This window comes from Populus trichocarpa, chromosome 15 (genome assembly GCF_000002775.5).
Source record: "Populus trichocarpa isolate Nisqually-1 chromosome 15, P.trichocarpa_v4.1, whole genome shotgun sequence".
In the NCBI taxonomy this organism is placed as follows: domain Eukaryota; kingdom Viridiplantae; phylum Streptophyta; class Magnoliopsida; order Malpighiales; family Salicaceae; genus Populus; species Populus trichocarpa.
Genome location: NC_037299.2, coordinates 7,726,335 through 7,798,423, shown reverse-complemented (window position 1 = coordinate 7,798,423; position 72,089 = coordinate 7,726,335). Strand labels below are relative to the sequence as shown.

General features: G+C 32.7%; 4 protein-coding genes across 7 annotated transcripts; 3 read left to right on the top strand and 1 right to left on the bottom strand.

Moving 5' to 3' along the window:
• Positions 1–2,652: 2,652 nt before the first annotated feature.
• Positions 2,653–6,329, top strand: LOC18105729 (protein Asterix). The gene is made up of 3 exons (XM_024586045.2): positions 2,653–3,044; positions 3,167–3,267; positions 5,963–6,329. Exons 1-3 carry the CDS (start codon positions 2,886–2,888, stop codon positions 6,024–6,026), a joined length of 324 nt encoding a protein of 107 aa, XP_024441813.1. The 5' UTR covers positions 2,653–2,885; the 3' UTR covers positions 6,027–6,329.
• Positions 6,330–32,440: 26,111 nt separating this feature from the next.
• LOC18105727 (uncharacterized) lies at positions 32,441–38,570 on the top strand. 3 transcript variants are annotated; one of them, XM_024585961.2, is made up of 6 exons: positions 32,441–32,640; positions 32,714–36,494; positions 36,703–36,751; positions 36,862–37,109; positions 37,437–37,544; positions 38,042–38,570. In XM_024585961.2, exons 2-6 carry the CDS (start codon positions 32,986–32,988, stop codon positions 38,274–38,276), a joined length of 4,149 nt encoding a protein of 1,382 aa, XP_024441729.2. In that variant the 5' UTR covers positions 32,441–32,640; positions 32,714–32,985; the 3' UTR covers positions 38,277–38,570. The 3 variants fall into 3 exon arrangements, with proteins under 3 accessions (XP_024441729.2, XP_024441733.2, XP_024441728.2); XM_024585965.2 differs by having other exon boundaries at positions 32,441–33,594; positions 33,709–36,494; XM_024585960.2 differs by having other exon boundaries at positions 32,441–36,494.
• A 3,139-nt stretch (positions 38,571–41,709) lies between these two features.
• Positions 41,710–43,799, bottom strand: LOC18105726 (40S ribosomal protein S19-3). Its single transcript, XM_024586333.2, has 4 exons — positions 43,620–43,799; positions 42,671–42,761; positions 42,377–42,560; positions 41,710–42,063 (listed from the first exon to the last, which is right to left on the bottom strand). Exons 1-4 carry the CDS (start codon positions 43,701–43,703, stop codon positions 41,991–41,993), a joined length of 432 nt encoding a protein of 143 aa, XP_024442101.2. The 5' UTR covers positions 43,704–43,799; the 3' UTR covers positions 41,710–41,990.
• A 9,986-nt stretch (positions 43,800–53,785) lies between these two features.
• On the top strand, positions 53,786–63,528 carry LOC18105725 (probable acyl-activating enzyme 17, peroxisomal). Of its 2 annotated transcripts, XM_024586612.2 has the most exons (14): positions 53,786–54,186; positions 54,666–54,795; positions 54,908–55,176; positions 55,782–55,986; positions 57,135–57,175; positions 57,273–57,398; positions 58,196–58,269; positions 59,276–59,496; positions 60,925–61,019; positions 61,196–61,412; positions 61,890–62,015; positions 62,095–62,193; positions 62,898–63,110; positions 63,205–63,528. In XM_024586612.2, exons 1-14 carry the CDS (start codon positions 53,924–53,926, stop codon positions 63,313–63,315), a joined length of 2,190 nt encoding a protein of 729 aa, XP_024442380.2. In that variant the 5' UTR covers positions 53,786–53,923; the 3' UTR covers positions 63,316–63,528. The 2 variants fall into 2 exon arrangements, 1 of the variants encoding a protein (XP_024442380.2); XR_002978155.2 differs by lacking the exon at positions 63,205–63,528 and having other exon boundaries at positions 62,070–62,193; positions 62,898–63,047.
• The last annotated feature ends 8,561 nt before the right edge of the window (positions 63,529–72,089 follow it).

The following is a 72,089-nucleotide window of genomic DNA, read 5'->3' as shown; positions in this document are numbered from 1 at the left end:
TACTATTAAAACACATGTGGAAAAAAATGAATTGATAAAAGTCTAAGGTAAAATTAAAAACAATAAAAGTGTTTGAATAATAAAAAAAGAATCGCTCACTTTAAGGGGATTGATTTTCAAATTAGCTTGAGCCACAGAATAGAGAGATAACACTCTAGGCATAACAATCTCTCTCTCCTAGATAGGGATTTAAAAGATTTTTAATTGGTGGTTTATATGGATTATCGTTGGAGGCCGGTCAATTGGACGATTTGTGGTTTGCGATAACCCAGCCTTTAAAGAATTATTCAAAGCTGAAGAAGATCAAAACTTCAAGTAATAAATCCCTAAGCAACTCTAGATTAGTCTAATGGAATCCTATGAACTCTTAAATACTTTTGTTTTATTGTTTACGCTACGTGTATGATATTCAAGAAACCCAACAAAGCTAGGTATAGAAATGAGTTAAGAGGAAATAAAGACTTAAAGACAAAACTTTTATATATATATATATATATGATGATGATGAACTTAGGCAAAGATAAAGCCTTTTATAACCATTATTTTTTTAGGTGAAAAAGCAACACACTTGTTATAGGGTCAAGCTCACTCTAACAAAGGTGTATTGATTTGAATGGTTTGTAATTTGACCTAACAAGAACTTGTTATGGAGAATCAAAGTTATGTACAATGATCACCCCTACCCTACGTCTATAAAGAGACACAAACAAGTAGTATAAAATCACAACGAAGTTGATCAATCATTCGAAGAGTTTGCAAGTTCAATCAAGAATTTAGTATGAGAATCACTCAGCCAGCATGAATATAGATTTCTTTATTAAAAAATAGTCTAATAGTCTAACCTCTAAAAATCTCTGTAAAAGAGTATGGATAATAGAAAGAATCTCAAGTCTAATAGGATATCTTTAACGCGTATGAATAAAACTAGTAAATAATAATAATAATAATAATAATAATAATCCAATGAACACAAATTTAAATAAAATTCTTTATATCTCTAAAAAAGTCTAATAATAACTAAAAGATAAATAAAACAATAACCAAACTAATTTAAATAAGACTAAAGTTGTTTTTGTAATATGCTGGCAGAATCGTAACCTAACTTCAAATGCATGGTTATCTCTAGTCTTAATTAATTAAAAGGTGTGACGTATATCACCGAAAAGCTATTCTACTTTCTAAAAAACACTAGAATATAAATAAAATTCTTTTTGTATCTCTAGTTATGACCAAAACAATAGAGAAAGGTTAAAACTACCAAATTTGAATCTTCTTATTCTAAATTTTTTGTAATGTCTGAATGCCCACCAATAAGTCATTCTTGAACATGAATTAAATTAATCAAGGTTTGTTATTCGTTATTTAATATCTTATTGAAGTCTAGCTTAACCCATATGTTTTGAAGAAATCCATTAGAAGCCTCTTTAAACCTCTTAACCTTAAGTCTTATCACGAGACCAACTAGAACTTCTAACAAACTTCTTGGTGTTGCTTGAATCACATCATTCGTTCTTTCCTCGAAAGGATTCATACTCGAATCATCTCCTACATCAAATAAAGTGAGATTAGAAATATTGAATGTAACACTAACAACATACTCACCTAGTAGATCCACTTAGCATTGTTATTAATCTTCTCTATGATATGAAAAAAGACCTTTTTATCGAGGCATTAATTTTGACCTCTTTTGTTCAAGAAATCTTTCCTTCCTCATATACACCATAGTCTAATCTTTTGGTTCAAACCTTACTAATTTGCATTCTCTATTAGCCTTAAATTCATATTGCTCATTCTTTTTCTCTATCTGTTGTTGCATCTTTGCATGTAAGTCTTTTATCATTTGTGCTTTTTGATTACCATCAAGACTAACCCTTTTATCGACAGGTAAATTAATAAAATATAATAGTGTTAAAGGATTAAAACCATAAACAGTCTTAAATGATGAATATTCAATAATAAAATGCACACTATAATTTTATGCAAATTCAATAAATGACAAACAATCTTTCTAATTTTTAAGATTATTTTAAATGATAACTCTTAATAATTGAGTTAAAATCGTGTTTACTACTTCAGTTTGACCATCTATTTGTGGATGACAAGTAGCAAAAAATAAAAGTTTTGTTCTCAACTTACCCCATAAAACCTTCCAAACAATACTCAAAAACTAAACTTCTTGATCTTAGCCAGGTTTTAATTTGAATAAGAAAAGATATTAATTCGGTCAAATACAATTGACCCGACTAGTTGACATGTGATTGACTCGGCCAAATCCGATCCAAACTCAACCGGACTAGCATCAAGAAATATTTTTTAAGAAATAAAATGAAATTGTTTTGATAAAAAAAATAATTAATCTAAGTTTACGTGATAATCTAGGCCCCCCCTATTTTTTTTTTTTTTTGACAATTCCCAAATCCTTTTTACATCAAATTCTAGGCTTTGACAACTATAATTAAGATAAAGAAATGCATTAAAAAACATTTTTTTTATGTCTTAAAAATAAATTAAAATCATTAAAAGATTAGTTAAGTTTGGACTAGGTGGTCATTAGTTTAAGGCTCGGATCATATGAGATTAGTTGATACAAGTTAATCTAAAATTTGATATTTTTTTCCTTAAGAAAAAGCTTTTAAAACTACGTCGTTCTAAGAAAAAAAATTCGGTTTTTTCACTGTCCTGATTTGTGCCAGGCCTCGGTTAATGAATCAGGCCGAACTCGAAAACACGCTCAAGTCTCAACAAACACCTTAAATCTGAAGAGACCTTCGGATGATGTGGCCGTAATTCAATTACTTCATCAATTTACCCCTTCCGTCAACATAAATCGTAAACACAGTAATCAACTCACTGATAATTGTTTCTCTAGATCGGGAAAGAGATAGATGTCATCGCACAACAACAACTCGGCTTCGGCGAACGATCCACGGCAGCCATTGGCCGCGAAACCGTTTGTTGCACCGATGGTTTCACCGCAGGATCTACCCGTTGATTACTCAGGTTTCATTGCGGTTATCCTCGGAGTGGCAGGCGTCATGTTTAGGGTAATTAATTAAATTCATTTATTTATTCAGCACATTTTTAATCTAATCTAATCTAATCCAATCTAATCATCTAATACTGCTACTAACAAGTTGATTGATGTTTGGTGCTGACTGGGTGGCAGTACAAGCTGTGCTCGTGGCTTGCTCTCATATTCTGTGCCCAATCTCTCTCAAACATGAGGAATATGGAAAATGATCTTAAGCAGATTTCCATGGCATCCATGTAAGTTCACCCTTGATTTTATCCTCTTGTTTAGATTATGTGATTTTCCTGAGTTGAGGGCTAGATTTTTTTAAAAAAACTTTGTCCTGTTTATAGATAGATAGTTATAAAGATCGAACAAGACTAATACATAGCATTTATGAAGGTCATTAAATGCTAGTCAGTGTCATTATCATATACTTGGAGATCTTTTCCAAATTGTAGGGGGGCAAGGAAGTAAGCCTTTTTAAGGTCATGGGTTTGTCTACTATTCAGGCATTGATATTTATCTGAAAAAGGAACACACTCCTACCATTTTATCATGAAGTGGTCAAGTCAAGCTGTTGTGTTTCTGTAAAAGTTTGCAAGTCATCTGATTTGATTCTCTTAATTTTTAGATATGCTTTGTAGCTTTAAGTTCTGCCTTGGTTGTCTCAATTTGCCAAGTCAAAAGTTCTAAAACAGTGTTAAGTCCTTGGATCACATAATCTGAGTAAGAGAACCTTGCTCTTTTGCATCAATTAATGTATTTCACTAGAGAAACTCCAAAAATACTTGTTGGGTCTGAAAGAGCTCTCTTACCAAAAGATGATCTTAATTTATGTAAGAACCCAACTTTGGATGCATGGTTGGTTTTCAAAGCAAAACTAGTTATAGATACTGGGTTTTACAAGAAGAGTTCTTGCACTAGGCTAATTGGTAAGAATATACCCCTGTTGATTCTCATTTCTATAACCTATGGAACTACCCAATGTGAAAGGGACAAGGGGATTATTCTGGCAAGATTTTTGAAAGGTTACTAATCATAGGTTGGTGTAACTGTAGGACTGTAAGCATTGTTCTGTTGAGAATTAGCAGTTCTAACCTATAGTTTCCTTTGACATTGCTTGAATTCAAGGACTTCAAAGGGAAATGGGATATCTTAGATGTTTTTGCTCCTGAGCTTAGTCAGCTAGTGCTCGTAGAAGTTTGAACTGGACATGTTGGATTGGGATACCAGAACTTTGTTGTTTTGAATGCAATTGTTTCTTGTGTAAGAACACTCTTGTGTTTTTTATACTAGACTTCGAGAAGGCTCATGAACTGATCAAATAAGTATTTTCTTTAATAGCTTTTGGAGAGAAAGGGCTTTGGTGTAAGTGGAGGAAGAGGATTAATGGTTGTTTCCCTGTGGCATTAATGGTGATTCTAAATGGAGTGTCCAAGGTTGGGTTTACTCAAGTTTTTAGTTTTCTAGAAAAATTTTGTAGGGAACATTAAACTAAAGAATTTCGCATTAACTAATTGAAAATGAAAATTATTTTCTCTAGAAAATTGAAAAACATTAAAAAAGTTATTTTCAAAATTCTCCTCTGTAAAAATAATGGTCTTGGTGCACGTAATATTTTATGGTCATTTTTTTTTTCAATTTAAGTCAAACAAAGCCCTTTGTTTTCTATTTTGGCGAATTTGTATTTAGTAAACATGTTTTCTTAATGTAACATGGAGAGATCTTTTCACAATAAATATGAAAACTAGAGATGGAAACAAAAAGAAGCTATTGTCTGATAGTAAACACAATCCAAGTTTTTGTTTTTATATGTTCTTAGTAGATTGATAGTGGTGGGAGATGTATCATAACGGGGATGCAGGTGCTTTCAGATTATTTCTATTATCCTTTATGACTTGAGGATGATACATTTCTTTTTCTGGAAGATGATAAGTAGAATTTTGCAAGGTTTTTATGTCACTGCTCCTTTGTCTCATTGTGTACCTTTACTTTTATTGTTTCATGTATAATTTGAGGTAAAATAGGAGAAGTTTTAATACTGTGATCTATAATTTGGTTTGTGTATAATGGGTTAAATGTACTCCAAATTGATTTTCAATTCAATACTTCTACTCTGACTGCATTTTTTTTAAGTTTAGGAGTACAATTGCTAGTGTTCAACTGCCATTGTGGTATTTTAAATAAAATCATGAACTTTTATGTTTGAGCATAAATTATTAATTACCTGGATGCATATAGGTGGATGTTCTGACCTAAAACCTTCAACTTTAAAATGAAATAACCTTATGGTCCTCTTAGATTAGATGTTCCAAGCATCCCTAGATGCTAGAAAAGAACAACCATACACCATGTCTAACCTCTGGAAAGGGTCTTCAAGTTTCACTAGGATGAAGTAGTTGTCGTCGATTATAATCAGAGTTTATCAGAATGTAATTCTGGGATCCCCTTTAACACTTCTTTGCTTCACCATGTACTCTATTTTGGTTGTTTCTTATCTTGCCCGCACTTTTCCATAATTGAACACTATGAAAGAGCATAATGTGGTTCAAGGGAGGTACTCCTGATTTTGAGCTTCTTGGTGATTTTATTTGGTAAGTGAAGAAAACAAGGGTTCTCATGTATGAGTGTTGAAGAATTGGATACCTGCAATGGTACAGCTGTTTATGTGAGTGGCGAGTTATTACAAAATGCTATTATTGGGTTTTCACTCTATCAACAACTATTTAGAAGTCTATGTTGTCAGAAAATAGAATTAAACTACATGTGACGGGGTTCAATGAGTTTTCAAGTCCTCTCTTTTTCAATATATCTCTCTGTGCGTGTTTATATGATAACCCTGTTCTGTTAGCATAGATCCAGCAGTACAAGACACTGAGTTTGATTCTGAAAGGATTTGATTTTCCTTTTTTATTTTACTTACTGGTTTCTAACATGTTTGATAACTAGGTTTGCAATCATGGGATTGGTTACAAATTACTTGGGTCCAGCTCGACCTGGCTCACAAAGTTGAGAGGGAGATTCTTTCAATCAGAGACTAAAAGAGTAATGGTGACAGTAGGATGGTCGTATTTTGTTGGAAAATTATTATAATCGGTTGTTGTCAAATTTGACAAATGGATTTAAAGAGAAGCTAAATGTTCCCAACTTTGGTGAGGATAATTTCTTATCTTTTTCCTGGGTTTGCAATTTCTCCATCATGTCCACCTAGTATTCTGATTTGTTTGAGCAGCTTTGTTTTGTTTTCTGTAATCAAAGAAACGTGTTTAATCACTTTACCAATCTCTTTGATTTGCAATTTCGATTTTCATGGCCACCTGCTATCTAGTCTTTTTGAACTTCTTTATGGTTTAATCAAATCAAGGAGAGATGCAATGTAACTTCACTGATCTTTAATAAGTTCAAGGAATGGCTCCTCACCGCGACAGGCTCTGGGTATTAAACTCGTCGGGCATTTTGTATTTGGATTCTATCAGGCATCCACGATATGTTCTCCTGGCTACCAAGCAGCTGTTGTGGGATTACAGAAGATAAAAAAAATCCTTGACAGTGAGAGGGGTCTACTGTTATAATAGAATGTGCTCTGGGTCGTAAAATGAAACTTTGATGATCATAGGTTGTCGCTAGAACCCTAGTAACTGCTCCGTTCTATTTATTGCATGCCAGACGGCACTTTCAGGTAGTGCAGGATCGATATGGCCTGAGATACGTCGCAAACTTGCAAGCCAACATGCTCATGTCGTGCTGAAATCATGAAACCGATGAAGCATAGACCTTCAAGGGATATATGAAGTGATGTGTATATGCTTCTGGAGCTCTCTTTATCTTGAGAGTTTATATGAAGAGATTTGTCGGGAGCATTTTAGTTTGAGGACCTGAAACCTGATGGGCACCAGCTTAAACCTGATCGGCACCCACTAAAACCTAGCCAAATTGCTTAAACCTGATCGGAACCCACTAAAACCTAGCCAAATTGCTTAAACACTAATTTATCTAACCACATAACTTTCAGATTTCCCAGACATTAAAGTATGAAGTTGTCATTCAATCCACTAAAATTGTCATTTAACATGAGGACCTACGCTAAGCCATCTCATCTCCTCTCCATCCTCTTTAACTGTAGCTATCTTCTTACACCATCACCAATTGCTTTGATTTTTCTAGTTTGTTTATTCCTCTCATTTCGATGAAATAGATAATACATCGATTTTGTTGTAGAAACGACATGATTAAATTAAAGGGTTTTGAACTTTTGGGAATCCATCTCGTTCGAAATTATGCAAGTGAATTATGAAAGGATGTCAACACCCCAGCTCAACATAAAAGCTAAGGCGTTAGAGAGACATTACCCTACAGTTCGGAACCAACTTCCATCGCAGCACTTGGAAAAAAGAAAAAGAAAACTTATATTATTTTGAGCCATTATCTAGCAGAACTTAGTTTTGCAGGTACCTTGTTCTTTGGACATACGGGAGCATATTGTCAAAACTATAGTGTAAAGACCAACATGTTCTTGGAGACGGAAACAATGAAGGGGGTTTGTGTATTTTTGAAAAATTCAAAAGGTAGTGTGGTTAAACAAATTAGTGTGTCGTGCACTTTAGTAATAAGTACATTACATTACAAATCATAATTATAAAATAAACTAAAACTAATGATATTTTCATTGTGCATACATATACTATAAATCACAATAGTTTTTTTTTTTTTTCAGTTGTTGCTCACAAATTAAGGGGAAGAAAAAAGAAATAGATAGGAAAAGAAACAAGAGAAGATGACAAGATTATTTGGAGTCATGTCAGAGCTTCGCTATCGACACACATCGCTTTATGGTGAAGTCCTTGACAAGATGATTCAATGATACCAAAGAAGGCTACCATTGAAGCTCCAAACAAGTTGCATGTGTCTTCTTAATGCGGCAGCTTCCTCACTTGCTAGTGCATAACAATTTTTTATTTAATATTTTTTAACCTGTGATTCTTTGATGCCATTTTAGTCCTAGATTCAGACACCATTTTGATTTAGTCCTAGATTCAGACACCATTTTTTTCATTTGACCTTCAATTTACTCCCAAATTTCATCCTAGCCAAGGTTGAAAAACATAATGAAACCAACAAACAAAGAGTGGAATCAACATAACACAAAATGCAAAAACCACCTTAAAAGAAGAGTTGAGAAAAGGCAAATGATACATAAAATGTTAAAAAGAGAAAATAAATGACTTTCCACAACAAAATAAAATAAAATAAAAGAACATAATGAAACCAACAAACAAAGAGCGGAATCAACATAACACAAAATGCAAAAACCACCTCAAAAAAAGAAATGGGAAAAGGCAAATGATGACACAAAATGTTCAAGAGAGAAAATAAATGCCTTTCCACAAAAAAAGAAGAAAAAAGAACGTATGAGACAATGAAATAAGCTAGACACAATGAAGTAGCACACTCACAACTATAAACATTGCAAGGGAAGTGTTGTTATCTATTTTTAGGTCCCCACACAAAAAATAAATACAAAAAAAGTCAAAAAAAATATTCCGAAGAAAACTAAAAAATAATAGTAGTGAGAAGAGGATGCTAGAGCGCTCAGAAAATAGTCAAAAATTGGTTGAGGAGGTTCAAAAATACAAAGATTGAAATTTGATAGTATATTTTTGACTGATGAGAGCCCTGTTGATAAAGAAAATTCAATTTAAGGAAGAAAAATCCAAGCTTAAATGTTTATGGACTCAATTAAATTTTATTTAAGGTTTAATTGAATTTATGGAGGGTTTGATTGCAAGAAAAATTGATTTTTAAGTCAATTTAGACTTTAATTGAAAGAAATTAAAGTTCAGGGGTCAAATCATAATTTTTAAGAGTTGATTTGATCAAATCAGGGGCTTAATTGCATAAAAATTAAATTTTGATGGCCAATTAAGGACTTGATTGAAGAAATTCAAAACTAAGGACCAAACTGGAAAAGACGCATAAATAGAGGGACTAAAATTGACCGAATCAGGGGCCAAATTGAAGAAATTAAAATTTTATTGATCAATTAATGGTCAAATTGCATAAATACGAGACCAAGGACCGAAAGGAAAAAGGCAACCAACTTTAGGGCTGACATCCAATTTTGGTAAGGACGCAATTGAATTGATTCTTAAAATTAAAATTGCAATTGAGGACTTAATTGTACAAATTAAAAATGGAGGACTGCTTTGAAAATTAACACATTCTGACGTCTTTTTCTTTTAAATAAAACGACGTCATTTCATGCACTGTTCACATAAAAGAGATAGAGAGAGAGAGGCACTGAACGGTGCCGTTTTGAACGACACTATGCTTATTCTTCCCCTGGAAGCGCACAAGCAGGGGAATAAGAAGTTTTTCTCCCCTGCAACGCCTCTCCCTCTCTCTCATACTCAGTTGTATTGTTTTTGCATTCAAAGTTCAATTTAACTGAAACCGAATATTGTTTTTTGTTAAGAGAGTTTATTTCTACACTAGCTCCATTACCGTATACATTCATTACTCCATCGAAAAACAAGGTCCATCGATCTGACTTCTTTTCTTCTTCCTTTATTGTTAGTACATTTTCATCAGAGAAATCAAAATCCAATGACTCATAATCTTCAACAGCATTATCAGCTAGATGGTCAGCAATTGCACTTTCTTTTATGGCCTTTCTCATCATATACATTATATCGTATTCTTTCAGCAAAACCTGTAACCTTGCAATTCGGATTGAGAGATAGGGCTTGTTACAAATATATCTCAATGGATCCACTTTTAAAATCAACCAAGAGGTGTGATACAACATATAATGTCATAATCTTTTTGCCGCCTATACCAGTGCACAACAAAGCTTTTTTATTATCGTGTATCTAGACTCACATTCGGTGAACTTCTTACTTAGGTAATAAATAAGCTTTTTTTTCCGGTTTCATCATGCTGACCCAATACACATCTCATAGTTGTCTCAGTCACTGTCAAATATAGTATTAAAGGTCTTCCTGATGCAGGAGGAACAAGCAAAGGTGGACTTTGTAAATAGTGCTTGATTTTATTAAATGCCTCTTCACACTCCTCATTCCAAGTCCCAAAATTCTTTTTCCTCGGTAGCCGGAAGATAGGTTTTGTTTTCATGCATATAGCAAGTCCCTCAAAGATAAAAAAATCATATCATATTTTCATAAAACAAAAAAAAATCAAAAAATATCTTAGCATGCATTTTGGCTTTAACAACCAGTTTATTAAAGCCAAGAGAACTAGGCCAATATTTCAAAAAAATACATAAAAAATTTATTTTGGTTTTCTTTCAATATCTAGAATTACGAACTTACACGTAAAACGTATTCCTATATATATATATAGAATTAATTAATTAATTAATTCCTTTTGTTGACATTAGCACGATTAGGTTTTACCTGATAAGATAAGGATCTCTTTACTGAGGAGGACTTTTCTTAGATCTTAGACGGACCAATTGTAACAACCCCGATTTCCTACATCTTTTTCCACGATACATTGGAAATTTTCAGGTAATTGTTTTTTTTATACCGGTTCCACCAAAATTTCGGCAGAGTCTCCCCTATACTGGGAGGTCCCAAGTTATCGACAAAATCATGTTACGCTTCCAATTTTATTTCACATCCTGATCCAATCATCCTGAATCTCAACCCAACTCATCATCATCAACACAATACATGTTATTCAATAACATCATATAATGTAAAGTGAAAGAATCGATTTCAACTATAAACTTGCATTGTTAAATAGGTACTTAGAGTTACAAACATTAGATTAAAGTCATGCATTCAAATTTTAGGAGATAAGACTCTTAATTTATAAATAATTACATGGTCAAAAGCAAAAGGTAATTAAACCAATATCATTCCTGACACGACCTTGATGGACCTGAAAATAGAAATTAACGTGTACACATAAATATAAAATGTAATAACAAACAATAACAATGATAGGTAATAATCTCCATAGAATTTCTTTTGATACTAAAATTAGGCATACACCTCTTTTACAACATACATTTTCCATCAATTACTAATAACTATCTAATATCATATCTCATTTGCTGAGAGTAATTTCATCTTGAAAATCTCAACACAACTCTATGGTTTTCAAACACCATCTCCTTATAAGTCAATTCTCACTTGATACTAAGATATTCCTCTCTTGATATCATTATCTTATCTCATTTTTTTGGAATAACTAATCAATATTCCCCATTCTATTTTTTTTAAGGTAATTGCTGATACTAACCAATCTCATTAGTAACATTAGTCTCTCAATATTGGGTTAGACTAATCAATTACATTCACGTGTCGATATCCTTCCCCAGAATAGTTTATCAAATCTTATTCATATCTGGTTTACCATCAAAGTTGCCGATGTCAAGAACCCTTGACATCATTGGTCTCCTTACTTGGAGTAACTAATTACACCCGAAATGGTTGTCAAACACCATCTCCTTATAAGTCAATTCTCACTTGATACTAAGATATTCCTCTCTTGATATCATTATCTTATCTCATTTTTTTGAAATAACTAATCAATATTCCCCCTTCTATTTTTTTAAGGTAATTGCTGATACTAACAAATCTCATTAGTGACATTAGTCTCTCAATATTGGGTTAGACTAATCAATTACATTCACGTGTCAATATCCTTCCCCAGAATAGTTTATCAAATCTTATTCATATCTGGTTTACCATCAAAGTTGTCGATGTCAAGAACCCTTGACATCATTGGTCTCCTTACTTGGAGTAACTAATCACACCTGAAATGGTTATCGATACCAATCTGACCCATTGATATCATTAACTATTTTTGACCCGGAATAGTTAATCAACTTATCTTTTTTACTTAAGCAGGAGTAACCATGCCGATGTTAGTAAGCTTTACTAACATCATTAGTCACCCAATTACCCGGGATCAACTAATCAATTTAAGAAATGTCAGCACCGATGAAACCCCATCGATACTATTAACTATCCAAACCCTGATAGTTAATCAATGCCATCTGAATCTTCCATTCATACCGAACCCCTTTCATTTTTCTTATTAACATTATATGCATTGTAACCATGGTTGCCAAGTATCATTCACACACAATCTTAGTTATCAACATTACGGTCACTAAACATCCTTCACATAATCTTAGTCACCCTCATCACAATGCCAAGTATCAATTTATGCCCTTAGCCACCGTCACTATGGCGACCAATTATTTATCAATTCCCCTCCAATCTCCAAGTTATTGTGTATACCCAATAACCACATTAATTAATTTACTCAATATCTTAGTCACATATTAATAATTTTACTCAAAACCTTTAGAATTTACTACTTCTAACTTCAATCAATTAAGTCACATAATCTCTTCAAAACTTAAATATCCGGCTAACTCATCTTGATTGCCAATAATTCTGGTAATTTCATATAATTACCCACACATTTGGTTAACCTTTCTCGATTACCAATAAATCTGATAATTTCATACGAATTACCCAGCCTCCAGCTAACCTTTTTTGTTAGCCAATCAATCCGGTAATTTCATACGAATTACCTCATATCCAATTAACTTCCTTATTAACCAATAAACCCGGTAATTCTCTTAATTACCCAAGAAATCTGGCTAACCCATTTTGGTTGCCAAAATCAATTCGGTAATTCCATACAAATTACCCAGCATCCGGCTAACCTCTTTTGTTAGCGAATCAATCCGATAATTCCATACGAATTACTCCATATCCGGTTAACTTCCTTATTAACCAATAAACCCGGTAATTCTCTTAATTACCCAAGAAATCCGGCTAACCCATCTTGGTTGCCACAATCAATCCGGTAATTCCATACAAATCACCTAGCATCCGGCTAACCTCTTTTGTTAGCCAAATAATTTCGATAATTTCTCATAAATTATCAATAATTCTCATTTGTAATAATCACTCAACTTATTTATTTGCTTCATTCTTTTAACATCAATTAAATAAACAACATAGATATTTAAGGAAAACTAATAATTACAAAATAAGGTGATGAATCACCTACCTAGAATAGGTGCACGTGCTGCCACTCTATGAAATTGTCCAGTCCCCACAGCTTTTCCTATACCACTAGGAATTCAGTTTTTTATCAACAATACAATCAACATCACATCTTCATTTAATTCCCATTCAACTAGTTTTCTCAAACCAATCATAAGGAATTTTCTTAGGATCTCATACTCTTACTCATTTTCATGCTCATTTTCATTCTTATAATTTTTTTATTAAAATCATCACTCCACAGTGATTTCAAGCAAAGATTAAAAATTGTCTAATTCCGATCAATTTAGCTTAACCAACCCAGAACACTATCTAGTGTTTTAATCATAACTAAAGCTGTAAAACTCAGTTTTGGGCGTGATTTTTCTCTATGAAAGGCTAAAACATAAAAAATACAAATTTTATGAAGAAGCCAACTCCAAATTATTTTGTTTTAAGGCTCAAAATCAACAATCACAATAGCCCCTCCTTTCTAGCTAAAATTTTAGACGAGGATTTTCATCCCTTGGAAATCCTTTTCAACTTCCAACTTATTTTGATGCATAAACAACATTATCCAAGGTCATTTGACATCATTTAAATCACAACAATAATTTCACCTTACTAATTGGAATCCATGATAATCTTCATTAACTAATTAATTTGCCAAAAATATGCTTATGACCAGCCTTAAATATGTTTTATTTTTTTCAAATTTCTTTCATTTCAATCTCTTCATGGTTCCACCCCATTCATATCCACACAACCAACAAGTTAGCCTTTTATTCAATCAACATGTTCATATAGCAATGTTCCTTCCTATTCATACACCATAATCATTCTTCCCCTCATATAACAAATACACAATTAATCTATAACAATATCAATAGCAAGCATATTTTACCATTATATCTTTCATAAACCCTACCATCCACACAATTATAATTTCATCAAAACATGTATTGAATCAGACTTACTAAATTTTGCCAAAACTAGCGATAGATTAAAAAAGCAATAAGTCATCAACCTCTGATTATTGTTTTAAACCCAATGGTCAGACTATATATCATAGAGTTGTGCATAATATATCTCAAAATCAAAATGATCCAACGGTTGGTTCTCCCTAGATCTGAATAACACCGAGCTAACCTAAAAATGGACGAGCTATTGTTTAACATGCACGCAACCTTGCCAGAGAATGAAGGCAACATCTAGGTGCACCACATATCCAAGAATGAGCATGATCCAATGGTGGAAGAGAGAGAATTCGATCGGCGACCAAACTGCCCTGTAGGTGTATTTCCTTTTATTTTCCAGGAAATGTCCAATGATGATTTATGTCAAATGGATTGTGTTCCTTCCAATCCCTCTGGTCAGTTAGTAGAGGAGTGTGAGAAGAACAATATATCCAAAACTCAGCATGATTCAACGGTGGATTCCAGAGATATGGCCATTGGACCATTATTGGTTTTCTCCAAAATCTGCACTTCTCTCTCTATCCGAATTTTCTCTATTGTCTCTCACCCTTTTTTTTTTTTGAACTGGTGGCCTCTTTTGCAGTTTTATATGCACCTTTTCTCCTAATTACAATTTTGACCCTCATTTATGCCTTTATGTATTTTATTTTATTTTTCATGTAAACTATGTGGTTTATTTCTGCTTAAATCGCTAGTCTTTACCAAACTCAGATTGGGATGAGATAATTAGCCAAGGTAGGGAAACATATTAATAGACTTCATGCAAAATTACATTTCGATCCGACGATTGGATTGAGAGCTCTGCTTCCTAAAGTAACATTGGTCAGTTCATGACTTTTTTGTCAACGATCCAAATTTTCTTGATCAATCTTCACATAAAATCATATCAATTTTCCTTCTAAACCTTTAAGGTTATTTTATTATTTTTAAATATAATAAATATATTCATTTTAGAATTTACACCTTTATTTATTTATCGAGCTTATTATCGTTTCAAAATAACATCACTGATTTTTAATTGGTACTTGCACCTTCAGTCCTATCCTTTTCATTGCACTATCCTTTATTATAATGTATTCTTTAATTCCTCACTTATTTCTTAGAAACATTTTGTCATTTTTCTTATTGTTTTATCCATCAAAACACGTTACCAGTTTCTCTGTCCTTATGAATTCTAAACCAAAATTCATTTTATGGAGGTCATCCCTTCTATTATATATCATTATTTATCTATTATTTCTAATCTTTGTTTCCATCACTCATTGAAATCATACCACTTTCAGTTCGTTTACATGAGGGTTTACACATCTGCATATTTAAATTATAAATTTCCAGGGTTTCACACCAATAATTAGAAATATCTTAGCATATATCAGACAATTAAACAATGCAGCTTACCTTAAGGTAGGACGTATTTGGGGTGCTAATACTTTTCTTTTACGCAACCAGTCCCTGTACCTAATCTCTAAGACCGCTTATGGTTCCTGGTAACCAAAAACTAGGTGGCGACTCCTATTCCTTTTTTTCCACTGACAAAAGACAAGAAATCCTTGTCCACCCCATTTCTTGATTACCCATACAAAAAGAGTGGACGATCGCCGCAACGCCGCTCACGTGCGACATGAGGGATGAAAAACATGCCAGAAAAGAGGGAAAATGAAAACATTCACAAACAACAAAAAAGAACAAAAAAGTAGTAGAAAAAAAAATTAAACATGGATAACCAAGCATAAAAAAAGAGTAGAGAATATAAACAATGATATTGTTAGGTCCGATAAAAAACAGAACCAATATGTGATAATTAAGCAACAAAAGACAGAAGTAAGAAATAAAAATCAAAATATGAGAATCATCAAAGAGAGGACAACATAAAAATATTGAAGAGGAGGAAGGGGCAAAAGTAGTACAACTACAAAATCCAGAAAACCACATAAAGAAACTCCTACAAAGCACGACAACAATATAATAAAAGAAATAAACAAAATCACGAGAGAGCCAAATCAACCTATTGTTGAACCAAGTATTATAAGCTTTAATTTTGATGAACTAACAAAGTTATTTAATCTAAATGAAATTATTATACTTAAAATTATCTAAGGTTATATCTAGCATGTGATTAAGCCAAGTGAAAGTAACTTTGGACTACACTTTCTTACCATGAAATTTCAAGTATGGAAACACAATATTTTACAAGCATGGAAGGAGATTATATGATTCACAAGTCAAGGAAGTATTATCTTTGAAATTTATTTCCTAAAGTAAAAATCTCGGAGCTCTAAGTGATTGAGATATGTTAGTTTAATTTTTGCATTGTATTGTAAAATGATCAAATATGTCTGATTATAACCATGATGCTCTCAAATTATATTAGAAAAGATCTTATGAGGATCACACATATTATTCATATTAATGAACGTCATATGAATATAGTTGGGTAGGGTAACCTTGAGAAAATCAAGTTTTGATCTCCAAAGAAAAAGAGAGGACCAACAAAATAAAAGCAAAATTGTTCAAGTAAAATTTAGGCAAAATCTTGCTTATTTTGGTAAAATTTTATTCAATAACTACTTTCGCACATGGAATAACAACTATTTATTTGAATCCCTTATAAATAGTGATAAGAAAGTGAGAGACACTTGCATAATCATTATATCTTTCTCGAGAGTTTAATTGCTTGAAATATTTCATGTTATTTTATTGTGCTCAACTTTGATTCAATGTTTGGGTGAGTATAAGCATCTAGGTAACTTATCTCGTATTAGGACATTTATTGTTAAGGTGAGATCAACACCTAAGTCAAGCCTAGACCAGATTATAAAAGACTTGTTTGTTGCTCGTGCAAATAAGAATGTATAATGGATTGTAAAATCTGAAGTATAACTTAGGGACTAAATGTAAGTGTATTTGAATCATGACATGTGGTTGTGTTTGATCTTCCTATCTTTACACTCTTTATTGTTTTGTCTTGTGATTATATCTTGCAAGTTCATCATCTTTACATATTATCTATATATTATTTGTTCTTTTGGTCATGAGTTTTTATATTTTTTTATATGATTTTATTATATCCTATCAAGGTCTATTTACACCCCTCTAGAATTAGCTCTTGGTCCTATTTCCAAAGATCCAAATCTACAAAGAGAAAAGGTGCAATAGATAATCAAAAACAGGAAAAAAAAAAGAGAGAGAGAGGAAAAAACACGGTTAGCATGAAAAACAAGGCCAAAATAGTCCCAAAATAAAAACAAAGATAGAGTAGAAAAGATAGCACCAAAGAGTAAGTATATTATTGAAGACCCCACTATGATAAAACGACACAAACAGAGAGTAAAGAAAAAAAATTGTTATAAAACAATGACATAGAGAACTTAACACATAACAAAACAAAGGTTAAGAGCAAAATGAATGGTGTTGGAAAAAACAACCAAACCATATAATAAATATGAGAAAGGCCTAAACAAAAAATGAAATGATAGAGAAAAGCAAGGATAATCAAACAAAAAAAATCAGCAAAAACAAAAAGAAAACCTATCCAAAAAGCATGAGAAGAGAAACTAAAAGGAGAAAAAAAAAACTTATGAAAAAACTCTTCGTGAGGAAGAGAGAACATTATGAAAGTTAAGAGAAAAACCACAACCTAAAATGAGGCATAAAGTCTTTTTGAAGAGAGAAAAAAACTATAACAAAAAATAAGGCATAAAGTATTTTTTTCAAGAAAGAAGAAAACAATGGCCTAACAATTGAAATAGTAATAATTTCCAATGCTCTCCCATAAAAAGCAAATAAAGCTACAACTTGCCAACCCATAACATTAAAGTACAAAATGATGTTGAAACTCAATCATGTTAATTGTGCAAATTGTAAAATAATACCCTTCTAAAAAACCTTAAGGACAATAAGAGAAAATATATCTAGTTATGAGAAACCAATCAAAATCAAACGAGAAACAATTGAAGTGAGTATAAATAAAAGGTCAAAAGGGAATAAGAATAACCCAACTTGGTCAAGGATAAACACATCACTGAGAAATAATGATGATTTGTACTCTAACTAGTGTTACTTATCATGCAAAAAACAATGATGAAATGGGAAAGGGGAAAGGGGAAAGAGAAGAAAAAATTAAGAAAGAATGAAAGAGCAATTCATTAACTACACTATCCAAAAATAAATTGTAGTGATAAAGAAACCAACATCAAAAAGAGAAAGAATAACAAGGGCTTGGGAAAAAAGAATAGCAGTTGAACAAAGCAATGACATAACTGAAATGAGTCCAGAAATCAGAGGTTTAGTTAATGAACAACCTCTCCAAGTACCAAAAAAAGAAAACTACTTTTGTAAAATACAAAATCAAATGAGTCATACTAGGAAAAAAAAGCACATACTAAAACCATTATTTACAAATCATTTCCTCTCAAACATCGACACCAAATAAACCAAAGATGTCAATAAACAGTGCACATGAGGCAAGATCCTTTTAACCCATAATTTAAATCAAGCCTACGAATGCTTGGGCTAAAAGTTAGCCTAAAAGTAAAACCGAAGTGGACTAACATGCTTAATTTTGATATGTTTTATTCATACCTTTTATGCATCATTTCATGCTTGATTCTTTTGATTTGGGTAGTTTTAGTTTATTTCATTATGTTTTAGTTTATTTAATATAGGAGATAATAAAATAATGACAATAAGAGTTTTAAAGATGTACAATATAAAAAATAAATGATTAAGTCTTATTAAAAAAGGGGGAGTTCCCTTTCTAAAATTTTTCAGTCATGTCTCAATATTTTAGACATAAATCATGATACTGATGTCCAGATCATATGATTCTTTTGGCTATGAAAAAATTATTGACAAATCAACATGCATTATTGTTGAGAAATTTTCAGTCCAAGTGTTACATAAGTTGTTGATGGGAAGGTACCATAATAGCTAGCCCTCTGGTTATTTGAAAAAAATGAAATGGAAGAGAAGTATTTAAAGGAGATTCTACAACAACAAAAAAGAAGGGGGAAAGACTTTGGGGTCTTAAATAACCCAAAGATGGAAGCATTTATTAGAGAAAATTAAGGAATTCAAAAAATATCATAAAGGTTTTTCATTCTCTCTTTTTTTCTCTTTATTATGTTTAAATTACATGATTTGTTTTGTTCGTTTAGTTTAAGCATGAAATAATTAATTTTTCTAAAGCTACAGTGTAACTTAACTATGATGTTTTAATTATGTTATTCAATGCTATTTCAAGTTTAAATATTTTATATCATGCGTTCTGTTAATTTAATATGCTATGTAGTCAATCGGTTGTTACACGTGACATTATTATATTCATGTAAATACATATTTATTATTAATAAATGCTTGATTTATCTTTAATATTCATATAATATAAGATTAATGAATCTAGAGATAAAGTCCAAGAAACAAAAATATTTTGCAAAGAAAATTCTAAAGTTCTTATAATTATAAGATTCATATTGCATCAAAGCATTGTTCCTAAAATGTTTCTTGTAGATGCTCTCTTAAATACTAGACATCTATTAAAGTCGTTGAGACTGATACATATTATGTTCTTTTCTTTATAAAAAGAAACAACTATTCTTATAAGTTGAGGTATAAGAGATACCTAGAACTAATATGTAGGTGTTTGTCATAAGACATGTATACTAGACTGACCCACATGAGAATTCCATATGGAGAGATCACTTATGTCTATGAAAAGTATCACGTGATGATTGTGTAAGTGATCCTTAGATTGAAATCACTAAGTTATCTTATATAAAGAATGTTATGTTTTGATCCTGTTACATGTTATCTTAAATATTGAGTATAACATGAACTATATAAAGGTACTTGAATGATCAAGATAATATTTATCACCCTAAGTGCATTAGAAAAAGTTTTTCATCTGTTTTCAAATTGTATTGATTGAGAAATCCTTGGTCAAGATGGAATGATATTTGAAAAGATTTTCAAATCTTATTCAAACAATCAATGATTATGATGTAGAAAACAAACATGATTTAACATGGCAGACATACTTCATGTTTTAAGTTAAATCGGGAAATTATTGATGAAAGGATAATAATTACACTAAAAAACATGTCACTGAAAGATTAAGTTAAACCACTAATAACTTTTCTAATATTTGGGATATCATTAGTACATGGATTATATTTCTAGACCTAGAAAAATCAAGTAAGGACTTGATCGAGTTAATTTTAAAAATTCTCCTGAATAAATATATGAATATTATTCAAGAGACAAATTGATATTTTATCTATTTATAGGGTTTTTCAGATTTTTCTATAAATAATAAGTTATGCCTCTTATTTTAGGGTTGTTTGTTAAACAAAAAAAACTACGTAAGTTATAGAATAAATAGCTAACACTCTAGACATAACAACTCTTCTCTCCTAAATAGGGGTTTAGGAGATTTCTCACTAGTGATTCATGTGAATTACTGTTGGAGGCTGGACAATTGAACGACTTGTGGTTCACGACAACCTAGCCTTTAAGAAATTATTCAATCTTGAAGAAGATCAGATCTTCAGGTAATAAACCCTTAAACAACTCTAGATCTATCTAACAGGATAATAGGGACTCCTGAATACTTTTGTTTTATTATTTTCAATTCGTGTATGATATTCGTGAACTCAACAGTAGTATCAAAGCCATCATTGGACAATTAGGATTGTTGTTTACATGTTTTAATTATTGTAAGTGTTAATTTCGAATTAATTTTATGTGCAAAATTATTTTTCCTAAAATTATTTTTTTCTCTTGTATTTTTTTAAAGGATATTCTCTACTGTTTCGACCAGATCTGGTCGAATTTCTTGAATTTAGTCAAAATCTTAAAAAAATATATAAAAAAATAAAGTGTCTGCAATAGCCATTGGCGGTGATGCCATCATGGCTGGTGCGCCTGGTTTTGCTAAGTGCACATCTAATTGCCACTAGTAGAAGGCCATGACAGCGTCAGGCACAACCATAGGCACTGTGTGTAGTGCCAGACTAGGGCAGCGTGAGGGCTGCTACCCTGCGCTGCCACCAAGTGCAGCGACAACAGCTACATCGACATGGGTAGCCTACACTAGTAGCAACAAGAAAAAGAAGAAGGGGCATAATTTACGATTCTATCCCTGTAGCCTTTTTTAGGGTTTTTTAGGGATAGAATTACGATTCTTCCCCTGCAACTTATATTTAATTACTTTTAGGTATATCTAGGGCTAAAACTATGATTTGAGCCCTCCATATATAAAATAACAATTTTGTATTAAAATTGAAACCCTAAATTAAATTAATTATAGAATTAATTTCCTAAATAGATTAGGATTGAATTAAAATGTTTAATTTAAAATATTTGAGTTTTTTATATCCTAATGGGATTAGAATTTAATTAAATGGTTTAATTAAATAATATTTAGAAAAAATACTTTTATCTAAAGTCATAAGAGTCTTTAAGTCGGAAAATATTTTATTTAATTAATCCTAAAATAGTTTAGGATATTAATAAGAATTTTAATGTGATTGATTTTCTTATTAAATTTTGAAAAAATGTTTTTCATGGAATTTATTTTAAATAAAATTTGTTTTGTTTAAAAAATTATCAATTAGATTTGATTGAATATTTGTGAGTGTTAGAAATATTATTTTATAGTAGCATATAAAGCAAATAATTAGAATTGAAACATGCAATGTAATTAATCATAATATTAAAATGTTTTTATGCATGATGGATGATTATGAACATTAAAAACCAATGTGATTATGTTTGTATTTTATGGTTGAATGGTTTTGTCTTGGACCATTAGTTAAGTATTGACTTGGTCTTGCATTCATTACCCCAAAGCTTTTCACACTTGCAATTGCATGTAGGAACTAAAGAAAAGTAGAAGGTTAGTTGAAGGCAAAGCGGACCTACGACTCAGTAATGAAGTAAAGGTTGTTGCATTAGCTATAAGAACTAGTTATGCATTAATTGTAGGAACTAGTTATCTTGTTTTGCGTAATGAGCTAATACTAGAACTTCATAATTGTTATTTTGTTCCAGTATTTTAAGACATTGTTTCCATTTTATTTTGTATTAAATGGATTATTGAGGACAAATGTTGTTATTTTATGATAATGATATTTCTATGGATTCGGTAATTATATGAATAGTTTATATATACCTGAATTTAAAATGCCTAGATTCAATATAAACGACAATAAAAATTGAAATACATATTGGAATATGTATTAAGAAACTTTGGTTGGAACGAGGTGGTTAATATTTGACCAAATATTTAAAGGATTATATAAAAAATAATGAGATTCGTTATATTTTTTAAAACACTACATCCAGATGAAATATATTCTCAAGGCTAAAACATTGGATGTTTAGCTTGGACCTTAAGAAACATAAAATCTCTATAAATTTGGTAGGACATGTCATGTATCAATGAGATAAGGACCTCTCATGGAAGTTGTGAATGACATGTTGCTTATAATTGATGAGCCTACCAAATACTTGGAAATAATATATGATATTTATTCTAAAAAATAATTTAAAGCTATGGACTTCGTGTACTAACCAAGTTTGGAACTTGGTTAATCCACCTAAAGGGTTAAAACCCAATAGATCTAAATGTGTAACAACCCCAACTTTCAAAACAACCACATGCACTCTTTAAGAATGGAAATTCTCTCTATTAACCTATTTTCCATTCACCATCTATATCAAATGTCAATGTCGCACCATTCAAACACAATTTTATATTCAAATTTCATAACCTATAAACCTCTACCAAAATATACTTTAACAACTCATCCATTCAAGAAAAACATAAAACAAATTAAACTAACTATTAAAAGAACTTATTACCTTTTATTCAAAGAAAAGATGAAGTAAAACTTGAAAATACACTTTTCTTCCCCTTCCCTTATTTTCTTTTCCCAAACAGTCTCCTTTCTCTAGCCAATCTCTAGGTTTTCTCAAGTTTTTCTTTTTAACTCCCCCTCCTAACACTCTTAGATTACTTATTCTAGCTTTCCTTTAAGTTTTGATGATAACTTTGCAAGATTTTACCCTTCTTTTTCTTTTTTTTTCTTGGTCGGCCAACATTCTATGGATTTTTACAGATTTCTTTATTTATAGCTAAAAGTTTCCTTATTTACATCTTGTCCCCTCTCACTTTTTTTATTTGCACATTAGTCCTTCATGTTTATTAAATTCCCACATTAACCTATTATATTTTCTTTTATTTTTACATTGACCCCACCATTTATTTTAGTTATACATTGACCCTAATATTTCTCTTATTTATACATTCACTCATATATTCCTTCTTTTTACTAAACTCTTTAGTTCTTTATTATTGTTTTCAATTTCATCATTTATCAAATAAACACCTGATTAATTCAATTAATATGTTCAATCGAACCCTTCCACTCATCAATTACATTCTTAATACTTATTAATTTCAATATTTTTTTATCCGAGGGTTTTCATTCTCCCCTCCAATAAAAAATTCTGTCCTTGAAATTTAAAATTGAATACCTGAGCTCAGAAAAGTCCAAGGCACTTTCTCCTCATCTCCATCCTTTTCTCTCATGTTTCTTCCTCAATTTAAGAACTCCTCCATAATACCTTGACCAAATAAATTTTCTTATTTATGAGCCCTATTTCACTTCAATCCAAAATCTTCACAGGTTTTACTTCTAAAGTCAAATCGACTTCTAGAGGAACTTGTGGTAGCACTAGAGACAAGTCTATCTCTGTCTTTTATAGCATGAAAACATGAAACACTTCATGAATCTTGGCCAAGTGCAAACGCAAGGCCAATTGATAAGCCATACCTCCAATTCTTTTCACGACTTTTATAAGGCCCAAATGTACCTTGGCGCTAACTTTTCTTCATGGAGCAACTTTCAAATACACTTGATCTTCTATATTAAATCAAAAGGTATCATCTACTTGTTAATATAACATTTCTACTTGTTTTGGGCTGCTTTCATACGATCTTTTATATATTTAACCTTTTTTGAAATAACCTGAACAAATTTGAGCTCAATCAACTTCCGATCACCCACTTCTTCCCAACACGAATGAGTTTGACACCTTCATCATGCAAAGCTTCATACAGAGTCATTCCTATAGTAGCTTGGTAACTATTATTATAGGTGAACTTCATGAGTGGTAAGTGATCCTCTCATTTACCACCAAACTTAATATAGAGTCATTCCTATAGTAACTCTTAATAAATCCTCTAGGATTTGGATTGTTCTCTCAGACTGTTCATCAGTCTAAGGATGAAAAGTTGCACTCATACTCAACCTTGGCCACAACTGAGAAGTAAAATAAGGATCCCGATTCGAAACTATCAACATGGGTACCCTATACAGTCTCACTATTTCATTTACATATAGCTTGACTAATTTATCAACGGAGTATGTCATTTTCATCAGTAAGAAGAGGGCAAGTTTAGTCAACCTATCTATTATCACCCATATAGCATCATTATCTTTCTTCCCTCTAGGCAAACCAAACACAAAATCCATAGTAATGTCCTCTAATTTCCATTGCGGTATCAATAACGGCTGCAAGGGCCCTATTGACTTCTGATGTTCTACTTTCAATTGTTGGCAAATAGCACAACCAACTATATATTCAACTATTTATTTCTTCATATTTGGCCACCAATAAAACTCTTTTAGGTCTTTATACATCTTAGTGCTACCGAGGTGTATATTGAGTCTCGTCTCATGAGCCTATTTCAACAATTCATCTTCAAAACCTCATCCCCTATTAAATACATTCTTTTTCCCATTACGACCATTCCATCATCTAAAACCTAAAAAAGAGTTTCAACTTTTAATTCAATCTTGTCTCTGATCTTACTAGCCTCATTATCCTTTTATTGAGCTTCTAGTACCTTCTCTTGAAATACTAATTTCACTCTCAATTGAGCCAACAAAGAACCTTCAGGTCCAAGCTCCATCTTAGCATCAATTTTCCTTAATTCTAACAATTCCTTTTCATCACAAACATATGGTTCAATATCTAACACCTTATTCTTGCAACTAAGAGCATTTTCCATAATATTTGTTTTTTTCGGGTGGTAGTCTATCATACAATCATAATCTTTAATCAGTTCTACCCACCATCTTTGTTGCATATTCAACTCTTTTTTAGTCATCAAATATCTTAAACTTTATGATAGATAAAATTTAAACCTGAGATCCACATAGATAATGCATCCACACCTGTAAGGCAAATACTACTGCAGCCAATTCTAAATCATGAATTGGATAATTTACCTTATGTAGTTTTAATTGTTTAGAGGTATAAGCAATTATCCTCCCATGCTGCATCAATGTGTGTCCTAGACCTCTATTGGATGTGTCACTATATACCATAAATCCTTCAATTCCTAAGGGTAAAGCTAACACTGATGCAATGGTGAGTCGCTTTTTCAACTTTTGAAAACTCTTTTCACACTCTAGTGTCCATTCCCATTTTATTTCCTGGTGGGTCAATTAGGTTATTGAAGTGACAATCATGAAGAAACCCTTAATAAATCTTCTACAATATCATGTCAATTCAAGAAAACTATAAATCTCTGTCATATTTGTAGACCTTTTATATTTTAACATTGTTTTCACCTCTCTCGAATCTACAAATATTTCTTCAGCTGAGATGACATACCCTAGAAAAGTCACCTCCTTTAATCAAAATTCACACTTATTCAGTTTGGCATACAACTGATGCTCTCTCAAAGTCTGTAAAACCTCCTTTAAATGTTGTTCATGCTTCGAATACGAATTGAAATACACTAAAATATCATCAATAAACACCACTATAGACTTATCCAAATAAGGTTGAAAAATTCTATTCATCAGATCCAAAAATACTATAGGAGCATTTGTCAACCTAAAAGGCATTACCAAAAACTCGTAATGTCCATAACGAGTTCTGAAGGTTTTTTTTTGCTATATCCTGTTCCTTAAATATCAATTAATAATATCTCGATCTCAAATCTATTTTTGAGAATGCCCAAGCCCCTTTGAGTTGATCAATTAATCATCTATTCATGGAAGCGAGTATTTATTTTTTATCATCACCTTATTCAATTGTATGTAATTAATATAGAGTCAAAGAGTTCCATCTTTCTTATTTACGAATAGTATTGGAGCTCCCCAAAGTGAGTTACTTGGGCATATAGACCTTTTTTTAACAATTCCTGCAACTGTATTTTCAGTTCAGTCAGTTCCATCGGTGTCATCCTATATGACACTTGGGCTATAGGGGAGGTACCCAGTAGTTTATCTATGAAAACTTCTACTTCTCTCTATTGGGGCAATTCTGGTAGTTCCTCAGAAAATACATTCGAGAACTCACTTACTATAGGAATGCTAGCTAACTCACTTTTTCCTCCTTTAATATCCACTATGAAGGCAAGGTAAACCTCGCATCCTTTCTTCACCATTTTTTATGCAGTCATAGCTGAAATAAAACAATTTGATATAACATTTCTTTGTCCCTGAAAAACTACTCTTTTACCCCATAAATCCATAAAAAGTTACTATTTTTGCAAAATAATCCATTTGAACCTTATGCTTACCCAACCAATCCATTCCCCATATAATATCAAAATCATGTATCTCCAAGGGTATTAAATCTATATTCATCTCACACCCCCATAACATCAAGCTTCATACTCATATACACCATATAAATATCTATATTTTCCCTTAAAAGAGTACTTATAGTAAATCCTTTCTCAACTCTACATGAACTCTTTCCTAATTTTCCTACTGTCTTACTTACAACAAAGGAATGGGTAGCCCTAGGATCAAATAACATATAAACAGGCAGGTGATATAACAACAATGCACTTGCAACGACATCAAGAGTAGCCCAAGCCTCTTCTTGTGTCATAAAGAATAACTTACCCTACGTCAAGTCACCCTAAGCTCTAACATGACCTCAATTTCCACTAGCTCTTAACTGAGTCTAACTAGTCGGTCTATCCACTATGACCGACTACTACTGGCTTTGAGCCTCTACTAAGTCTGTAAACACTATAACCTCTAAGGGCAATCTTTTCTAATATGTCTTTGTCCATTATAATAATAACTTCCCTTACCCAAATACAGGAACTCTCTCCATCTGTGCTCCCCTCGATATATATAACATTACCCAGGTGTAGCAAAGTAGTCCCCAGAGTGTTTCTGTCCACACTGGAAACACCAAGAATAAGTAATTGTCTTCTGCCGTGACATTCCCCCAACCGATCCACTCCTACCACTTTGTTGTCCTTTAATAGGCCTGATACCAGAACTCTGAGCATTCCTAGCTAATGTCCCATCTTTTTTCCTAAACTAACTAAAGTAGGGCTTATGTTTTTTAGGAAGGAGAGGTCTGCTCGAGGAAAAATCACACATCCTTTCGCTTGCTCAATGTTGATTGGCCTTGTTAGCCCTCTAATATACATGCTTCTAAGGCCTGAGCCACCTCTATAAGCTCTGTGGTAGACTCAAATCATAAATTAATTAATCCCTATCTCAATTCTTGGCACAATCCATCTTGTAATTTATCCATCATATACTGCTCGGTAGAAACAAATTGTGAAGCAAATAGGGAGAGGTCATGAAACCTCTTCTCATGCTCCAAAACTAATATATCTCTTTGTCTCAACATTAAAAACTCCTGCTCCTTAACCCTACATTGATAGGGGGAGATATTGCATCTTAAACTGTCTCATGAACTTACTTCAAGCCCATAACCTTGTGTCTTTCTTAGACTATATCACCTCCTACCGTGACTGAGCTCTATCTTATAACAACTGTGTAGCACAGCTCACCTATCAATCCTTGGGTACTCTCATCTGAATCATGGTGTTCTTTACTTTTTGCATCTATTTTCATGCAATCTTTGCATCATGTTCGCCTAGAAAGGGCTCACATCCTAGCTCCCTCATGCTCTTCACGGTCCACACTAAAGCAACTACACTCTCGGAAGTAGTAGCGGTATGAATAATTGGTGTTGCCTATGTCACTGGAATTATTGGTGTTATTAGGGCCACTAGAGCTGTTAAACTAGACATGGTCTCAATCATAGCACAAACTATCTGCACAAGTGAGATAGGGTCCATATATGGTACAAGGGTTGTTGTTGGTGCTGCTAGTAGGGGTGCAGCTCCCTGTCCTTTTAGTCCGGATTTTTCAAACAGTAATGTGTCAGCATAGCTAGAACGAACCTTAGCTCGGAGTCTAAACGATTCCCCAACACTTTACTGATGAGATACTAGTGGTATATGTGAAGCGATATCCTTTAAAGGATCCTCTTACTGCCTGTCAGCAAATCTTGTATCTTGGTCTCTTCCTCTCACTGAAGAGGGGTTAGTCATTGCACCCGTCCTCATTCGCACCATCCTGAAACAAGCCAATGCTCATAAATTCTCCGTTTCATTTCTTGAACCCATACCAGAGCTCTGATACCAAATATAACAACCCCAACTTTTAAAACAATATTCACATGGATTCCATAATTAAAAAAAAATCAAGGAAAGTTTTTTTAAGAAAAAAAATCATGAATTACTCACATCAATGAGTTCACATTATATAATTGAACTAATAAAGAATCTATAACACAAAAGTTAAACAAAATAAACTATTAACTAAATTTACACATACAAGTCATGATTTATGGTAAATACATTCCAAAAAAAGGTATTTCTTTATTACTTTATTAACCTAAGTGAATACACAAAAACAACACCAAATGTATCAACTAGGAGGTATGTTAATGAAATGAACCTGCACATGAATTTATAAAAACACTATAAAATCAATTTGACAATTTAATGTATTTAATAATTTATGACACTACATTAATAATTTCTCTTTTTAACCAGTCCATTATCCAGAGATCTGATTTCAATTATCCAATAATATATTTCCACAATTGCCTATTTAACAAAGCACTAGTTCCAAACCAGGAAACTGACTTAACCAATCATTCATTCCTAGGGCACTAGTCCTATCACCAAGAAGTTAGTTAAACCAATAGCTCATTCGTAGGGCACCAGTCCCAAATTAGGAAACTGATTCAACCAATCGCCCATTCCGAGGGCACCAGTCCTATCACCAGGAAACTGGTCTAATTAATGGTGTGTTTGTTTCTTGGAAACCACTTTCCAAACTTTCATGTGTTTGTTTGCCATTAGGAAAGTTGGTCAACGGAAAACACTTTCCAGTCAAAGAAAAATTTGACTTGGTTTTTAGGAAAGTGTTTTCCTTTTATTTTGGGCGGAAAACACTTCCCGAAAGTTGTGAAAAAATTAGACATATCATATTATTTGCTGATTATATCAAATTTGGTCCTCAAACTTTTGATTGTTATATATATTTTGTTTTGAATATTTGTTTTTCAATTTCATCCCTTAGAATTTAATTTTTATATTAACTTTGGTCCTTATTTTTATAATTGTTATTTGCTTTTTCCTTATCATTTTTTAATTGAAATTTTTTATCTATCAAATTTGATCCTCATTCTTTTGATTGTTACTTATTTTATTTGAAATAATTTATGAAATGTTAATTATTATTATTTTAATTTCTTCATCTTTTAATTTTTTTATTTTTTAGATTTGATCTCTATTATTTGATTATTATTTATTTTATTTGAGATCATTTATGAAATTATATTTTTTTCAATTTCATTTTCATTCAACTTTTTAATTTGTAAGATATGTTCCTCATTATTTTAATAAACTTGAAAAAAAATAAAACATTAATAAGTTATTTTCCAGTTCATTTTCCATGATATAACTAAACACTTGAAAATATTTTCCAACTTATTTTCCATTACACTACCAAACATCGGAAAATAATTCACTTTCCCGGAATTCACTTTCCTGGAATTCACTTTCCCAAAGGAAACTACTTTATAGCAAACAAACGGAGCCTAATAGCCCATTCGCAAGGCACCAACCCCAAACCAGGAAACTGATTCAACCAATCATCCATTTTCAGGGCACCAGTTTATCATTAGGAAACTAGTCCAACTAAAATCCTATTTGCAGGGCACTAGTTCTAAACTAGGAAACTGGTTAAACCAATCACCCATTCCCAAGGCATCAGTCCTATCAACAGGAATGTGGTATAACCAATAGCCCATTCGCAGGGCACCAATTCAAAATCGAAAAACTAGTTCAACCGATAATCATATATTAAACATGCATAATAAAAAAAATACGAAACAAAAATTCAAGCATGTATAATAAAACTCAAACATACACTTAAATAAATGTCTAAAATGCCAAGCACCAACCTGAAATATATGCTGCTAGTTGTCCCTTACTGTTGTTTGGTGCCTACGGCCTCACTTGTACCAATAAATACACTAGATTAAGCTCAAACTTCGACCATACATACACACACTTCACATTCCATTTCCTCAATAATTCAACATTTTTAGTCAATCACAACTCTAAACAAGAAGTAACAATTTATTACTTTTAGATGGTGCAATATAAGTGTCTTTGAACATTGTTCGGTATTTTGGTCATATATAGAGTTTCAAGACTCGACTTTATACAGGGTTTTTTATTTTTTTTAATGTTAAAATATAGGTCTACAACTTTAATGAGTACAACTAAACCAAGGTTTGCCATCTATATACCAAAATTCACAATTTTTAGTAGCACAAAACTTGTCCTATTGATTTCAGTTTAGACCCTCATTGGTTTTTTTTCCATCTCTAGCGTTTCGAACTCTGATTTAAGCAAGGTTGGTTGCATTTGAAAGGTAACACCCGTGTCTATAAGTTTGATACGTAAAATTATCTCAAATTATATCATCTTAAAGTCCAAATCTTAGTGGAAAAACCAAAATACAAACAGTCCAGATTTTGATTTCTAAGTTTAACAAGTATCTTCTTATTTTTCATGTCTTTTTCCATCATTTTTTATAAAAGGATCAGGAACAAAAAATCAAAATCAAAATAATAAGGACCAAAATTAAAATATCAATAACTAAGAGGACAACTCTGAAATTCTGAATGGTCAGCGTGATTTTTGAGGGGGGGTAGAGAGAAAAAAGAAGGGGAGGGGAAAGAAAGTGGGTTTGTCATGCTTGCTAGACCCAATCAACATGAGTCTGGCTTAGTTGTCAAATCCACTTAAACTTGGGTTAGAAATGTTTAATATTATTATTAATATTATTAATAAATTTGAAAAAAAATATTATTACTATCGGAAAAAAACCATAAATTTGATTTGAAGGGTAAAATTAATAATAATAATAATAATAATAATAATAATAATAATAATTGTTGTTGTTATTATTATTATTAAAATTATTAATAAATTTGAAAAAAATATCATTACTATTGGAAAAAAATTATAAATTTGATTTAAAGGGTAAAATTAAAAACTATAAGAACTTTGAAAAAAAAGCCAAGGAAAAAATAAAAAAAATCAAAAGTAGAAGGACTGAATTGAAAAGTATCTTGGGTTGATATGGTTGCCAGACCTAACCAATGTGGGTTTGACATGTTTAATATTATTATTAATATTATAAATATTATTATATTCATTTTTACTATTATTATAAATAAATTTGGAAAAAAAATTATTACTATAAAAAAACCATAAATTTAATTTGAAGGGTAAAATTAAAAATTATTGTTGTTGTTGTTGTTGTTGTTGTGATTATTATTGTGATTATTATTATTATTATTAATAAATTTGAATTTTTAAAAAAAAAACCCATAAATTTGATTTGAATGGTAAAATTAAAAATTATAAGAACTTTGAAAAAAAAACCAAGGAAAAAAAAAAGAAATCAAAAGTAGAAAAACTAAATTTAAAAGTATCGTAAATCTGACATGCTTGTCTGACCCAACCAAGAAGGGTCTGGCATGCTTGTTAGGCTTATGACAACATACATGTTGATGCAATTGCCGGAAGAATAACATTATTTTCCTCACTTTTGTTTTTATTGTCGGGTCTATTAGCGTGCTCTAGCATCGCATATTATTGTTTTATGTATTTTATCTTTTAATTATATAAATCTTGTATCATGCAGTTAAAATGATAAAGTTTATTTTAGAATTAATAAAATTTATTACTTGCTTAAATTTTAAAAGATATTTTTTCATTACCATTTATTAATACTTTTTTTATAAATACCCGAAATGTAATCTAACTAATAATTTATATTTCTGGGGGCGTTTCAAAAAAATTATAATAGAATTACAATACAATAATCTTCTGATACCAAAATCTTAATGAAATGACCAGTCAAGATAAAGGGACCAAATTTAGCAAAACAGTCAACTAATGTGGTTTCTGTCTGATTTTTATTTTTATTTTTTTTGCCACATGGCGGATTTTAATAGCTGCGCCACCTAAACTACCCCTCTACCCTCAACCATTTCCGCATGCTCTCCTTTTTCCCTCTCCAGAAAAACGCTTTTCCTTTCCCTTTTACACTTTAGCCCTCAGCTCGGGACACACCAAACCTAACATCTGTCTATCATTCGATTCAAAACCCTAAATTAAAAATTTAAGAGATTTCAATTGTATAGAGGATCGTTTCATTTGGAGCTCAAATTGAGGCGTCAAAGTGAAACCGTGAGTCCAAATTCTCTCTAGAAACCCTAATTTTATCTCTCTTAAATTCTAAGCTTAGTTGTTGGTGCTGTAGGAATGGACAAGTGTGTTCCTGCTTGCTTCGTTGTTTTGTGCTAAAAAGAGACTATCTTGGGATTTGTTGAGTTTGGTGTTTCTTGATCTTTTGTGAATTTGCTTGTAAAATGTGATATTTTAAGTTGTATTAGGTTGTTGATAGAAAGAGAAGGAAAGGTTTTGTGTGTGTGTTTCATTTTCACTGGCTTATGTATTCTTTTATACATTTATTTGCTTTCTTCTTTGGCTTTGAATGTTTGGTCCTGAATTCGCAAGAAAAACTCAGTCAAAATGGACTTTAATGAGTCTCCAGTGAATTATGATTTTTTCGGAGGTCTGCAGCAAATTAGTAGCCAGCATCCTGGCATGCTGCAATCTTTGCCGAGACAGCAGTCTGGGATTAGTGACATGCAGCTATTACAGCAACAGTTTATGCTTAAGCAAATGCAAGAAATGCAGAGGCAGCAACAACTTCAGAAGCAACAAGAAGCAAGGAAGCTGAATTCAATGAATCAAGTTGCGGCTTTTGCAAAACAGGCAGCTGCCAATCCCTCACAGGCTTTGATCAATGGCAATCCTATTCATGAAACATCTAATTATTCATGGCAGCCTGAGCACATGGAAGCTAACACAAGCTGGCCGCAGCCAGGTGCTTCGCCAGTTATCCAAGGATCCTTTAGAGGACACGTGTTTTCCCCTCAGCAGAACGAGGGAACACCAAGCTTGATGGGTATGGTACCTCAGCCAGTTGATCAATCTCTTTATGGTGTCCCTGTCCCTGGAACAAGAGTCACTCCAAGCCAGTATCCTCCTGTCCAAATGGATAAGCCGTCAATGCAGCAGATATCAAGCAGCAGTGATTCCTTAACAAGCAATCAGTATACTGGATTTCCAAAGCAGGTTAGTGTGCAGGATGGACCTTTGGTTTCTAGACTGGGATATCAGGGGAAAAATATGATTGCTTCTTCTGATGGTCAGGGTATAAATACTGGATTTAATTTGGAAAACTTGCAGCTAGTGAATCCCCAGCAAAGCAATGGGCCACAGCAAGAAATTTGCACTAAGCAAGACCTGGGTGGTCTATCAGAAACATCACAAGAGGAAACAGCGATACAGGTTGCTCCTTCCCAGGATGTGGCTACCCTAGATCCAACTGAGGCAAAGATTTTGTTTGGTTCAGATGATAATTTGTGGGATGCCTTTGGCAGGGGTACCAACCGGGGTTCTGGAGGTTGCAATATGTTGGATGATACAGACTTCTTCTGTTCATTGCCTTCTGTGCAAAGTGGGAGTTGGAGTGCTCTTATGCAATCTGCTGTAGCAGAAACTTCTAGTGGCGATACAGGGCTTCAAGAAGAGTGGAGTGGTCTGACTTTTATAAATAGTGAACCTCAAGCTGATAATCAGCAGACTCCCTCTGTGAATGCTAGTAGCAAACATCAGTCAAATTGGGATGGTAATAGCTTGCAGTCTGTATCTTCCTTGAACTCTCAACCCTTGCCTTTGTCTCATGATGCCAATACAGGTATGAATTATCATAATATCCCAGGGGCGGCTCAGCAATCTGGAGTCAACACTTCACATGAACGCATGGAGAGGTTGCAGTCTGTTTCTCCTCATAGACATATTCAGCAGTTTCCGGAAGATGGAACCAAGTGGTCTGATACGAGCCTCATGCAAAAAGCAGCTGTTGAAGGCAGTCATTTTTATGGAAAAGCTACTCATTCTACTGATGCAGGATCAAATGCTAAAAGCATTCCAGGTTCTTGGGCAAATCAACAGGGCATGCAATCATATAGCTCCAACGGTCAACCATTAAATAGTCCATGTGGCTGGAACTTTATGGGTTCCGTGTCTCCTAGAACTATCGTTGCTTTCAAAAACCAGGGAAATGAAAACACATTCCAAGATTCTCATAATGTTGATAAAAAAGGTCCTATGTTTGAGGTGATGGGTGACAGTGCTGGTATATGGAAGACTAATTCAATTGCTGAATTGGAACATGCAAGATCTGCAATTGGAAACCCACAGGTCAATCCTCTAGTTCCTCCATCCCAGCAATTGCTAATTCCAGAACATGCCTTTTCTTCCCACGGCCCTTCACTAGCAACTGATTCTCTCAATTCAACTCAAGTCATTTCAAATACAGGGGAGAAGGGACGTGCATTGTTGGCTCCTACATCCTCTGTTCAGTCTTTACCTCCTTCACGTGATACATCTCATGGACATTTGAGGAATACTACTCCTGGCACCTTGGTACATGCTGGCAATAGTGCCCAAGGAAAGTTTTCTACTGCCTTTCCCCCTGGTTTTCCTTATTCGAAAAGTCATCTTCCAAATCAGCACATGCCTGATACAGGAGGACGAGCAACTGCCTGTGAATCTGTTAATGAATCTTTTGATAGATTTTCTTCTCAACCAAAACATACAGAAGAGTCTTTTGAGAGAGGTCAATTGAATCAATCAGCGGGGCCATTGGTTCCTGACACATCCAGGCATACTTCACATAATGATTTTGCCTCTTCTACTGAGATGCCCCAGCCAAGTGATGACCAAAACCATGCAAGAGATTCTGCTCAACAATTCCCAGTGCTGGAAGCTTCGCCAGCCCCTCAGCGTTATGCTTCATCACAAGATGGTTTTTCTTCAAAAATGCCACCTACTTTGTGGACCAGTGTTCCAACTCAGCTACATCCATTTGGCACTCAGTCGTTTCAGACTGGACCCAATATGTTTAAACCCAATATTGAATCACATAACAGTTCAGGGATAACTTCCTCTCAACCACAGAAGCTAGATGACCAAATTATGCAAAATGGAGGGAGCAGTCGAGCTGAATCTGGTGAATGTTCTATGAAGTCACATGGTTTTGTTGGGAAAGAGCAACCAGCAAAAGGAGACCACTTGCAGCAAGTTCTACCTGAGAATGATCGAGCCCAGAAGACAATGAGTGATTCACATGAGAAAGAATCTGTTGTGAATCATCTTACTGAAACACCTGCTTCAAACCTAACCAGTACTCAGAAACAAATTGAAGCTTTTGGCCGATCTTTGAAACCCAATAATATTTTGTTTCAAAATTACTCCCTGCTGCATCAAATGCAGGGAATGAAAAATGCGGAGGTTGAACATGTTAATAGAAGTTTGAAAAGATTTAAAAGTCTTGATGGTTCTGTGGATGCTGATTTGGTAGCTGCTCAGGGAGGTCAGCAGTTTTATAGACACAATAATATGGTCAGAGATGCTCCAGCAAATCACACTTCAACCCCCCCTGGACATTCCAAGATGCTAAGCTTTTCAGCAAAAACAGCAGATAATCAGGACATAAATGCACTTTCTAATGATATGCTTGCATTTGGTCAGAATGATTTTCAGCATTTCACCAATAGCAATACTGCGGTTTCTGTCAGAGATGAGCATTCTCAAATGAGTAACCAGATGGCTTCATCCTGGCTTGATCATTATGAAACCTTTAAAAATGGACAGATATTACAAATGAATAATGCACGAAAAGCTGTCACTATGAAGCCTTCAGAACTGCCCTCCACATCTGAAAGACCTTATGAAAGATCACATGCTCATAATTTACTTGAGCAAGGAAATGCTGTTGCTGCTAGTCAATTTGGTATTATTCAAAAAAGTTCAACTGAGAATTTCTCCACCCCTCAGTCATTGCAGCCTGATTCTGCTGATGTGAGTTTGGTGGTTATGAGACCGAAGAAGCGTAAAAGTGCCATATCCAAGCTTGTACCGTGGCATAAGGAAGTGACACTGGGTCCTCAAAGACTTCAGAATCTCAGGTGATTGGCATAAACTATAAGTGCCTTATCTATCTTTATTAATGAAACTTATGCACCTTTTAGTTATTTATGTTTGGGTTTATCTTATTTTTCACTGCAGAAATTCATTGCTATTTTCTTTGATATTATTTGCAGGGCTGATTGTTTCATTCATTTTGTCTTTCTTTTCCCTGGTGATTATAACATATGTAGAGTTTGTTGTTTGCAGTGCAGCAGAACTGGTCTGGGCTCTGGCAGCAAATAGATTGACTGAGAAGGTGTGCTCATAGCTACAGCAGCTTACCAGCTATATTCATCTGTTATATTTTTCTCCTCTTAGGCGTTTTACAATTTCCTCGTGTGCAAATGTATTCATTTCTGATAACAGGTAGAAGATGACGATGAAATGGTAGATGATGGACTGCCGGTCCATAGATCAAAGAGAAGGCTTATATTGACTACACAGCTTATGCAGATACTTCTCCATCCTCCTCTGGCATCAATTCTTTCTGCAGATGCTATTTTACATTATGAGAGTGCTGCATTCTTTGTTTCCAGATCAACACTAGGAGATGCATGCAGCACACTCTCTTGTACTGGAAGTGATACTCCTGTGCCTTCTAACAGTGGAGACCTGTAAGAATTACTTTTATTATTATCTAAAAGTTTTCTAGCATGCTTTTAGGAGCATTTATTTGCTACCATGGTAAATGTCTTGGGCTTGCAACCATAAAGGTGCAGCTTGAGTCTTAAGAGCAGCCACTTCATGCAAAATGCTGAAGGATTGAGCTGCCTCTAAATTCTCACTCAAGGACCTACTTTTGCGGTCCATAATTAGGTACATGCCATTTGGTTTTCTAAGCATGCTTTTTACTGGAAGTAAGATTAATAGTTTTAAGTTGGAAATATCATTAAATCCATATGATAACGTAAAAAATTTATTTGTTTTTTCCTACTCCTAAGCCTGCCCGAGAAGATAAAAACATCGGAGAAGAATAGGGATCAGTACTTCTCAAAGGCCACAGAAGACCTTATCAGTAGGACGAGGAAGCTGGAGAATGATTTGTTGAGGTAGACTTTAGTGTCTTTGGTGGTAATATTTGATTGCTTGCTAACTTATTCTTATTTTTGCCTGTCTTTGATGTTTTACTTTTAATTTTGATGTCCGGCATGTTTTAACATATCCTTTCTCTATATTACTTATTGGATTCTTGGATTCTAACATTGCTGTTGTTTCATGAATTGTGAAACTTCTAGTATTTTTACATTTCTCTGCAATAAGGATACTGGCTTTTTATTGAGAAGAATGACATAGGAATCATGTATAAATAATAAAAAAAAAAACCTGAAATGATTTGCTCGATAAGTCTAGAATGTTATGCCTAGAAACAAGTTTCTTAGAGAGATATACTCATTACAACGAGAACAATTGAGTTTGCTGGAACTTGATCATGTGTATATAGAGTTTGCTTGCTTGCATCATCCTTGGCATCATAAGTCCAATGATAAAACATATTTGGTGCAGAGATATACTCATTAGTTTTATTTGCCTGCTGATGATGATGCAGATTGGACAAAAGAACATCAGTTTCAGACCTGAGAGTGGAATGCCAAGATCTAGAGAGGTTTTCTGTTATCAATCGCTTTGCTAAGTTCCATGGCCGGGGTCAAACTGATGGGGCTGAGAGCTCATCCTCCTCAGATGCATCTGCAAATGCTCACAAATCTTGTCTGCAGAGATATGTTACTGCACTACCCATGCCTAGGTTTCTTCCTGACAGGGTACAATGTCTTTCACTTTGATAATTGATTATCTGATTTTCCCTCTTCGTGGCCAATTTCTCCACACGCCGCGTACTTCTTGGATTGATCTTCTAAGCTGTATGCTGGCCCTTGCTTACAAGATAGACCTTGCAATAGGAATGTAGGAGGTTGGATGCTAATGTCTCATTAAAAAAATGGAGGCTGTTAGATCTTTTATTATAGGCCATTGATTTCATTCTTGAGAAATATGATCTGGTCTTGTATACTTCGTTTGAATGTGTAGAGATACATTGGGGTTCTTAAGCGGGACAAGTCTAAGGGAACTTTATGAAATTGGTTGTTTTTAGGGCTAGGGTTGTAGAATGTGGTCCTTATAGGGACTTATAAATGAAAACACAGGTCTGAAATTAAACATCAGAAAGAAAACAGGGTAGAAAGCTACTAGCCTCACACTATTAGATTCAAGTAATCACTTCTTGATTGAAGTATCACACTCCCTCATTATTTAAGCAAAGGCTGCACTTATTCAATAGAAGTTCACTCTTACTGAAATCGAAAAATGCAAGCGCACGCACATATAATGATTTAGTTATTCCTAATCATAATTAGAGTTTGATTCTTGAACAAGAAACATTAATATTCCTATTTTGACTGGGAAAGAAATATAAATTTTCCTGGAAGACACTCACTGCTTCCTAAATGGCTATAAATTGTTCCTCTTTGAAATAAATTTGCTGAAATTATAAGTTTGCCCCATGCTTAAGGCTGCATCAGGTTCCCTGTCATTTTTTGTAGTAAATGGGGAGAATAATTGCAGTCTGATTTAATAATGATGTTTACATAGTTGAAAATTTTAGTTGTGTTCTTGCTTAAGGCTTTGGTAATTGGTTTCTACTTTCTATTGTTGAAAATAAGGATTGTTTGGAAAGAGGTGGTAAATGAAATTAATGAATGTCGTGGTCAAAGTCTTGAATTTTCAATATTACTGTGAACTGTACAAAGTGGTTGTAGTTTTCCCACGATTTGCCATGCACTTCTTTTCCCAGAATTTAGGCACCAAGATCAGTTTTACAAGATACTTCTGATTCTCCATAATTGTCTTTCCAAATGCCTGGAGTCTTGAATGAATGCCATGGTCAAAGTCTTGAATTTTCAGTATTACTGCAAACTGTACGAAGTGGTTAGAGTTTTCCCATGATTTTCCATACACTTCTTTTCCCAGAATTTAGGCACCGAGATCAATTTTACAAGATGTGATTCTCCACAATTGTCTTTTCAATTTTACAAGATGTGATTCTCCACAATTGTCTTTCCAAATGCATGGAGTCATCTTTTTCTTCATCCTTTTTTTTTTTTTTCCTTTGGTTAATGTGCTTTTTAGGGTAGTGCTCATTTGGAGACCTTATTCCCGCTAATTATGTACTTAGTTATGCTTCGATTTGTTCAAAAATTTTGTTCTCATGCTTTCTCAATATACAACAAAGACATTGGGGAAACTTTTTAGAAATTCATGATGCTGAACCATGGATATAGTCTACAAGCATTGTCTTGGTAGTGGTTTTGTTTGAAAATTCGTTTAATTTCTGTTATGCTTCTGCCTTCTTTTTTGTTTTTGTTTTTGCCGTGCTGTAGCATACTGTCGCAGATGTTATGTAGTGGTTGCAGTCTTTGTGTTTACAAAATCTTTGTACATGTCCAAAACAAAATTCGTATGTCATTGATTTTATTGAATTTCCCCATAAATTCATAATACTAATTATACTTGTTAAAATTAAGAAGTTAAAGGTTAAAAAATATATCAAACATCAAATCACAAACAAAGAAAAATGCTTAGTTTTTCATTTTGGGTTTTGGTTTCAATACGAGTCATGGGGTATGTACTGTGAAAAGTTGTAAAATCCCATGCATGTCAAAGGATTTGATTGTGCCTTCTAAATGCAATTGCTCCTCCTCCTCCTTTACCACCCTCTGTTAAATTGCAATTTATATTTATATATATATATATATATTGCATAACAATTTCATGTATAATAATTAAACAAATGATTGTCAATATTATAAAAAAAAATTCCTGGAATTGTATTCAAAAATAAATATCAAATTGAACAATATCTAATAAAATAATGTCTTAGCTATAAATTTATTATGGGAAAATGCATTTTTTTTTTCTTGATTCATGAGGTTGTTTTTGTTTTCCTGATGAAAAAATGATTTTTTTTAAATAAAAAATTAAACTTCATTTTAATAGAATATTCATGACCATAAATATAAAAAACGTTTGCATAACAGGCATATGTAAACAATTTAATTTAATCATACTTTTTACCCATTCCACTCTTCCATACAACTAAACACATTAAACCAACACAAGCTTAGTAAATTTTCAATTTTTCATCATTCTAAGTACACTTTTAGTGAATAATATTAAAACATTTAAAACAAATATCCAACATTCCTAGCATCATTAAAATCATCAATATCACATAATTTTATCAAATTTTCACAAACCCTTAATGGCCTCAATAGGGATTAAATTCCCAAAATTAATTTCAATTTATTCCAAATTACTTTCTATTACAACATTTCTCATACCACAATAACCATAGTATTGATTAATTATCATATTTATTTACACAAACCCTAAAAATTTAAAGATTTAGAGATTTACTCTCTCTCTTTTCACAAAACAAGAAAGAAACGTAATTACTAAGTTCCTTACCTTTGCTAATTTTACTCAATTAAATGAGTTCTTATAAAGATTCCAAAGAATCTCATCCTCTTCTAAATTTCCAGCTTCCTCTCACTTTTTTTTTAAACTCTCAACCTCTCTAACTCTCTAAAATTTCTATTTACATTTGTTTTCTTAATAGGATTCACTTGGAATCACTCTTCCCATCCATAAACCTGAGATAAACTTGTATGAAATGAAGAAAAGAGAAATTTTCCAGCCTTTTCCTTTCTCATCGCCACCGACCTTCTTTAAGACGGAAGAGTGGATTTTTGTTTTAATTACAAAGATGCCACTCCTGATTATCCAATGTCTTATTTTCTATCATTTACTCGGTCATCAGTGCTTTTCGCGTATCGATTTATTACTTATTTTAAGCTAATATCTGGTTTTTTTTTTTTAATCGAGTCAAAAAGTAAATTAGCTGATCATATAAAAGAAACCAATTTTCAATGGAACCATTGTGAAACAAGTAAATGGGTTGTGAGTGAATGCTAAACCCAACTCTATCATCAATCATGTCAATGAGTCAATCTACATTTCCCATTTTGGACTCAAGTGTACTTGCTTGGCACAATAAAAAAAAAAAAATGGTATCCTAAAAAGAGTAAAATTAAAAGACCATGTACTCAATTGAGAAAACAATGATGCAATTTTCCCTTTTAAGAGTTTAAAAGACCCAGAAGGAACTGCTGCAACTCCCTTCAAATAAATGCCTGACATTCATTGGAAAAAAGCAAACCCTTCGCAAAGTGCATCATACTATAACCATCTCGAAATGAGACGCTCACGTCTAAATTGATACATGTACGAAGTTCCAATATAATATAACCAAACAAGTTGAAAAGCTATGGCATGAGTTTCAAAATTCATGACATGAAATTAGAAGCCGCAGTCAACAACTAGCACATGCAATACAAAGACAATGAATTAATAGTCTTCTCTATATCTACTCTCATTCAAGCAACTAGTTTCCAAATAGTTCTGATCTGTTCCCCCTCCATAGCAAAGCCCAAACTAACCTCTCAGGAAGCAATTGCAATTCGTCCAGCGACTTGGTCAAGATCCCGCTGGCCACTGGATGTAATTTTTCTCCCACTGGCACAGAAAAACAAAGTTGTTGTGAACACACCATAATCAACGGGGGGGGAAAAGGAAAAGGAAAAGGGATGGGGTGGGAATGAGGAGCTGTGGAAGAGATTCTTAAATAATACTTGAACACACAAGACACATTCACCGGCTGTTTCTTAGGAACTATTTGTTTAATTGATAGGAACTACAAAATGAAAAAAACCATAAAAGGAAAAGGGCAGTCCTAAGGCAGATAAACTTGAAAAATAAAAAACAAAATAAGAATCCAGTTGATGATTCAGTGACTCTGGAAAACTATACAGGAGACTGATAGACTAACCCCTTCAGGTCAAGGTCAATGATGTTCATGTTCTGCAATTGTTGAAGAATGTGACGAGCAATAGAACCACTGCTCTTGCAGAAATGTGGTGGGCGACTGCCATTCCTTTTGCTCCCTCCATATATCCTCTTGAAGGCACCAACACCTAGACCCCCCCTCAAATATATTTTCCTTGCCATAGAAGCTGCAATGCCACTTCAATCAAATAAGGATAGAAGATCCATATAATGGTACAAGAGTGCCCAACACATCATATGTAAAGGCATGAATGAGAGAGAAAGAGAATACACGTACCAGCCCTTATATAATACCAGTCAGGGTCATATGGAGCAAGTTCCTTCAGTTTGCCAGTCTTAACAATATCAGTCCATGGAGGAAGCTCCACCTATTTTAAGACAAGGGGATATAAAAACGTAAGAAAAAACTCAGAATGCTTACCATGGTGAAAAGTTTAAATAAAATATGGCAACAAGTAAATACTGATGAAGACAGATTTATAAACTTTTTAAGATAGTTGGCAAATAAGAAGCAGTATTCTGCAGAAAAGAGGAAGTCATGCGTCAAAACTAAATCCTACACCTCACACAACTGGAAGAATTAAAACGTTCACTTTGATAACATCCATTGTGGAGATGATACCAGTAAATGTCAGCAACAAAGTACATCACCACCTTTTCTAATTGTGCAACTCACGAGGAATAGATTACATGGAAAACTCATAACGATCTATGCCCTGCATGCCACTAGTCATATCATGGATATTGACCAAGTAAAAGATGCAGGCAAAGGAATTGGGACTAGAAACTAGACCTATTAGACAACTTAAACTGTTTAAAAAAAACTAGCCTAAAAGGAAAAACAATTCCAAACGAAACCAAATTTATAAATAGCTTCCCAGAGAAGAGGGATCGAGCCATCCGAGCAGACAAGAAACAAAATCATCAGTTGTGCTAATCCTTAATCAGTGGCATTTACATTATGAAAATAAAAGGTAAACAAGTCAATAACCCTTAGGGACACACGAAGATTTGCAAAATCACTAGTGCACACATTTCTACTTATAACAAGAGATATAAACAAAGAGATTAAATAAATAAAAAATAATATAAAGACGGAATTCAGGAAACAAAATCCAAAGATTATAGAAACATCAGGACATGAAGATTATCAAACACATGGAAGAAGTGTGAAATTACAGGTCCAAAAGGGATTTAGTTCAAGGCTAGATAAATGTGAAAACTACCTTGCCAGAGCGTTTGAGGTGAGCGGCGTAGGCCTTGACGAACTCATGAGGAGAGACGTCCTTCACTTTCCTCGCTGCCTCCATTTTTTTTCCCTTCCGTTCTTTCCTGCTGCACCGCGGAAGCTCCAAAAACAGAGAACCGAACGTGAGCTAAACGAGACGCTGGGGGTTTTACGATCTAGGGTTTTTCACTAACACACTCGATTTTTTTATTTACTGTTTTGCCCATTACAAAAAAAAAAAAAAAAACTATACATATTGCATAGTTTGGTAGGTGTTGTGATCTTTATTTTATTGTTTTTTTTTTTTTAGTTTAACGTGGGTGTCCGGGCCAGCTTGCGCGTACCTCGACTAATCCCACGGACCCTGAAGTTAACGACCATGTAAGCTTCCAGTGGCCATCATATGAGCAACCACAGGGCTCGAACCTGAGACCACAGAGGGAGCAAACCTCTTGGTCCCAAGCTCTTATCACTGGGCCACCACCTAGATGGTTATTTATATGTAAATGGGGAACATTTAACTATATGGACCTGTAACTAACCTGTGTGTTTGCATCGTTAGTTTGGATGGAAGCTTGATTAGGAGTCACAAAAAGGCCTAATTTCAAATGAAACATGTATAATTGAAGATGGTCATGCTTGAAATTAGAAATTGAGGGACCAATTCACAAATGATTTAAGGTTTAGAGGAGGTTTGAGTTGTTTAGCTTATAGTTTTTAGACCCGGCCCGGTCCAAGGCCCGGGTTTCAGGTTTTGACCGGGTCACCAGGTCACCTGAGTCAATTTTTGTTTTTTTAAAAAATCAAAATGACGTCATTTTAGTAAAAAAAAAAAAAACAAAAGTCAATGGATTGCAACCGGGTCTTGCCGGGTCACACCGGGTTTTTTCTTCCCCTGTTTTTTCTTCAACCCGACCCTGTTCCAGTCTCGGGTCAACCCGTCGGGCCGGATTTTAAAACTATGGTTTAGCTTATCTCTTAAAATATAGTAAAATAGCTTCGTTTCGAGACTGATTGGAGTTACGTTGCTGCGTCAGAAGAAGAATAGCTATACTGATTTGGTATACTTTAAAAAAAAAAACCCTCGGTATGATTGAGACGACATGACACTTTTTGTCCACATATACACTTATGCCAAGTGATCTCTAAGGCCCCGTTTGTTTGCTGGAAAGTAGTTTTTTTTTAGAAAGTGAATTCCAAAGAAGTGAATTATTTTCCGATGTTTGGTAGTGTAATGAAAAATAAGTTGGGAAACAATTTCCAGTGTTTGGTTATGTCATGGAAAATGAGCTGGAAAAAAACTTATTAATATTTTATTTTTTTCAAGTTTATTAAAATAATGAGGAACAAATCTTACAAATTAAAAGTTGAATGAGAATGAAATTGAAAAAAAAATATAATTTCATAAATTATTTCAAATAAAAAAATAATAATCAAAATAATAGAGATCAAATCTAAAAAATAAAAAAATTGAAAGATGAAGAAATTAAAATAATAATAATTAACATTTCATAAATTATTTCAAATAAAATAAGTAACAATCAAAAGAATGAGGACCAAATTCATAGATAAAAAATTTCAATTAAAAAATGATAAAGTAAAAAGCAAATAACAATTATAAAAATAAAGATCAAAGTTAATATAAAAATTAAATTCTAAGGGATAAAATTGAAAAACAAATATTCAAAACAAATTATATATAGCAATCAAAAGTTTGAGGACCAAATTTGATATAATCAGCAAATAATATGATATTTTTAAATTTTTCACAACTTCCGGAAAGTGTTTTCCGCCCAAAATAAAAGGAAAACTCTTTCTTGGAAACCAAGCCAAATTTTTCTTTGATCGAAAAGTGTTTTTCGTTGATCGAAAAGTGTTTTCCGTTGACCAACTTTCATAAAGACAAATAAACACATGAAAGTTTGGAAAGTGAATCCAACACAGCCTAAGTTGAGGTGTGACAATTTATTAGTTTTTTTTTATTATTATATATTATCTAGCCATTGTTGGAGATTTCATGTCCTCCCATCATTTTGGTATTGTTTATTAGGATTCTACTTTTTAATTTGAGAAAGAAAAAAAAAAAAAAAAAAAAGAGGAAGAAGAGGAATCAATAGCGATGGATGGCATGGGAGAAGAAGTTAATATGTTAAAATTCCTACCCTTCTTTTTCTTAGATCTCTCGTTAATTAAAGCATTGCACGCCTTCTCTACCGTAGAAGAACTTAACCTGCTAAAATTGCTATTTTTTTTCCTTTCAATTTTTATGTTGTGGAAGTTTATCTAAGCAAAAATATGAATATTAAAAAAAAAATGATGCATAAGAGAAATTTTATAGTGACCGCATTAGTTATTTATTTCATGAGGTCTATTTTGAAGAAAAAACAAATATAAATAGAAAAGATAAAATAAAATAAAAAAAATTTACCTACCAAAAAATAATAATAATATCTTCTACTATATTTTTCTCTCCTCCTTATAATTAATTGTTTTTAATCAGATTCAGAGAATAATTAACTTCTTGTGCAATATAAAATTTCTCGAGAAGCAAAGGTATGTTTCTGTCCAAGTAACGATTTTTAGACGATCCAATGTTGGTCCTTCAAGTTTCACAACATTACAAAAGTTAGAAATTATATCAGTGTCATTCATTAATGGTTTACATTCCTAATTGTATTATACTATACTTTAAAAGATAGGGGGGAAATTCTGTACATGTTCGTACTGTGCACATAAATTCATTACATCGTGGACCATACTGTAGACATAAAGTGTTTATACTGTAAATCATACTGTAACGCTTGAGGACATTGTCTTTTTTGTGTTTTAGTTAAAAAGTAATGTTAGGTCTAATTGGACAACCAAACCCAATAGCATTGAATCATGCTTGATTGTCGAACCCAATGCTATTGGTTTTTTTTTTACTTGATTTCAAAGCTTCATGTCTAAAGTTAAAGTGTTGTTGGGTCTGGCTCGTAGCCGGATCCAACGCTATTGGATTTGGCTAGACAACCGAACCTATCGATCTTGGATCTAGCTGCGCTGCCATATATTTTTAATTTTATTTTTGTCTCTTTAGATTTTTTTTTTCTTTTCCCTTATTTTATTTTTTTATACGGCAAAGAAAAAATAAATTGATGAGACTTTTTTTATATTGTATAAAATTTGGGTGATGATATTTTTTTTTCATATGAGGCCGAGTTGAATTTTCTTATTAAAGCATGTGTTGTTTTTACGTTTGAAAAATGCTTTAAAAAAATTTTGAATTTTTTAATTTTTTTCTTTAATTCAAATTAATATATTTTTATTTTTTTGTATTAATTTAATGTGATGGTATAAAAAATCAATTTAAAAAATAAAAAATATTATCTCAATATATTTTTTATAAAATTTTTTTTAAAAATAATCATTATGTAATAATATAATAGCTAGTTTATTGGCCCGTGCTCCGCAGTCCAGTTTAGAACACCTATCTGTTATGTGTGTGTTCACACACACACACACACCTCCGTCTTCCACTCTCCATAGCACAACAATGGAAGGTCACGACACAAACGCTTCATTTCATTAAATAAATCTCTCCTTACATTACAGGTCTTCAAGTGCAAATTTAAGCACAACCCACTATTAGCCGAACGATCGTTTTACGGATTTTTCTGTGGTTAACTTACAGCTGGGGTAAAATGGTATTTTTTATAAAATACATTTATCATTATCTTCTTGATAACGGACAACTCAATCTTTTTATATTATAGCTACGTAACTTAAATATCTTTAAAAATAAAAAAATATTAAAATTAGAGATAAGGGGCTTTCAGTCATTTAATGCTTTGATTGGATGGTGAAATAATTGAAAAAAGTAAAAAAATTAAAATTTAACCAGAGAAATTTTCATCGTTTCATCATGGTTTTTTAGTTATAATTAATTTCAATAAAGAACAATTAAGTCTTTTAACAAATATAAATATAATTAAAAATCTTAAAGTGGTTGACGCTTGTGTAGCACACGCCAACTAGTAAAATACGCTCATACTCTTTGGGTTGTGCCTGCAACATCTCCTTATTATCAAACATTCATCTTTAGTGATGATATTGAGATCATTGTGTCATCTTCTTTTTAGTAGTCAAATGTGTGTGCACGATGGAACAACGATTGTGTTCTAGTGATCTTTTTTTCAATTTATTTTCTCTCCTCATCTAGGATCTCACACCATCCTTTTCAAAAATTAAATGTGTCCAATCAATTTTAGTCATCATTCTTTTGATTGTTATTTGTTTATCTTTTAAGGTTGATTTTTTTTTTATCAATTTTATCCATCAACATTTTATTTCATTTATTTTTTCCAATTTGGTCTCAGTTTTTTGTTGCTATTTGTTTTTAATCCTTTATTTATTTATTTTAATTCTATCTCTTATCATTTTATTTCATTAATTTTTTTATATAATTTGGTACTCATTATTTTAATTGTTATTTATTTTGTTTTATAATTTTGGATGGTTAGGAATTTTGCTTCCTGATTTTTTCATGTTTGCCTTCTATAGGGTATCTCAGTCTGATAACATAGGTCACGAGTTTTGAAGATTAACCTGATTTAACTTTGATATTTTTTTATTTTTTTTAAATTGATTTTTTTTTCAATTTTATCCGTTGATATTAGGTTATAGGTCTTGAGCTTTATGATTGCTTTTTGCTTCTTTTTTTTTTTGTTATTTTTATCTAATATCCTAGGTTGCAAGTTAGTTGAGCTAACTCAATTTTTTCGATATTTTTTTAAATTATTTTTTTGTTTCACTTTTTATAATTTAATTTGCCTGAGAGGACCTCCATTATTTTATTCAATTTCTTACGTGCACGTTTACTTTGGTGCTAATTAAGCTTTGAATTTCTTTCAAATTTTGTTGTGAGGTTATCATGTTCCTATTTAACTTTATCATATAAGATTGTTAAGATCTTTTAAGAAAATATAAATAATATTATTTATATTATTGACAAGTATTTTTTTTCAATTTATCATTATTTTTTATAATTATATTATTGAATTAATTAAGTTTATTAAACTCTTTCACTTAGTTATTCATATGCAGATTTTTAGTTTTTTTAATAAAAAAAACTCTATAATCACTCGAGCATTTTTTATTCTAGAAAAAATGTAATCCGAACTGCGGTCTATCGATCGGTCTAGTTTGGTATTGTAGGTAGCTTTTGTGGTTGTGGTTTGAAAAAAGTTATTTTGAAAAAATAACTTTTGAGTTGGTTTGATATTAAGAGTCCGTTTGGCTAAGCGGCAGTGTTTGTGTTTCTTGAACACGCACTGATATATGTGTTTGGTTATCACATGTTAACAAAATCTAAAACGCGGGTCCCACCATTTTGTTGAGGCAGGACCGTGATTTTGAAAAAGCAATATTTTACTGCTTCTTGCAAGTTCAACCACAGGTTGAACTTTTTAGAGATAACAAAGATGGGAAATTTACCAGCTTATCCTCTTCTCTTTTGTTGCTCTTCTCGTCCATTCTTTGCATTCATTTCTCTTCACTGCGCACAACAACCCTACAGGAAACCATTACTGCTAACAACAATTAAAGTGATGGCTGCATCTTTTTCTACAGGAAACCATTAAATTATGGGGAAAAAACAAGGGGGCATGAAAGAGTTGAAAATGCAGGGCATTGCTGTTGTAAAGCCATTAATTGTCTGTATAAAAACTAAGTTTGGTCAATATTTGTAGTGGAACTCTTTTTCAATGGGCTTGAACATGTATCCCTTGTCATTTTATTGGTTGTAAGATTACTTTTTATGTAATTATTTATTAATATTATAAATGAAGTCCTTTTAGGTAATTATACCATAACATCAAATTGAATTATAATTTTAAACCAAACACATTAAACTACTTTTTGTTCAACCTCAATTTCAACCACAGTTTTAACCAAACATATATTTTTTCAAACCAACCACAACTAAAAGCACTTTTTATAAAACTGGGGTGTGTTTGAGAAAGTGGTGGCTTTTGTGTTTGTGGTTGGTAAAAGTTGTTTTTAAAAAATCAATTTTTCTTGTGGTGTGTATATAAAAAGATGTGTTTGGTTAAAACTGTGGTTAAAAGTATTGTTGTCTAATAAGCAATTGATATGTGTTTGGTTAAGTTGTTTTTTAAAGTACTTTTGTTAATAAAATTACCAAGAATGACATGTGTTAATTTTCAAGTTGTTAGTAGCATTTGTGAGCTTTTTTTTTCATACATAAAAGAAATAACAATGTTACATTATTGTTGTTCTTCAATTATCTCATTAAACTATCTGCTACTCCATCACGAACATAATTCATTCGAGAAGACCGCTGGTTGCCTTGGCTTTGCGAACATGGCAAAAAATAGTAAGGTCTTAGTGATCTGGCGCAGTGATGGGTTTTACTGACGACAAACATGGAGTAATAGCTTAGTGATCTTCTTGTGGCTTTTATAGATCTAGGGGGTATGGTGACAAAAATCTTTTGCGTTCTGGGTATTTGGATCTGGAGGAGTGATTGGGGATCTTTGAGTCTCTGGTGAAGAAAAACAAAGTGAATCAAAATCTTTGGAGCAATGGTTACAGTGTTGTGTTTGTAAGGGGAGGATAATGTTGTCTAATTTTTTCAATGGTCTTAAGCACCACAAATTTGTCAAATTTTGATTGTTTGTTTACTGTCTTCAGACCAGCTTTTCACGTGAAAAGCTGGCTAAAACTACTTCTAATTAACTGCGGCCATACCTCAAAAATTCACGTGGGGTCCACAGATTAATATCAGCTTCTTGTTGTTACCAAACAATAAAAAATTGTGTTTGGACTAACCACAGAAGCCACCACAGAGCCAAACACCTTCTTTTTTTAAACCATAACCATAACAACCACCACAATATATGTTTGGTTAAAACTGTAGTTGAAATTGAGGTTGAACAAAAAGTAGTTTAATGTGTTTGGTTAAAAAAATGCTTTTCAAATTGAGGTTATATATATATATATAATATAATATTGATGGTTTTTAATTTAAATATTGTAGATTTAACTACTGCTATTACATCATGAAATAAATAATACTTATATAAAATATTTTTTATTGTTCCATTAAACGATCTACAATTTCATCACGTACGAAATCCATCCGACAAGGACTACAGTTTTCTTGGTTTATTAAGCGCGCAACAACATCGGGTAAAATATCATCAGGATCAAAATTGGGATTGCGATCAAATTCTGCAAATTCTACGTCATCAAACGATCTCCTTCTAATTTTTCGAATAAAACACAATTAAAAATAAAAATAAAAATTGATTTTTTTTAACTGGGTCAGACCCAATTCAATGCATTTAGCTTTAGATCGGACGCGGTCCGGCCGGAACAGTGGAAAGTGACTCCACTATTCACGTGAACAGTGGAGTTTCACTCTCTATTGTCCGCAGGTTTGCAGAAAGCAGTTGAGAGTTGCTTTCCACAAACCTGCGATTTAAAAAAAAGCAAATAGGTCTTATATGAACAATAAAATGTGGTTGAGCATTACCAAACATTCAACATGTACGGTTTGTTTTAAAAGCAAAACCTACCATGTAAACAAACGGTTTAAGCTGTTTCCGTTGTTAGAAGCAAGGTTGTCAAACTCGCGAGTTAACTCGTAAAATCATACGATTTTACGAGTTAACACAAATATAACGTGCTAAATCGGGTAAAAAACTTAAAAATCAGCAAACTCGGTTAAAATCGGTCAAGCTCAGCAAACTCAGTAAACTCGATCGAGTTTACCGAGTTTGACAAAATTAACAAAATTTACTGACTCTTCTCAGTCCTCTCCTCTCTATCTTGTTTGTCTCACGATCTCCAGTGTACAAAACACCCATGTTCATGGGCACCCACCCACCACCAGTGAAGTGCAGCAATCACCAGAGAAGAATATATTTGGGATGGGTTGTGCAGCAATCACCAGAGAAGAATAGATTTGGGATGGGTTAAGGGGCTGGGTTGCTAGGAGGAGCTTTTGGTGGGTATTTTTTTTTATTGATGCTGGATCTTATGATGTGGGTTTTGATGATGTCGATGGATTTGATTTTTCCTCCGTGATAACTGAGATTGTCGAGAAAAACTTGAACTAGACGTAGAATAGGAATACACAGTTCACGAAGAAGGAAGCTAAAGAAATGCTTATCTCAGGGCTAACAGGAAAATCCTGAACACCGTCTTCAATAGCTGCTGATTCGAGAACAAGAACCATGGCATTCGATGCAGCCTAGTCCCGCCTTTGTCCTAGCAGCTGAGCCAATAGCAACGCATTCAATAGCATCAACAACCTAGGTAATGGTTGGTGGGGGGAATGGTGGTCTTGACTTTTCTAGATCTTTTATTTTTTCTCTTTGAATAGGTGTGGACCACACCGTGTGGTTGTTGGAACACATAGGATGGTTGGTGTGGAAATAATCAAGCATGTATTGTATCTTATTTTTTAAAGTAAATGTCCATATCAAAACAAAATTTTCCCATAAGAATCATAATTTTTTTCATTAATTAGTAGAAAAAATTATGTGGAGAATAGACATAGGATACAACTTCTGGTTTTCATGATTTTAATTATTCAAGATTCTTTGTAAATATCTAATGGTTTTGGCAAATAATTAAATATATAAATGAATCCTCTAAGCTCTAACAGATCCTATAATAATTAAAAAATTACATGGTTTCATGATTTTATTGGTTCTTGAATTGCTTCGATACTAATAAATTGTTTGTTTTAAATTTGTTAATTATTAGTTAATGAAAAGTTGCTTAAATTATGTATGAATTTATATTTGAATAATGTATTTTAAGGTATTTGAATGATGCATGCATTTTTATTTGAACCGTGTATTTTAAGGTGCTTAAATTTTATATAAAAAAAATTTCCTTGCAATTTTACAATTTTTACATCTATTTTTACAATTTAAGTTTATTTTATATTTTTTATGCTATGTTAAAAATGCGTTTTTGATATAAATGCGTTTTTGATATCCACTTAGAAGATGCTGTTTGGTAATGTGGTTGCGGGTGAGGTTCACCCGTAACCACATATTTGAGTGTTTGGTAACAGAGAAAAAAGTGATTTTCATTGATGGGACCCACCAATTTTAACTGTTGCACCACAGGTTTGAAGAAGCAGCATTTCGTTGTGATTTCCTCTTAACAGTGGAGCATGGCTCCACTGTTGCTCTGTTCACGTGAACAGTTGTTGTTTTTTTTTTTTTGAAAAACCAGTGCAGTTAATTTATTTCACTCGCACTGTTCACGTGAACATGAACTTCTAATTTTTTTTTGTTTTTTTAAAAAATTAGTTTAAGGTGAATTAAATTTACTCGTACTGTAATCTCAATTTTATTCCTGATAATATGTTACCTAATTTTATTGCACGCTCAAAAAATCATGAAAACTGTAGTTCTTGTCGAATAAATTTTGGACGTAATGAAATTGTAAATTTTTTTTAAAAAATTGAGTTTTACTTGAAAAACTAGTATTTAATATTATTTAATAACACTATATAAATTAGAAGGTTATCGCATGATGACGTAACATTTGTGAAATTTGATCGCAATTCCAATTATGTTCTTGCCAGGTCCGACCCAGTTAAAAAAAAATCAGTTTTTATTTTTATTTTAATTGTGTTTTATTCATTAAATTAGAAGGATATCGCTTGATGACGTAACAAAAATTCAGTTTTTGTTGTTGCGTGCTTAAGAAACCATGAAAAATATAGTCATTGTTGGATAGATTTCGTATGTGATAACATTGCATGTAGTTTAATGGAATAATAAATAAATTTTGATATCAATATTATTTATTTCATGATGTAATAATAGTAGTTAAATCTACAATATTTAAATTAAAAATATTTTTAATTATTTTATAACCTCAATTTGAAAAGTATTTTTTTAACCAAACACATTAAACTATTTTTTCTTCAACCTCAATTTCAATCATAGTTTTAACCAAATATCTATTTTTTTTAAACCAACCTCAACTAAAAATATTTTTTATAAAATAATTTTTTTTAAACCACAACCACAACAGCAACTGCAATACCAAACACATGAAATTACGAGCTAGCTTAGAAAAATAATAATAATAAAAAAATTAGGAAGGATTGATGTCTCCCGCACACCTAAGCAACAACAGATAGCTGCTATCTCCCCCCCCCCCCCCCCCCCCCCCCCCCCCCCCACCAAAAAAAATCTGATCGAATATGTCTCTCTAAATAATCAGATAATCAAACCTCTTTCTTTCCAGATTATTAATCTCTGTAATTAGATGGCTTCTCTACACTACAAAGCTTTAGACTCCATCTCTGTATCAGACATCGAAGCTCTTGGGATTTCCTCATCAATCGCACTCAAACTTTACGAAGATATCTCTGAAATCATCAACACTCATGGTCCTTCCTCTCCTCAAACATGGACTCTTCTCTCCAAACGCCTACTTCATCCTCTTCTTCCTTTCTCCTTCCATCAGATGATGTATTATGGCTGCTTCAAGGACTTTGGCCCCGACCCGCCCGCCTGGTCACCCGACCCGTAAGGCTTTTCATACATGATGTTAAGTTTGAGATCTGTCTGGCATGATTTTTTTATTTTAGTATAAAACATGTCAGGGCAAAACATGAATTTAGTTTAGAAATGTATTTGATAAAAATGACTTGAAAACAACTCTCTTTAAAGAAGAAATGCGGTACAAGTTACAATGCATCAGTTAAAAGTTAAAGACATTCAACTTTTGATTAAATCAAGATTTTGATTTCAATTCAAAAGTTTTTATCCAACCAAACATATTTATAACTATTATTTGAATCAAAAGTAAAAATCATTTTGCAGAAGTCATACCAAAGCTAACCTTAAATTATAATACTAAGAGGTAGTTCTTGAAATTGTGCAAGGAGAGAGAGAACAACTGAAATATCACTTGCGCTTGTCTTGAAGACAGACACTCTAGCCCTTTTATCCTATTTTTATTTTGTTATGCATGCCCGTTTGTTTGAATGTTGTTACATGGACAGGGAGGCTGCAATGCTGACGAATGTGGGACAGTTGTTAGAGAGGCGTGGAAAAGAGTTTTTGGGTTCTGCATATAAGGATCCCATATCAAGTTTCTCGAACTTTCAAGAATTTTCAGTATCCAATCCTGAGGTAGAATTTGTGCATGAATTTGTCGGTGCATCTTTATGCCCCCCCTTTTATTTTGTCAAAATTGAAGCGTGAGTCAATTTTTGGCGTGGTTTCCTATGTCTTTGCTGGTCAGGTGTATTGGAAAACTATACTCGATGAAATGAGTATATCATTTTCAGTTCCTCCCCAATGTATTTTAAGCGAGAATACATCTAGAGAAAGTTCCTTGGCAAACCCAGGTGGTCAATGGCTTCCTGGAGCATATGTAAATCCTGCAAAAACTTGTTTGACTTTGAATTGTAAGAGAAATTTGGATGATGTTGTTATAAGATGGCGTGATGAAGGAAATGATGATATGCCTGTAAGCAGTTTGACACTCGAGGAATTGCGTTCAGAGGTTTGGTATGCTGGTTTTCACATACAAGTTTTGTTTATTACAAGTTGTTTTATCTGTTGGCTAAAAATTTTCATTGCCATAATTTGGATGCGTTAACTCTATGGTGGAAAATGGAAATGGCCTCTCTTTAAAAAAGATGTCGCAATACTGTAATTCTATCACACCTTGCAATGACATGCTTTGAAGTAGGTTTTGGAATAACTTTGTCAATCTTCTAATATGGTTTCAACCTCATACCATTGTTTTGCTTGTCCTATAATTAGACCTCATATAAAGTTTTGTATTTATTGCTCTAGATATAGTTAAAATGACGAAAAAGATTCTTGTGGTGCGTTATGTTTAGTTGGGTTTAAGACTTAGTAGAGGTGAGTTGTATTAGGAGAATCATAATCTTTTATCATATACAATCAGTGTAATATTTTATTGGAAATAATTTACTGCAGCTTGGTTCTTTCTGATGTGCTAAGATATCATGAAGTTAAGAGATAATCACATGAGGCTTATCTCGACTTCTGCTAAATTCTTTGATTTTGGTTATTCTTCTCATATATTTTTCCCTCCAACTTTCTCCATGTCTGACGCAAATTTCTCCTTGCACTACAACTTGCAGGTTAGTTGCATATGCACTCAATGCTCTGGGTTTGGACAGAGGATCTGCAATTGCAATTGATATGCCAATGAATGTGGAGTCTGTGATTATCTACCTTGCTATTGTTCTGGCAGGACATGTAGTTGTATCCATTGCTGATAGCTTTGCTCCACTTGAAATATCAACAAGGCTTAAAATTTCAGAAGCGAAAGCCATATTTACTCAGGTAATAACTTATTTCCTTCCATAGGAATAAAATCATTCACATTCTTCATTAATATATTTGTGCTTGAATTTTCTCAAGCTGTGGAGTAACCCAGTGGATTTTTAAGTCTGTGTTTCCTTGTCTGATACATTTCACTTAAATGAATTCTCTGCAAACCCTACTTCATCTTTGTATGATTACTTGAGTCGGCGATAGATTTTGCTCCTAGGGTATCTTTAAGCACTGTTGTTCACTTTATCTCATTTAACAAAAAAAAGAAAAATTTCTGCAATTATTTTTTTTGTAAGCATGATATCTTCCAATTGTAATTTAAATTTACAACTGAAAGCTGCTTTGGTTTAGATTAGTCCTTTTCCACCTCTTTGTAAGAAGTTTAGCCTTATAGGATATATTTGATGAAGTTCCTTGAGATATACTTAATGCACTCTGGTTTGCAGCAAATGTCAGGACACTCTGTGTGGAAGCTTACCCTAAATGACTCTGATTAGCCATTGTATTAGATGTCAAAAGGGACAATAAATCAATTACATAGGATACCATGAAGATCTTTAACACACAAAGGCTCCTCACTCTATGGAATTACTTTCAGGTTTCACATATCTATTATTAAATAAAAATTCATATGACGTTGGTCACTGAGGTGCTAAACTTGTGAGAATCTATTAATCTCTAGTCATGCAATATTATGCTATCCTTATTGGTTCTCAATATAAATGAACTCAATAAGGGCTATTCCTAAGTCAGTACTGATCATACATGTTTGTATCATGGCTGAGGGTTCATGTTTGTGATGATCTTTCAGTGGGATTTTGTTCAATGCTAACGTCTCTTCCCTGGGTTATTTATTGTTCAATCTATCAAAAAGTGTTTGAGCTCACCCTCGTTTATCTTCACTTGATACTGTGTTATGGTACTAAGTAAGTTTATGGTAAGTTTGTGCTTTGGAGATTTGGAAGCTGAAAATGAAAGGCTTCATCTCAATAGTGGTGTAAGTATCAGAACTCTTAGCTTAATAAACATCTCTGAGGTGATCTGCTCTGACTTATTCATTTTTATTTTCTACCGATAATGTTATGATTGTTATCCATTCCTCATGTAAGCGTATGGTCCTTGACTTTCTTCTCATTCTTCAAAACCCTTTTCCACAGGATCTTATAATTCGTGGTGATAAAAGTATTCCATTGTACAGGTGAAATTCTCTTTACTCTTTATTCATATAGTAAAAAATTCAGGTTCATGCATTTCTTTGTGAATGTTTGACTTGCCATATAACTTCAATTCTACAGTCGAGTTGTGCATGCTCAAGCACCTATGGCAATTGTCCTTCCTACCAAAGGCTGTAGCTTCAGCATGAACTTGCGTGACGGTGACATTTCCTGGCATGATTTCCTTGAAAAAGCAACAGATTTAAGGTATGCTTTCTTGTGTTTTTTCTTTCTCTTTTTCTATATTTTCAACTTTAAATTGGAATTAACTGCTTGTTTTAAGCTTCACATTGATTAAATGCATGATGTACCCCGTGTTATGGCTGCTCTTGCTCATAATTTGGATAGGGCATGATATTTGATCCACATAAGCAACCAAAATGTGATATTTTGGGACTTGTGACAGAAAGGCAATGAATGCATGGATGCATTGCTGTCCAACCAAGAATTAAGAAGTTCTGTGAAATATTTTCTTGAGTTTTCTTGTTTTGCTGAATCCCGTGGTGATAGTTCTCATCTTGTTTGATATAAAATTACTCCTGGCGTGATGGAGAAGTAATTCATTGTATGTCAAGATCATTATTTTTAACTTGGCATTATTCCGGTTGGTTTTATATGCTTGCCAATTGCTACTTGCTTCGAATAGTTTCACTTCTCCTGGGTGTTGAAGGAGCTTTTTGGAAATTGGATTAGTTATGCAAACTGTAGGCTGTTTCGTTGATTATAACTTTAAGAATGTCTTTTTGAGATATTAAATCATATGCTGTTGGGAACAAATGAAAAAAAATTATCTCGTTTTTCTCTCTTTTCTTGTTGGAACAACTTAATTTTGACATTAGCATATCTACTGCTTTCTGTTTCACATTTGACAATTCTTTAGTAAACTATCAAATAGGAATTTATCAAAGAGCTTCCTGATAAGTAATTTCTTTAGTTTGAACTTGTGATTGATGAAGTTATACTATTGATGCTACACATGCTCATCTTTAACATTAAAACTGCAGAGGAGATGAATTTGCAGCCGTTGAACAACCAGTTGAAGCATTTACAAATATCCTTTTCTCATCTGGAACTACAGGTAACTTGCTGGTATTCTAGGCTCATTTAGCTTTCTGGCTCTTTATTTTATTGTTTACATTCAAAACGGTATTTCTTTGAGCAAGTTGAAGGTTTTTTTCCGTGTCTTTAGTTAAATTAATAATGAAATAAATTGCAAATCTTTTTAAAAACTGTTTTTAAATCACTAAAAGTCGTAATATGTCATCTAATTGCAAAAGACAAGGTATTTTATATTTTTGGAGTAATCAAATAAGATTAATGCTGTAAATTTGAAGTTATGGTGGACTTCAACCATGATTTCTCTGGAAATGAGGAAGGACAGGTGGTTACTTGAAGCTGCTTCTTTTTTTTTAATGTTTAGTTTTCTTAGTTAATTTCAAGAAGCCTATTATTGTGTTCACAATTTCTTCATTATCACTTAAAGGAGCTTCAATATTTTAATGGAGTTCTGGTTTTTCATGTCAGAAGAAAATGTAAATGTTCAGGTTCTGATTTGTATGCAAGTATTTGCACACCAACTTCATGGATCATTTGGGTCAAATGACATCCTTTTAACATCTATCATGAAGGGGATATCGACCTACAATAGCTTTGTGATATTATGTTCTGTGGTTTTACCATGTTCTACATAATGACTCCAATTTAGCACAGTTGTTAGCACTCACCATAGCAGCCTGAAGAACTTAAAATTGTGGTTCATGATTCCAAGTAAAGAAAATAACACAAATTCATTGTAATCTAACAGCAGAAACCAAATCATAAGCTGGTGCCATTCTGACTTGACAAGATCTTTGGTAACTTGTTTCCATCAAAGTTTTTGAAGTTCTGGATATGATTTAATTGTTACAGTTTACCAATAACCTTTGATTCTGTAAATCAATAGGAGATACATCAGAACTAAACCTAGTCCTGCACAATTCAGATAAACTGTTAATTCTATTCTAGAGGTTTCAAAACTGATTAAAACTGAGTAAAGGTTTCAAATTCTTAGTGACAAGTGTGAATGGGACCATTTGCTCATGTAGGGGAGCCAAAAGCAATTCCGTGGACCCATTTGACTCCTTTCAAAGCTGCTGCTGATGCATGGTGCCACATGGATATCCGCAAGGGTGATATTGTTGCTTGGCCAACTAACCTTGGGTGGATGATGGGTCCTTGGCTAGTATATGCTTCATTATTAAATGGGGCATCCATTGCTTTATATAATGGATCCCCTCTTGGTTCTGGCTTTGCCAAATTTGTACAGGTAAGAATTCCTTTCCCATTTGTCTATTTAATATTTCTCAGTGCCAGTTTTCTCTGTTGCCATCTGACTTCTTAGTTTATCTTCCTGTTCCAAAATCTAGTGTTATTTTATGCGTTCACTTGTCCAGATCATCATAACTTCTAGACTATTTGTAGTCTTATTTTTTTTTTTAAAATTGAATTTTTGTCATCTCTGCAATTGCTGTTCAATTTAATTCCTTTAATAACTTTAAGCCATAGATAATTCCGGAATCTTCTTACCAAAAACTTCTAGTGAGTCTCTCTCCATCAATTGTAAGCTATTGTCATCCTGTGTCTATTATAAACTTTCTGACCTGTGGTTGAACTTCACTTTTTCCTTGTGAATTCACTTTTGTTCATATATTAACTGAACTTCCATTTCCCATTATTTGAAGAGAGAGAAAGAGAGACAATAACAACAACCAAGCCTCAGTCTAAAACAGTTTATTAAAAATTTCACCTGCATGTATGGTATGCTATAATGTAATGTAATGAAGAACATAATTGGTCCACTCCTTTCTCTGGTTACTCAAATTCAATGTTTTTGTGATGAAAAGTATTCATTGATATAATCAGTTAGAAAAAGAAATTAAAGTTGATCATTTCTTGAACTTACTGCCTTTAAATATTTTGAAGGATTACATTTATAATGTGATTACACTCTAAAGAGGGGTGGCATGATCAATTTTTTTTCTTTATTTTTTCTTTTTCAAGAAATTGTTCGAGAAATGTAATTATACTCTTTAATTGTTCTTAATCATGGTTTAATAATTGTTTTAATTTTTTTTTTTAAATTGCAACTGTCATTACTACCTGCATGTAATCACCTTTACAACTTATAATTTGATGCGCATAATTCCAATCATCATTATATTCCATGAGATGTTAAAAGAGTAACCAAACAGTGTAATCAAAATTCTAATTTAATCACATTAAATCTCTACCTTGATTACGTTCTACCATAAGATGTTGATGTAATTCAAGTTACTCTTACACCCTCTGGTTTCTTCTTCTGGAACCTGTTATTAAATTTAGGAAGTAAATGTGAATTTAAATTTAGTTGACACAGAAAACAGAATGGTGCTCCACTGAACTTCTCTCTTTTGTTAAACTCAGAAACAATACATAATGCAACAGTGGAAAGCTTGGATGGGAAGACATTAGTGTGAAAAGCAATTATGCATGTTTGCTACTTTCATGTGTTGATTACATTAGTCAATTGTTAAATGGTTTGACAAAGACATGATTTCTTTTCAAGAGAATTTTATTTTCTGACAGAATTTTCCTGAGAATATTTTGAAAGACATAGGATTTGAAAAGTAATATTGCTTAAGATATGCTGTTTAATATATGCTTTAAGAATTTAAGATTTTTGAAGTTCATACAAGTTCTCCTACAATTTGTCCAGGATGCTAGTGTAACGATGCTTGGTGTGATCCCAAGTATAGTCCGGATATGGAAAAGTGCAAACTCCACATCAGGCTATGATTGGTCTGCCATTCGGTAAGTGTAAGTTCTGGACTTTTACTTTAGTTCTGTTTGTTCTCACTTTGTAAAGTGTGGTAGATATGCAAGGGTTTATTTGTGTTTTTCTTTTTGATTGAAGATTGTGTATTGTGGATTTTTTCCCCTGTTACTGATTCAAGATATATTCATCATGGTCTTGTCAAATATGGTAGTTGCTTTGCCTCCACTGGTGAAGCATCAAGTGTAGATGAATACCTATGGTTGATGGGACGAGCTCAGTACAAACCTATTATTGAATATTGCGGTGGCACAGAGATTGGTGGCGGATTTGTTTCCGGGTCCTTGTTGCAGCCTCAATCACTGGCTGCTTTTAGCACGCCAGCAATGGGATGCAGTTTGTTTATTCTTGGTGACGATGGTCATCCTATAGTGAGCATTATTGCACCTTACATTAATTTGAGAAAATATTAGTCCTTATCAATTATAACAAGAGCAGTATATGAAGTTTGGTTTAGTGCTCAAATATTGAAATCTGTGCACATAAAAATACCATCCATGAGTGGTTATGCGTTTCTGTTCGGAACATTATCTAGTTGTACCCTAATGAAGAGCAATGATTGTTTTCCTACTAAATATATGCAGTTAGTAGTTCGGAATCCTTCCTAACCAGGGCACTTCTAAATTTGTGTCTTGTCATGTTTAAGAAGGTTTGGAAAGACTTTGTTAAGGAAAATCTCTTTTTCTTTCTTATTTTAAAAAAATAAATAAATTTGACAAGCTTGTTATTTGGCTTCATCTCTGTTTTGACAAAAAGGTTCTACTGAACTTATAAATTTACTAATTGGAATTTTCCAATATTCCAATGAACAATTTGACAACTCATTGTTCCCGTTTCTTCAAGCACAGCCACAAAATGTACCAGGGATGGGTGAACTGGCACTTGGTCCTCTCATGTTTGGAGCTTCAAGCACACTGCTGAATGCTGACCATTACAATGTGTACTTTAAAGGAATGCCCCTTTGGAATGGAAAAGTAAGTGCTCCTCTGTATCTCCCTACTAATTTGGTGTTGCAGCCACTTGAGTAGTGGACTTTTGATTTCATTCATGCAGATTCTTCGAAGGCATGGGGATGTTTTTGAGCGTACTTCTAGAGGTTATTATCATGCACATGGCCGCGCAGATGATACAATGAATCTTGGGGGTATCAAGGTGTGCTATTAATCTTTTGATTAATAAAATCTTTGTTAAGCAATTGTGTGTGTTGCAGACACATAAAACAAGCTAATCTCTCACCCCATTATAGGAAGATGAGAACATTGTTACCTTCCCTTACAAAAGCCCAGTAAAGCCAGACAAGCTAATCTCTCATCTCCTACGCATCATATTAACCTGTCCCCTAACTTTCTTCTGGTTCCAAGCCATCTGTTGCAACCAAATTGCTCTTTTTAAAAATCATTCCTTAAATAGTTGAACTTCAATTCTTTCATCTGTTTTTCATGGCCAGTGATTCTGTTCTGAAGAATTAAAAGTATACTGACTGAGTTTTATCTCCCCAGTCAGATACAAGCCTTGAGAAACAGTGTTGCAAGTTTGAGCATAGCAAACATATTTCCAAACAAGACAATCATATTTGAATTGCTTAATGAACAAATTCATTTCAGAGCGGCAGGGTTTAAAATTGTTAAGATGAACCTAATAATGCTGAAAAATGGGGACCCTTTTGGTCATCCAAGTACTACAGCTTCTGCTGTTTTAATTTTATTTTCCTCAAGACATGGTTTTCTGTCGAGCACAACAAGGGTTATGTATGAAACTGCAATTGAAGCTGAAATGTTTTCAAGACATGGTCCTTACATTCTTTTGTTTTGTTTTTGGATTTTTTTTCTTAAATAAAAATGATTATGTTTCTGCAGGTTAGCTCTGTTGAGATTGAACGAGTCTGTAATGCTGTTGATAGCAATGTCCTGGAGACAGCTGCCGTTGGGGTGCCTCCACCTCAAGGCGGGCCTGAGCAATTGGTAATTGCTGTTGTATTCAAGGATTCAGATGAGTCTACTGTTGACTTGGATAAGTTGAGGATTTCTTACAATTCAGCAGTGCAAAAGAAACTAAATCCTCTGTTCAGGGTAATTAATAATAATTTCTGCCCGGCACATCTCTATTAACTTTCAAAATCAAGCACATGGAATTGACTTGTATTCATTATTCTGAAATGTGCAGATTTCTCATGTTGTGCCCTTTTCTTCTCTTCCAAGGACTGCTACAAACAAGGTCATGAGAAGGGTTTTGCGGCAGCAACTTTCTCAGCAGGACCAAAACTCTAAACTGTAAGAGATTCCTGTTAAGAAGGAAAATGATGTGAAAAGTTATCAAAGAAGTGCAATGCTCTATCCATAGATTGTTCTATATTGAATTGACAATTGCTTTGTTGTGCGAGGAAAAAATGATGTGCACAATCAAACCACGATAAAACTGTAAACATATTAGGCTTGAGATAAATGCTGAATTATGAGTCTAATATATATTAAAATGATTGGTACCGAATTGGTGGGCTATTTTGTCTCCATTGTTTCCCATATCATCTTCTCTATCTGATTGGGCTTTCAATGGGTTTGATTGAGATGAAATTCTTCTCTTTCTGATTGGGCCTTTAATGGGTTTAACTAAGATGAAATTCAAGATTATTGTTTCCCTTATCATCTTCTCTGTGATTGGGCCTTCACTGAGTTTGAATGATATGAAAAGAGTTACCATTAGGAACGGATCCTGTATTTATTTGCTGGAAAAAAGTTTTATTTTGAAAAATAATTTTTTTGAAAAGTAGATTCCTGAAAAATAAGTAATTTTTGTATATTTGGTGGTGTCATGAAAAATAAACTAGAAAATACTTTTTAGTATTTGGTTATGTCGGAAAATTAATTGGAAAATAATTTATTAATATTTTATATTTTAAAAACTTTATCATATATATATATATAGAATCTTAAATAGAAATATTTAATTATTTACAATTATTATATCATATATTTATATATAGCTTTCTTTATAAAATATAACTATATATGTAATATAATATTTTAAATATAATATTATAGATATATAACCTTGTGACATATTTTTTAAGTAAAACCTATTAATATTTTTTTCACTTGTAAACGCTTAAAATAATTTTTTGACAGTATTAAGAGCCAAATTAGTTAATGGTACTATATAAGAGTTAAATTATTTGGGTTTTTTTGGTATGAATATTTTTTTTTAGAGATAAATAGATACAAAAATATTTTGATGGGTTTTTTGCATAGTTATTAAACCCGGCCCGGGGGTTGACCCGGCCAAGGGGCCGGGTCCTGGGTTTCATGGGTCAACCCGGGTCAACTCGGGTCAACCCGGATTAACCCGGAAAAATTAAAAAAAATTAAAGTTTTAATATTTCATATGAAAAAATCCATGTAAATATAGATTATACATATTATGAAGTTTAAAAGAATATTTTAAAAATTTTTTTATCCTACATTAAAAAGATATTATATTAAGCTTTTAAGTTAAAGTATTTAAACTAAAAAAGTTTTTTATCCCACATTGAAAAAACATAACTTTTTTCTTGGAAATATGGAGTATATATACTAATGGGTTTCAAATCCCACATTGAAAAGATAATATATTATCCTTTTAAGTTGAAGTATTTAAACTAAAAGGTTTTTTATCCCACCTTGAAAAAATATGATTTTTTTCTTGGGAACATAGAGTATATATACTAATGGGTTTCAAATTCCATATTGAAAAAACATGGTTTTTTTCATGGGAACATAGAGTATATATATGAAAGGGCTTCAAATCCCACATTGAAAAGATACCATGTTATCCTTTTAAGTTGAAGTATTTAAAACAAAAGGTTTTTTATCCCACATTGAAAAAACATGGTTTTTTTCATGGGAACATAGTGTATATATATGAAAGGGCTTGAAATCCCACATTGAAAATATACTATGTTATCCTTTTAAGTTGAAATATTTAAACCAAAAGGTTTTTATCCCACATTGAAAAAAACATGGTTTTTTTCATGGGAACATAGAGTATATATACTAATGGGTTTCAAATCCCACATTTGAAAAAAAAAAAACCGGGTCTCGTCCGGGTTCGCCCGGGTCACCTGGGTTCCGGGTCAACCCGCCGGGTCGCCCGGGTTTGGCTGGGCTGTTGCCACAGCCGGTCTTTTATTAAACCCGGACCGGTCCAGCCACCGGGTCGACCCGCCGGGCCGGGCCGAGTTTAATAACTGTGGTTTTTTGGATATATATTGTTTATTTTTTAAAAGGCTATGGACAATTATCCCTTTAATATATATCAATTAAGCATTAGGAAATAAATATAAACATCTTACATCAAACATTGTCGTGCACAAATATTAAGTTCTGATGTCATACACATACATATTAGTTCAAATTAACAATCACAAACATACTAGACTACATAAAACAGGTAAACATGCTTGTCAAATAACAAATATAGACTTTCTTATCATAGTAAAATTATCTTAGCAATTAGGCTTGTAGTAGTGTTGGTTCACAAAATTTTGAAACCAAATTTTCCTTAAATTAACATTTTTTGCCATAAATGCTTTTGTCAACATTTTATTTTGGACCAAGTGATCAAAAGCATCACCAAGAGTGATCTTCTCAAAGCTTTCAATTTTCATCACTTCTGTATATAGCTCATTAACATCAAGTTGATTTTTGCTTAGGCTTTGAATTGCAAACACTACATCTCCAATCTTTTTAGATAATTTTTCAACACCATCATCTTCATACATTTGATTTCTCTTTCTATGTTGCCTCTTTTATGCACTAGAGGAAGATGTCTCTTTACCTTTTGAAGTTTCTTTATATTCCCCTTCATTTTCAATTGAAATAGATTACACTTCAATGTTCTCTTCTAGGTTGATATCAACATATGATTTGATATAATTTCCGGTTGCCATGTCTTTTCCAATAATAATTGTCATTGCTTTATACATATCAAGTTTTTTTGTTGAGATACTTGTCATAATTGGGATGTGCCTGTTCATAAAGATTAGAATATGCAATTTTTAGTTCCTTGTATAAAGTTTTGGAAACAAAAGTAAATGTAAAAATTACAAAGAGTATACTATTTATCATACCTTTACTTCATCATATACATCTTTCGAAAACCGCAATCATCTTCAAACAATCATCTCAAACAAAGACACTTTTATTTTTAAGTTTGGTTATTATACCCATTTTTTTTCCACAGTTTTGAGATGATTGTCCACATGCTTAGGCTTGCATTGCACGTTGAACTTTTGACTAATTTCTATAGCCATCTTAACAAAATATTCTGCTTTAAAGGTGTAAGAAGACTTGTCTCCTTTAAGTGCCTCCTCGGCTAATTGTCTCCTTTAAGTGCCTCCTCGGCTAATATCTCAAGTAGCATGTGAGACATAGACTTAGACCATGTGAAGTGCTTACCCTTGCATTTTTCATTCTTCGTGGTACTCATTTCTACAAAAAATCACAAATTTATACAAAATAAAATCATACAATATTTAGATTTACTTAATTTTATACAAAAAAAATAATACAATTAATATTTGAAAAAGAATACATGAAATACATAAGAAATTATAATAAAGTCAACAAGCAATCCAAATATATAACAAAGATAATACAAACTCAAGAAAGACATAATAAAAACAAACACATATAATTAACACTCAATTACTAGTTTCTTTGAGTGTTATAATCATTCCACATGGTTGATGCAATCATTTCTCTTTTTGTTATCCACTCCCTATTCTCTTCCCTCTCCTCTCGTTGGTTTAAGTTGATTGTTCTTCTAATTGATTCACTTTTCGAACATATTTCTTCCATAAGAAAGTCATAAGGATCAACTCCTATAATGTGATTATGAATAATACAACATGCAAGCATAACATTCACTTCTGTTTCATAAGATCAAAAAGGTTTTCCATCAATTGATCTAAAATGACTCTTCAAAATACCAAACCCTTGCTCAATAGCGGTTCTCAATGAAGAGTGTCGAAGATTAAATAGCTCATTTTCATTTTCTAGTGAATGTTCTGTAAACTCATTCAAGTGGTATCGAACTCCACGAAAAGGAGAAATGATTTCCTTTTTGAATACCGTAACTAGCATCACCAAGATAATATTTTCCTACAAATAAAAAATAAAACCTATTACTATCTTTATCTAATTAGACAATTTATATGTTTATTGCATATAATAAATATTTAATTTATACCTTTTGAAATTTTGAGACCACTAGGTCTTGATAGTGCATCACCTAAAATCCGGGAATCATGTGCACTTCTTTTCCATCTAGCTAAAACGTATATAAACTTCAAATCAAAAGTTATAGCTGCTAAAATATTTTGTGTTGTTTCTTCTTTTCGACCTCGAAACTTTCCTTGAATTTCAACAAGAACAATTGCATGAATATGAGTACCATTAATTGCTCCCACACAATCCTATATAAACATGAAAAAATAATTTATAACCTTTTTTTTAGATATAATTAATTAATGTATAAAAATATTGGTATTGTTCTCATACCTTAAAATAAGAATAGAATCTGGGATTATTCATTATTTCCGCGGAAACTGTATCCCCTAGGTCTTTAATAAGGTGTTTATATAACTTAAGAACTGCTTTTAATACAATTCTAAAGTAACAATGGGTAGTTTCAATAGACCTATAGTATATACCACTAATAAAATGAAATCTTTGGTTTCGGCCTATAACTTGTAAGAACACAATTACTTGCTCCCTAATAGACACATTTTGAGTTGATCGTAATAGGTCAAGACTTGTGAGAACATCACACAAATCATATAATACAACTGGTTTCATACAAATTTGTTCGACACAATGTCTATCATCTCGATTCAAAATGTTATCAATATATAATTCTTGTTGAGCAATTGTATTTATACGTGGTTCTCTTGGTATATAAATTATATTTCTTTCTCGTTCAATAATAGCTATCCCTGCAGCTATAACAGTTACAGCTACTCCCATACATGCTGCATGAATAATCTTACTATCCATAATAAGAAAGTGAAGTTTTTTGATAACGAAACCAAATTTTTTTACGGAAATAAACATTCAAAAAACATATCAAATATTTACATAATCAATACAAGAAATTATGATCAAATTGACACACATTATAAATTAAAAAGTTAGAAATAAGAGGAGCTGACAATATATCATAATTATTGCAATGATTTTGATTCCATAAACAAACAAGGCCTTAAAGTGGATTACTAGTTTGGCAGTAGATACTGAATGGTCAAGTTGGTGGTAAAGTTTGGCAGTAGCCGGTGTGCACACATATACAAACAACATGGCTCAATAGAGTTCTCAATCCTTATATTTTATGGTTTGAAAATATAATTTTCTTGCAAAATTCACTCAATCCCTTTACAATTTCATGGTAACAAACTGTTTGTGCTCTTATTTGTCATCATTTATTGGTACAGACCGAGATCAGTTTACTAGGAAGGGTGTCTCATCCGAACACTGTAAAGCTCTTGAGTTTTTTGTCTTGAAAATGAAGAAAAAATCCTTGTCTATGAATACATGCAAAAAAGGAGCTTTTAGACCACCAAATATTTTCCGTAGACTACCTTTTATTTTCCAGTAAGGAGAAAATCAATTATTCTTAATTTGGAGTTATATACTGCAATATTAATCTCAACATTGTATAACCTTATTTTTTTCTCCTAACACATGTTTCTCCTGGTACAGAGAAACTAGATCGAGTACTTTAATGGGAAATTAGGCTTAAAATTGCGATAGAAATTGCTGAAGGACTGTCTTACTTTCATGGGAAACCAGATCGAGCACCCAGTAATTTTCAAAGATATGAAAAGTCTATCGCATAAATAATTCCAAACAATAGCATCTGAGATTTTTAAAAGCAAAGGCCGTTCAATTTCTTATAAGCATCTAAGATTGAATCAAAAAACAAATTAACAAGCAAGATCCTGAGATCTTATACCAACAAAGCATGAGATTGTTATGTTTTTTTTTCCCCAGAAACCAGACGAAACATGAAAAACACAGCAAATTAACAAGATCATAAGATTTATGTCACAATCACAACTACAAATCCAAACAAAGAAAAGGAAAACAAAAGGCAAATCATAGAGAGACATTTAAGGATAAGGGTTACCTGAAATAAGATGATTCAATGCTTCAATGAAGATTGTTACAGATAATAGAGAATAACAAGGAAATTATTATGATGATTTTTTGTTCCAGTAAAGAGATTTGAGAGAGAGAGAGAGAGAGAGATTTGCAACAGCCACATAAAAGTGTTTTTGTTTCTGTAGAGATTTCCTGTAAAACTATTTGAGATAGAGAGAGAAGGAGAGATTTTGTTCCAATGTCCATAAGTCAAAATGAGATGTTTCTTTGTAAAGAAAGGAAAGTGTTTTCCAAGGATAAGAAATGGAAAATACTTTCCAAGCATTAAATTTTAACTTTTCCTTTGACTAGAATTTATTTTCCTTTGACTAACTTTCCATAAGTTTACCAAACATAGAAAAGTGAGGAAAATAGTTTACAGGAAAGTGTTTTTATGGAAACAAACAAGGCCTAAATTGAACTAGAAGGAAAAGATTGTAAGATTTATTAGATAATCAAGGTTTACATTTGATACCAAGATGGTAGTTTATATAGAGTAGGAACGGTTCTCTTACCCAAATGGTAATTAATGCTCACTATTTTTAAGAATACAAAACTAAAAAGATGCAAATGCAAATAATTTATCACTCCAGAGATGTAGATTCATTCAGTATTTTAGAGATATAAAGTTAAAGAATAAAAATACACCACCCACAAAGACATATCATGAGGAAAAGTAGGGATAAAACCAAAATAACGTAATTAAGATCAAAATAAATAACTTTTAAAGAAAACTACATAAATAATGTTTAACACATGTTTTTGACTTGTTGGAAACAAAACCAGACACAAAAAACTTAAAAACTAAAACAATCATAATTTTTTGCACATAACTCCAATACATGCATGGTTGAATAATTTAAAAAGATCACGTTTTATATTTTAAGATCACATAGGTAAACTTATTTTTCCATGCAATGAAGAGATGCAAATGCAGACTCAAAGTTGGCCCATGGGATGATAATAAACAACATCAAGAACTTCATTCATTTGCATTACCAACCCAAACTCAAATAGCTCAACATCAATAGGACCATTAGAAGATATTCCTGTGTTATGTTTTCCCAGTTGAAAAGAACTCGTTCTTAAGTCATATGTACTATCATCACTATAGTAAGGGGTTAAATCAACCACGTTAAAAGAAGATATTCCTGTGTTATGTTTTCCCAGTTGAAAAGAACTCGTTCTTGAGTCATATGTACTATCATCATTATAGTAAGGAGTTAAGTCAACCACGTTAAAAGTACCTAAAATGTCTAGATATATGGGTAGCTCAATCTTGTAGGTATTTTTACCAATCCATTTCAAAACCTTAAACGGAGCATCCACCTTAATTTTGAGCTTAGCATACTTACCATGTGGAAACCTTCCTTTCCAAGATGCACCTAAACTAGATCACCTTCTTGAACTCTTAAGCTGTTATCCCATTTCTTCAGCATCACCACTGAAATTTGCACTTGTTGGAAGTGGAATTAAGTCCAAGGAATTCCATGGATTCTGACCATACACAACTTGAAAATGACTACGAGTATTTTGGCTAATAGAATGATTATAAGCAAATTTAGCTTGTGGAAAAATAAGATCTCGATCATGAATATTATTTTTCACCAAACTTCTCAAAAGACTTTCTAAACTCTGATTGATAACTTTAGTTTTCTTGTCAATTTGAGGATGATAAGTAATGCTGAACTGAAGATGAATTCCAAGTTTTCTTTAAAGTGTATGCACTCATGAACTTGGAATCTCGATCTAAAATTATTATTTTTTAGAATGCCATGAAATATAACAATATCCTTGAAGTATAAATCAATAATATCAATACTTTCATAAAATCTTCCTCAACAAAACCCCTTGATGTGAGAGTCGGGGTTCTCTCTTGAATGCCACCAAGAACCATGATAGATATATTTCTAGTAACAGAGTTTTTAGTGGCTGTAATATGAACTAATTCCATAACCTTTTCAACTCTTAATTCATCAATACCTTTGTTTTGAACCATTGCTGAGAAGTGATTACATTTGAAAAGAGACGGGATAACACCTATAGCAACTAGCCCACTAGCTAACACGTGTGTCATATCAATCATTAAAATTGTCTTTTACTTGTCAAATACCGAAAAAGAAAAGTACCAAAAAATATCAACAAGAAAACATAAAAAAAGGAATACCGTTCTACCCGCCATTTTTAAGAAGTCCTAGAATTAGCGTTAAATGTGCAGTGGATGATGCACCTTATGAAGGTAACACTTTTATTTATTTATTTATTTATTATTGCTTGATACTTTTTTATGACATGCAAATTATGGATTAAATTGATTTATTTTTCATAAAAAATGGATATTTTTGATATATAATTGCTTATGTTTTTACAAATTCAGTTTCTTCCCCGCCTTGCTTCTGAAACATATATATTTTTTTTGTTACGTCTTAGGATGACAAAATAAAGACTGTTGTGGGAAGGCAAAGAGAAGCTGGGAATCGAAAGCGTTAGGGACACACAATCTGCTGTTTAGTTGTTAAGATTTTGTTAGTTAGTTAGAGTTAGTTGGATTAATCTGTTAGTAATTGATGCTGATACTTATAGAAGCACATTGTAGGGATTATATCGAATAAGAAAATATTGAAGTTCAATTTCAATCTCGTTTCTCTCTTCTGCATTCTCCTTCTGCTCTCCTCTGCTATTACCAATTCTGCTCTCTTTCTCCTATTTTCTCAATTTGTCAAGCTGATCTTAACATTTTCATTTATATATATATTCTTTAGAAGCACATACCAGTCATTTGAAGCAAGTCTTGGAAACTCTTTAAACTAACCAATTATATGTGAAGAGATCCAAGTGTACGTTTGCAGAGCCGCAAATGGAGTATTTGGGACATAT

What these genes read in the sequence shown, in the direction of transcription:
- LOC18105729 (XM_024586045.2), top strand. Translation starts at nt 2,886, where the DNA reads ATGTCATCGCACAACAACAACTCGGCTTCGGCGAACGATCCACGGCAG. An exon ending in TGGCAGGCGTCATGTTTAGG is followed by an intron (nt 3,045 to 3,166) that starts GTAATTAATTAA and finishes ACTGGGTGGCAG; the next exon opens with TACAAGCTGTGCTCGTGGCT. An exon ending in CAGATTTCCATGGCATCCAT is followed by an intron (nt 3,268 to 5,962) that starts GTAAGTTCACCC and finishes TTTGATAACTAG; the next exon opens with GTTTGCAATCATGGGATTGG.
- LOC18105727 (XM_024585961.2), top strand. Translation starts at nt 32,986, where the DNA reads ATGGACTTTAATGAGTCTCCAGTGAATTATGATTTTTTCGGAGGTCTG. An exon ending in CAAAGACTTCAGAATCTCAG is followed by an intron (nt 36,495 to 36,702) that starts GTGATTGGCATA and finishes TGTTGTTTGCAG; the next exon opens with TGCAGCAGAACTGGTCTGGG. An exon ending in CCTTCTAACAGTGGAGACCT is followed by an intron (nt 37,110 to 37,436) that starts GTAAGAATTACT and finishes CCTACTCCTAAG; the next exon opens with CCTGCCCGAGAAGATAAAAA.
- LOC18105726 (XM_024586333.2), bottom strand. Translation starts at nt 43,703, where the DNA reads ATGGAGGCAGCGAGGAAAGTGAAGGACGTCTCTCCTCATGAGTTCGTC. An exon ending in ACCTCAAACGCTCTGGCAAG is followed by an intron (nt 42,762 to 43,619) that starts GTAGTTTTCACA and finishes GTCTTAAAATAG; the next exon opens with GTGGAGCTTCCTCCATGGAC. An exon ending in ATTGACCTTGACCTGAAGGG is followed by an intron (nt 42,064 to 42,376) that starts GTTAGTCTATCA and finishes TTTCTGTGCCAG; the next exon opens with TGGGAGAAAAATTACATCCA.
- LOC18105725 (XM_024586612.2), top strand. Translation starts at nt 53,924, where the DNA reads ATGGCTTCTCTACACTACAAAGCTTTAGACTCCATCTCTGTATCAGAC. An exon ending in TTTCTCATCTGGAACTACAG is followed by an intron (nt 58,270 to 59,275) that starts GTAACTTGCTGG and finishes TTGCTCATGTAG; the next exon opens with GGGAGCCAAAAGCAATTCCG. An exon ending in TGCCCCTTTGGAATGGAAAA is followed by an intron (nt 62,016 to 62,094) that starts GTAAGTGCTCCT and finishes TCATTCATGCAG; the next exon opens with ATTCTTCGAAGGCATGGGGA.